The sequence below is a fragment of the Rhinichthys klamathensis genome, unplaced genomic scaffold (genome assembly GCF_029890125.1).
Source record: "Rhinichthys klamathensis goyatoka isolate OS25496 unplaced genomic scaffold, OSU_Roscu_1.1 h1tg000907l_1, whole genome shotgun sequence".
Classification (NCBI taxonomy): Eukaryota; Metazoa; Chordata; class Actinopteri; order Cypriniformes; family Leuciscidae; genus Rhinichthys; species Rhinichthys klamathensis.
Genome location: NW_026607253.1, coordinates 329,099 through 401,187, shown reverse-complemented (window position 1 = coordinate 401,187; position 72,089 = coordinate 329,099). Strand labels below are relative to the sequence as shown.

Sequence of the window (72,089 nt, the reverse complement as noted above, 5' to 3'; positions counted from 1 at the left end):
AATTACAAACGCAACTTTAGCAAGGTCATTAGGATACAAGTGTGGTTGCATCTCCAAGACCAGTGAGCATTGTAGGATGAACCCACTGCAATCCTCCGCCGATCCTGAGAAGGGCGCTGGTCGGGCCATGGGACTGACTAGCACAGGTGGAGAAGTAGTGATGACAGCGTTGGCGGAAGTGGACGCTGTGGGCGGCGCTAGTGGAACGGACGGTAGAGACTGTCGGACATCGTCAACAAGGTTCTGGAAGGGATCCGTGGTGCTCATGCTGAGTTTCTTCTTTGAGGTCCGGTATTCTGTTACAAGACAGAAGGGACTGAAACAAGGATGCAAGTGAAAGTATGTTTATTGAACAATCAGGTGAAAGTTCGGCAGTGCTGGTGATGGGTAGATGATGAGAAGAGATCCAGATGATCTACTTTGGATAATCACAGTTCGAATACTTGCAGTTGATGAATAGTTGAAGACAAACTGGGATTCAAGGAGACTCAGGAGTTTAGGATCAATGAAGACTCGGAGAAACCCCAACGGAGACTGGATTGCAGATATTGGAGTCCAAGAGGTAAGCACAGAGTTAGCGTCTTGATGCAAACGATACCGGACAAAGAATGAGAGCGAGAGTGAGGTTTAAATGCAGGAGGTGATTGCAGTACTGATGATGTGCAGGTGTGTGATGAGCAGGTGTGTAATCAGTACTCAGGAGAGGGAGTGCGCTGTGATTGTGTGAGGGTGGAGCCTGGCGTGATTGTGACACTATGTGACTCCGAGAATTTTTTCTCACCGGTTATTTGACGTGTAACACCGGGGGCTTTTATATCGCTAAGTTAAAAGTGAAAGTAAAGTAAGGACATTTATAGTGGTGGCGCTCACAGTGCGCTCGAATGAATTTCTATGGAAGTAGAAATGAAAAAACGTTCGCTCTGTTTTGCTCGCTCGTCGCCATGGACGCGCACCGTAATGAATGCCACTGCAGCCGCATACTTTTTAGTGTCACTTTAAAATTAGTGCAATATCGGGGGCCAATTGCTTGAATTGTGAGTTCAATAGTCTATTATTTTTCACGGAAAACACAACAACAAAAGAGTACAATGATAGATTCGCTTAAATAGGCGCTTTTACATAAAATAGCCTATTCCGTCATCATCTTTTCAGTCAGCTCTTCACTCTCGTGATTAATGAAATTTGACTCCTGTTGCTGATATTTGCTGCAACTTTCGTTCTGCTCACAATTTAGTAAGCAAACACGCTTCAAATGTGTTTTTATTTTATTTTTGTGTGTATATATGTGTGTATATATATATATATAGCTTATGTTTCAAATATGAGTTAATTAACAATCGTTTGAAAGAATGATACTTTTAAACATATCACTAAGCCGTCATTAGGTGTCGCCAGGCGACCGTCTTAATGAGCGAGTCATTGATTCATTTGTTCGAACGATTCGTTCGAACGGCTGAGTCATTCATGAATGAGACAGATTATGGATTGGTCATTGAATCTTTGAGTCAACCGATTCGTTCAAAATGCTGAATCATTCAGTAATGAGAAAACACGTTGCTGTGAGATGCTCGATGGTTCTGCTGTGATCTTTGTTTAACTAGTTTCACTGCTGAAACAGAAAAAAGTCAATATTGCATATAAAATGTAAGTGATTTGACTTGTGTGTGTGTCTGTGTGTGTGTGTGTGTGTGTGTGTGTATGATTGTGTCTGTTACTTTTTGGATATATATCTTTTTATATAAAAAAAAATAGGCATACAACCCATATATTTTAAATGTATTTTTTGCTTTAAATTACATTAAGATTTGTATGTTTGGTAATTGAACCTGAATGAATTTTAAATGAATGTGCTATATTTCAGAGTTTTCCTTAAAATTTGACCTAACACTAACTTTATTCTCATCTGAATGATAGATTATTTATTTCTGTATAAAATAAAAAAGAGATTTTGGTTGGGTGACAGTTGTAGTTTACAGTTTGACAAAAGCACAATGTTGTGTTTTATTGCGATTGTTCACAAATATAAGTAAACACTTATGAGATAGATGTTTATGGATTGATTGGTCATTGAATCTTTGAGTCAACCGATTCGTTCAAAATGCTGAATCATTCAGTAATGAGAACGCGTTGCTGTGAGATGCGCGATGGTTCTGCTGTGATCTTTGTTTAACTATTTTCGCTGCTGAAACAGAAAAAAAGTCAATATTGCATCTAAAATGTAAGTGATTTGACTTGTGTGTGTGTGTGTGATTGTGTGTGTGATTGTGTTTGTTACAGTGATAAGAGTTTAACCCTTGTTAAACTTTAGACCTTGTCTTTTTGGATATATATCTTTTTATATTAAAAAATAGTCATACAACCCATATATTTTAAATGTATTGTTTGCTTTAAATTACATTAAGATTGTATGTTTGGTAATCGAACCTAAATGAATTTTACATGAATGTGCTATATTTCAGATCATATATTTGTTTTCCTTAAAATTTGAACTAACACTAACTTTATTCTCATCTGAATGATAGATTATTTATTTCTGTATAAAATAAAAACACCTTTGATTTTTCTTTTTTAATCAATGTAGAATGTGTAACTGAAAAAATAAACAGATTAGGGCTCTGTTTGATGACAAGAAATGAAAACCAATGCGATATGATGAATGTCCAAAAGATGGCTCCCACAGACTGTTTTTAAATAGGATTGTTTGATATTTTTTGCTTTTAAACTGTGTGTGTGTGTGTGTGTGTGTGTGTGTGTGTGTGTGTGTGTGTGTGTGTGTGTGTGTGTGTGTAAGAGATTTTGGTTGGGTGACAGTTGTAGTTTACAGTTTGACAAGAGTTTATAGTTTGACAAAAGCACAATGTTGTGTTTTATTGCGAGTGTACACAAATATAAGTAAACACTTTGCAGTTTGAATAATGTCCTGTATGAACAAAAGGACGGAGTATGTCTTTATGTCTACATTGTTCAATTACGCCACACACACACACACACACACACAAACACTATTTTTCTAATCAGATCAGGCAAGTAATATTCTGTCTTGTCTCTAAAAAAACAATATATATATATTTATGTATATATATATATATATATATATATATATATATATGTGTGTGTGTGTGTGTGTGTATATATATATATAAATATAGCTGCGAGCAGCGTGAAAGGGCCAAAGCCGGCGGCACCGCCACCCCGGTTATAGCGCCACCAACTGGCAGCAGGAAGTCTGTCACTTTCAAAAAGCTTTGAAATCACCTGATTGCTTCAAACTTCACTACTATGATGTAAACACACGGCAGATGTAGACCTGGATGTAGACCTGACCTTTCAGAAGGTTGCTCTCGCATACTTTGTGGTTGACATGTGCCCTCAATGCACACTTTTGCAGAGCCCACACTGATACAAGCTCTACAGCACACTTCTTTTCGACAGTCAAAGCAGGGTTACGTTTTTGCACGTCGTGCACAATAACCCTAAAGGCACCAGGGTGGCGGTGCCACCGGCTTTATATATATATATATATATATATATATATATATATATATATATATATATATATATAAATAAATATAGCTGCGAGCAGCGATGAAGGGCCAAAGCCGGTGGTACCGCCACCCCGGTGCCTTTAGGTAACTAAAGGCACCGGGGTTGCGGTGCCACCGGCTTGGGCCCGTAATCGCTGCTCGCAGCTATATTTATTATTATTTTACTACCTTTTGGGCACTTTTGGGGGCCTTAACGTGCTCGAAAACTCTTGAAACTTTGCACACATCTCAGAACCCGCGGCCATCAGGGCCGGGCTGAAGCTGGTACCCGGGCGTGGCAGGGGGGCTCGACAGCGCCCCCTGGAACGTGGTTTGAACACTTGGTCCATAAATCAAACACGCTTGCATGTAATAATATGAAACTCAGTACACATATAGATCTCATCGGTTCATATATACTTCATGCTCTTACTTTTTACCCCAGCCCAACAGGAAGTCGGCTATTAAGGGTTGTTTGGAAAACACATGCAATGGAATGTGAAATACTCCTCCTAGAGAATTCAAACACACGGCACGAAACTCGGTCAGCATGAAGTCAAGACACTGAGGATGAAAAATTGCCAGGGGATTTTTGATATCTCGAACGGTTTGGCCGTGGCGAGTAAACGAAATTATGGCGAGAAACGTGAAACAGGAAGTGTGTTATAACTACTGCATACATTAACTAATCTTGATGAAACTTCAGCAGTGTGTTCGTTGTAAGAGCCCGATCACATGGATGTGACTATTGTGAGTCAAAGTTATAGCGCCACCAACTGGCAGCAGGAAGTGTGTCACTTTCAAAATGCTTTTAAATCACCCTCTTATTTTTACCCGATTTGCTTCAAACTTCATGTGCATAATGTAGACACACGCCAGATGTAGACCTGTGAAAGGATTATTGATATCTTAGATACTGTTGCCATGGCAATGCATCAAACATTAATATTCCTTTTTTTAAGCTTTTTCATGCTTTTTTATGCTTTCGGGCACTTTTGGGGTTCTTAACGTGCTCGAAAACTCTTGAAACTTTGCACACGGGACAAAACCCGCGGCCATCAGGGCCAGGCTGAAGCTGGTACCCGGGCGTGGCAGGGGGGCTCGACAGCGCCCCCTTGAACGGGTCAGACAATTTGGTCCATATATCCAACACGCTTTACCCTATTTGCTTCAAACTTGATGTGTATAATGTAGACACAAGCCAGATGTAGACCTGTGAAAGGATTGTTGATATCTTAGATGCTGTTGCCGTGACAACGCATCAAACTTTAATATTCTTTTTGGATACTTTTGAGATTCTTAGCGCACTTTTGGGGCCCTTAACATGCTCAAAAACTCTTGAAACTTTGCACACGGGTCAGAAACCGCGGCCATCAGGGCCGGGCTGAAGCTGGTACCCGGACGTGGCAGGGGGGCTCGACAGCGCCCCCTGGAACGGGGTCCGAAAACTTGGTCCATAAATCAAACAGGCTTTACCCGATTTGCTTCAAACTTGATGTGTATAATGTAGACACACGCCAGATGTAGACCTGTGAAAGGATTGTTGATATCTTAGATGCTGTTGCCGTGACAACGCATCAAACTTTAATATTCTTTTTGGATACTTTTGAGACTCTCAGCGCACTTTTGGGGCCCTTAACATGCTCAAAAACTCTTGAAACTTTGCACACGGGTCAGAACCCGCGGCCATCAGGGCCGGGATGAAGCTGGTACCCGGGCGTGGCAGGGGGGCTCGACAGCGCCCCCTGGAACAGGGTCCGAAAACTTGGTCCATAAATCAAACACGCTTGAATGTAATAATATGAAACTCGGTACACATATAGATCTCATCGATTCATATATCCTTTGTACTTTTACTTTTTACCCCAGCCCAACAGGAAGTCGGCTATTATGGTTTGTTTGGAAGCGTATGCCCCTGGAATTCGATATACTCCTCCTAGAGAATTCAACCAATCGCCACGAAACTCGGTCAGCATGAAGTCAAGACATTGAGGATGAAAAGTTGCCAGGGGATTTTTGATATCTCGAACGGTTTGGCCGTGGCGAGGAAACGAATTTATGGCGAATAAAGGAAACAGGAAGTGTGTTATAACTTCTGCATACATTAACTGATCTTGATGAAACTTCAGCAGTGTGTTCGCTGTAAGAGTCCGATCACATGGATGTGACTATTGTGAGTCAAAGTTATAGCGCCACCAACTGGCAGCAGGAAGTGTGTCACTTCCTAAAGGCTTTGAAATCACCCTCTTATTTTTACCCAATTTGCTTCAAACTTTATGTGTATAATGTAGACACACGGCAGATGTAGACCTGAGAAAGGATTATTGATATCTTAGATACTGTTGCCGTGGCAACGCATCAAACTTTATTATTCTTTGTTGATGCTTTTGAGACTCTTAACATACTTGAAATTGCATGAAACCCGACAGACACATCACATTTATTAGACAGTAGACATGTGCAGAGTTTCAGAAACGGGCATGGTGAGAGCAATTAGAGAATAATATTTAAGTTTAAAAACAGCCAGAATGGTTGTTTAGTCAAAAACAATTTTTTTTCCAAATCATACATAGTGTTATACTGCCCTCTTGTGTTCAAAATCAGGTAAAAAGCGAAAGTAAAATAAGGACGTCTGCACAATTCATTAATAATGGTGCAGAGTAGAGTGAGCTTTTTCAATTAATTCCTATGGAAGTAGGAATGAACTAAACAACGTTCGCTCTGTTCTGCTCGTCCCTCACCGTGGGCGCGCAGAGTTATGAATGCCCGTGCAGCCGTGAGAATTTTAGTTTCATTTTAAAATTAGCGCCATTTCGGGGGACGTATTACTTTAATTTATGTAACAAAAACACAATGTTGTGTTTTATTGCGAGTGTACACAAATATAAGTAAACACTTTGACGTTTGAATGATGTCCTGTATGAAGAAAATGACGGAGTATGTTTCACTGTTCAATCGCGCTGAGCCACCCAGACCCCCACACACACACTGACACACACACACACACACACACACACAAACACACACACACACACACACACACACAATAATAAAACATTCAACCTAACATATACAAATTACACTGCTATGTTGAAATAGTCAGTAGTACAATTTGTATCATTCACAGTAAGCACCGCTCCACTGTGATTTTTCCAAGCACATTTTTGCACAAGTGAAGAGGATGATTTTTTCCGTCGATATTGGAACGTGAGTGAAGTACAAAGCCTGTAATAAAGAATAGTTTAGCATCCAAATACATCGCAAATGTTGCAACATTTAGATTCTAAAGAGAGATTTACGTGAGCCTAACACCACTTACTTTTACTTTTGTTTTAAATTATTTCGTTTTGGCTTTATTATAGTTATTTTTTTATTCGTGTTCTGTTCTGAATATCATTAAATTTAAAGGATTTGTTGTGGAATATTTTGAGTGTATAATCAAATAACACTAAACCGTCACTAGGTGTCGCCAGGCGACCGTCTTAATGAGCGGGTCATTGATTCATTCGTTCAAACGATTCGTTTGAACGACTGAGTCATTCATGAATGAGACAGATGTTTATGGATTGGTCATTGAATCTTTGAGTCAACCAATTTGTTCAAAATGCTGAATCATTCAGTAATGAGAAAACACGTTGCTGTGAGATGCAATGGTTCTGCTGTGATCTTTGTTTAACTATTTTCGCTGCTGAAACAGAAGAACAGTCAATATTGCATCTAAAATGTAAGTGACTTGACACGTGTGTGTGTGTGTGTGTGTGTGTGTGTGTGTGTGTGTGTGCGTGTGAGTGCGTGCGTGCGTGCGTGCGTGTGTGTGTGTGTGTGTGTGTGTGTGTGCAATCAATCCCAGGTAAGAGGCATGAATAATGAGAATTGGACTTCTAGGAGTGAGGTTAATATTCCGGAGACGGTTCCCTCGGATTGTGAAAAGGAGGCGGCGCGGGAGTGGCCAGGCATTGCGCTACTTCTATTTCAAAGTTTAAAACAATGCTAATATCATTTTTTTGAACGATTTCATTACAAATGTTTATTTTATATATTTATAAAATATTATAAAATATAATAACTATGTTTTGTCCTATTAACAAAAGACAGGCAATGTACTATTAACAAATGTTAATAGTTTTTTAAAAGTTAAAATGATACTTTATGCATTTGTTTTGTGTCAGATGATTAACAATATAAATTAAACAAAGCTTAAAACAAACAAAATAATAAAACGAAAACAAAGCTTGAACATTTTATTTAATTGAAAAGCCTTTTTGAAATAAAATGTGTTTTTTTCCCTCTGAAATAGCAAAAGCATCGCACACTTAGCTGTACCTGCTCTAAATAAATAATAGTATTTAAATAAAAATACAAAATCGAAATAAATAAATTATATAAAACAAAATCAAATCAAAGAAAATAAATCTTATTAAAGTTATGCAGGCACACATTTAACAATAATTTTCAAGTGACAAATAAAATCAATCAAAATTCCTTACACATGGAGTTAATCCTGACGATTCCTGAGGCGCCTTTCCTCATGACACTCGCTTTTTTTTTCGAAGATATATTTTCTTTGGTTTGATTTTGTTTTTGTAATAATTTATTTTATTTAGTTCGATTTTGTATTTTTATTGAATTACTATTTTTTATTTAGAGCAGGTACAGCTAGTGTGTGATGCTTTTGCTATTTCAGAGGAAAACAATAATTTTATTTAATTAATAATTTTTGTTTCAGTCCACCATATAATTATGTTGTGTTTGATCTATGGAAAAAAGTTAGTTGTGAAATGGTTGAATATTAACAAAAGTTAATAGTTTTTTACAAGTTAGAATAATACGATATATATATATAAACAAGCCGGTGGCACCGCCACCCCGGTGCCTTTAGGGTTACTGTGCATGACGGGCAATATCGTAACTCCGCTTTGACCTTTGAGAAGATGTGTGCTATAGAGCTTGCATTGGTGTGGGCTCTGCAAAAGTGTGTGTGTGTGTGTGAGGCGTGATTGAACAATGTAGACATATATATATATATATATAAAGGCACCGGGGTGGCGGTGCCACCGGCTTGTTTATATATATATATATATATATGAATATAGCTGCGAGCAGCGATGAAGGGCCAAAGCCGGCGGCACCGCCACTCCGGTGCCTTTAGGTAACTAAAGGCACCGGGGTTGCGGTGCCACCGGCTTGGGCCCGTAATCGCTGCTCGCAGCTATATTTATTCTTCTTCTTCTTCTTCTCTTAAAAGAATCGCTTTTTAGAGGGCCTAAACATGCTCAAAAACTCATGAAACTTTGCACACGCTTCAGAAGTGGTGAAAATTTACGTGTGATATGGTTTTCAAAATTGGGTGGGGCAAATTCGGTAAATTATTGCCCCCAGATTTTGCCCCGGCTCTACGTTTCACGTACAGGTATGAAATTTGGTACATACATGTAATGACCCAATACCTACAAAAAAGTCTCTTGGAGCATAGCCCTAAACACAACAGGAAGTGAGCTATTTTGAACTTCCTCCTAGATTTTGTGCATTTTTCGTAATTTCCTGATGTTGTACTTTAACGAACTCCTCCTAGAGATTAAATCAGATCCACATAATATTTTGTCAGTCTAATCTTAAGGCCTTTGCGACGTTAAATTGCGAAGATCTAGAGTTTTCGTCGAAGGATGTGACCTCGGCGGCCTGACAAAAATGTAGATGTGCAAATCCAATTTCAGCCTCTGGGTGAAATATGCATCATCAGATAACTTCTGTGTAAATGATGCAGTTCCGATGTTGCTAGGCAACCACAGACAGCCTGCAGTAACTCAGGCATACAATGTCCGATCTGCCCCAAACTTCACATGTGTGATAAGAGTCCTGTCCTGAACACATGACCATCCTCATATTAGATTATTGTAATAGCGCCACCTGCTGGTAGCAGGAAGTGTGATAAAAATAAATGACTTTGACATAGTCCTCCGGCTTAAACATGCTCGAAAACTAATGAAACTTTGCACACACTTCAGAAGTGGTGAAAATGTACATGTGATGTGGGTTTCAGAATTGGGTGGGGCAAATTACTTTAACATATTCCCCCTATATTTACATACTGCCCACCGTGCTCTGTCTTCCTAAAGCCACCGGGTGGCGGTGGCACGGGTGCGAGGGCCCTTTCATCGCTGCTTGCAGCTTTAATTATTATTATTATTCTTTTTCTATCAACCTTTCGGGCACTTTTGGGGCCCTTAACGTGCTCGAAAACTCTTGAAACTTTGCACACGGGTCAGAACCCGCGGCCATCAGGGCCGGGCTGAAGATGGTACCCGGGCGTGGCAGGGGGGCTCGACAGCGCCCCCTGGAACGCGGTCCGAAAACTGGGTCTATAAATCAAACACGCTTTCATGTAATAATTTGAAACTTGGTACACATATAGATCTCATCGGTTCATATATCCTTCATGCTCTTACTTTTTACGCCAGCCCAACAGGAAGTCGGCTATTTAGGGTTGTTTGGAAACGCATGCTCAGGAATTTGAAACACTTCTCCTAGGGAATTCCGCCGTTCGTCTCCAAACTCGGTGTGCATGAAGTCAAGACATTGAGGATCCCAAATTGCGAACGGATTTTTGATATCTCGAACGGTGTGGCCGTGGCGAGGAAACAAATTTATGGCGAATAATGGAAACAGGAAGTGTGTTATAACTTCTTTATACATTAACTGATCTTGGTGAAACTTCAGCAGTGTGTTCGCTGTAAGAGGCCGATCACATGGATGTGACTAATGTGAGTCAAAGTTATAGCGCCACCAACTGGCAGCAGGAAGTGTGTCACTTTCAAAATGCTTTGAAATCACCCTCTTATTTTTACCCGATTTGCTTCAAACTTCACTACTATAATGTAAACACACGCCAGATGTAGACCTGTGAATGGATTCTTGATATCTTAGATAATGTTGCCATGGCAACGCATCAAATTTTAATATTCTTTTTTTATGCTTTTGAGACTTAGCATGCCTGAAATTGCTTGAAATTGCATGAAACTCGACAGACCTTTAGGTAAACTCGACCTTTAGGTAACTAAAGGCACCGGGGTTGCGGTGCCACCGGCTTGGGCCCGTAATCGCTGCTCAATTTTAATTTGAATTAAAATTGAATTTGAAACACTTCTCCTAGGGAATTCATTCAATCATCGCCAAACTCGGTGTGCATGAAGTCAAGACATTGAGGATCCCAAATCTCGAACGGTGTGGCCGTGGCGAGGAAACAAATTTATGGCGAATAATGGAAACAGGAAGTGTGTTATAACTTCTGCATACATTGACTGATTTTGATGAAACTTCAGCAGTGTGTTCGTTGTAAGAGTCCGATCACATGGATGTGTCTATTGTGAGTCAAAGTTATAGCGCCACCAACTGGCAGCAGGAAGTGTGTCACTTTCAAAATGCTTTGAAAGCACCCTCTTATTTTTACCCTATTTGCTTCAAACTTCACTACTATAATGTAAACACACGCCAGATGTAGACCTGTGAATGGATTCTTGATATCTTAGATACTGTTGCCATGGCAACGCATCAAATTTTAATATTCTTTTTTTATGCTTTTGAGACTCTTAGCATGCCTGAAATTGCTTTAAATTGCATGAAACTCGACAGACAGATCACATTTATTAGCCAGTAGACATGTGCAAAGTTTCAGAAACGGCCGTGCTGCAGGGACTCAGTAGCGCCACCTTTTGACAAAAGTGGGGGGGGTTAGTTTTATAGTTTTACCTACAATTATAAAAATCGGTACGTATATTGTTCGGATCAAGCCGAACAACTTTCTAATTTACAGTCATTAGCTTGGACCAACACGAAGTCAGATATTTTAGTTTGAATGTGGTTGTTTTCGAGCATTTTCTCTCCCTCTGTCTCTCTCTGACAGAGAGAATGCACCCACAAAATTATACCTAGGGCCATACTGCCCTCTGGTGTCCAAAATTATATTTATATATATATATTTGGTGTGTGACTGAGGACCTACAGCTTTTAAATACGGACGTCCACATTGATAATGGTGGCGCTTGCAGAGCGCTCGAATGAATTCCTATGGAAGTAGAAATGAACTAAACGATCGCTCAGCTCTGCTCGCTCGTCGCCATGGACGCGCACCGTTATGAATGCCAGTGCAGCCGCATATCACTAAACCGTCATTAGGTGTCGCCAGGCGACCGTCTTAATGAGCGAGTCATTGATTCATTCGTTCAAACGATTCGTTCGAACGGCTGAGTCATTCATGAATGAGACAGATTATGGATTGGTCGTTGAATCTTTGAGTCAACCGATTCGTTAAAAATGCTGAATCATTCAGTAATGAGAACGCGTTGCTGTGAGATGCTCGATGGTTCTACTGTGATCTTTGTTTAACTATTTTCGCTGCTGAAACAGAAAAAAGTCAATATTGCATCTAAAATGTAAGTGATTTGACGTGTGTGTGTGTGTGTGATTGTGTCTGTTACAGTGATTGTTTAACCCTTGTTAAAGTTTAGGCCTTGTCTTTTTGGATATATATCTTTTTATATAAAAAAAATAGCATACAACCCATATATTTTAAATGTATTGTTTGCTTTAAATTACATTGAGATTTGTATGTTTGGTAATTAAACCTGAATGAATTTTAAATGAATATGCTATATTTCAGATCATATATTTGTTTTCCTTAAAATTTGAACTAACACTAACTTTATTCTCATCTGAATGATAGATTATTTATTTATGTATTAAATAAAAACACGTTTGATTTTTCTTTTTTAATCAATGTAGAATGTGTAACTGAAAAAATAAACAGATTAGGGCTCTGTTCAAGGACAAGAAATGAAAACCAATGCAATATGATGAATGTCCAAAAGATTTTTTTGCTTTTAAACTGTGTGTGTGTGTGTGTGTGTGTGTGTGTGTGTGTGTGTAAGAGATTTTGGTTGGGTGACAGTTGTAGTTTACAGTTTGACAAAAGCACAATGTTGTGTTTTATTGCGATTGTACACAAATATAAGTAAACACTTTGCAGTTTGAATAATGTCCTGTATGAACAAAAGGACGGAGTATGTTTTTATGTCTACATTGTTCAATCACGCCTCACACACACACACACACACACACACACACACACACACACACACACACACACACACACACACACACACACACACACACACACACACAAACTATTTTTCTAATCAGATAAGGCAAATATTCTGTCTTGGCACACTTCATATAACTTTCAAACTTGTGTACTTATTTCATGTGTCCATTAAGTCCATGAGACCGTAGGGTGTCTCATTTTTCATTTTAGGTTTCAGAAGGTTGGTCACGCATACTTTGTGGTTGATATGTGCCCTCAATGCACACTTTTGCAGAGCCCACACCAATGCAAGCTCTACAGCACGCATCTTCTCAAAGCTCAAAGCGGGGTTACGTTATTGCCCGTCATGCACAGTAACCCTAAAGGCACCGGGGTGGCGGTGCCACCGGCTTGTTTATATATATATATATATATATATATATATATATATATATATATATATATATATATATATATATATATATATAGCTGCGAGCAGCGATGAAGGGCCAAAGCTGGTGGCACCGCCACTCCGGTGCCTTTAGATAACTAAAGGCACCGGGGTTGCGGTGCCACCGGCTTGGGCCCATAATCGCTGCTCGCAGCTATATTTATTTTTACTTCTTTTAATATCCTGATATGAAATTAGAAATGGACTTTCTGTTTCTATTTTCTAACACTGGTTCTTGAAACGAACTCAGGCTTGGTGTCTGTTTAGAATCTTTTTGCAGAAGTTTATTGAATCAGTGAATCCAAATTGACAGGCAAAGAGATGATAAAAGATACAGGCTGGGTTCAATGAACAGTAAAGACAGTCCAAATGGGCAAGGCAAAAACAGTAATCCAAAAACGTGATATCCAAAAGACAGGCAAATGGTCATAAGCAGAAATGGCAATGGAAAGAATGCTCAGTAAGGCAAATACATCGCAAAGTGTTAGTGGAAAGCATGGCTTTTTATATAACAAAAAGGAAGTAACTGTAGAAGAGATGTAGTGTGGTCAGTGTTCAGGCTCCCTCCGCTGGTTGGAGGAAACATGTTACAGTTCCATTATTTTAGAGAATGCTGTAAAAATCCTGTGCTTGCTTGGAAAAAATCATATCCACAAGTTACAGGGTTTCTTATTTATTTGTAAATTTTATGTCATTGTTCTATGTCCCTCACACGAAATCTGTTCTTACTTAATGTTAATTGCCAATTGTTAAAATAGGTTGTTAAAATGGGTTTAATTTCAATTGCTTTCAAGTTACTTGCATAATAATAATAATAATAATAATAATGTAAAAGTCTCATTTAAAAAAGGAGGGAGGGAGGGAGGGAGGGAGGGAGGGAGGGGGGGGGGGGACAAGCTACTTTATTTGAGAAAATACCTTTTAAGCAGTTCAGTCTTGATGGTTTAGAGCAGGGGTTCCAAAACTATTTACTAAAATATTTACTTGAAGTACTCCCTGAGATTTTAAGTTAATATTTAAATTGTACGGGCCATTCACATTTTCATGGTTCTCTGAATGACAATTAATGGTCACATGACATGCAATTAAACAGATAAAATATTTCTATTTATACTGTCTTTTTACTATAGTGTTTTTAAAAAAAAAAAAAATTTAATAATAATAGTTTTAACTCCAATGATAAAAAATGAGGACAGAAATATATTACTGTTGTAAATTAAAATTGTACAAGTAAAAAATTTATATTTGATAATAATTATAACAACAATGTTATTTTACACTACAAGTTACAATACTAATGTTTATGTTGTATAACTACATTACAAATATATAGAAATACACAGTTTATCCTCCAGCTCATTTTTCTGGTATTTTGTGTTAGAAACTTGAACTGGATTGAACAGTTGATCAATTTTACAATAATAGCAAGAATATATCCAGTAAAAATATGTGCTGGAGTGATAAACTAAATGTTGATGACTCTTGCGACTTCTGTAAAGGTGACAAGGAAGTCATTTCTCTGATGTGGAACATTTAATTAAGATTAAATTGATCCATGATATTTGACAATGATACACTTCAATGACTATGGAATTATATATCTTATACAATAGCTAATTTTAATGAGAAAGTTTCATATTCCTAAAATGAAATGGTCTGACTCCAAACCAAATTTCTCTCACTTTAAAAATCATTTCAAACTTTATTTTAATGTACAAAAGGGAATTAGAGCCTATACCACATTGTGAGCAAATATGATATTGTTGCATAAAGTGGCACCCTTTACCTTTTCTATAAACCTATTATATATTAGATTGTTGATATTATTGTATTGTACTTTGCAGTTATTTATTTTGTCTCACTTTTCTTACCTTTGAATGAATAATAATATATTTGTTGTAAACTCCAAATACAGCTCACTCCAAAATAAATATTTAGTGTGGAAAACATGTTAAAGATGATCAGACAGGCTGTCAATTCATTAATCTGTTTTCTCACAAAAGCAGTTTATTCAGCATACAGAAGCCTCTCCTTCCAATGGCGCCACCAGGGGGTGGCCACCCCTGGCCGACTCCTGGCCACCCCATGGCCACCCCAACGGCCAGAATAAATTTTAGTAGCATCAGTTATGCATTTCATAAATAAGTCAAAAATATTCTTTAGTAAAAGAAGACGGGGCATTATGTGTCGTGACGTGCTTTTTAAGTGCCAAATGGTTACAGTATACTGTTACAGCAGCTTTTTGATGTGTCTTTGCCACGTTTTGACAGGATGCAAACAGCGCGCTTTTCGGCGCCACCCGCATTTTTTACGTCAGTTTGGGTGACAAAGTCATCTGAAGTCATTCCATAGCTTAATGTGAGGGACAGAAGTCTATTTACATCATTAAAGTATACGGAAACTCGTTTTCCCTCCTCTGCGGCTGTCAATCATTCTCCATTCATATTCAAACAGCGCGCGCGCCTCTTGGATGCACGGTAAAACTCTCTCCAATATGATATATTCACATTATAATGCATGATCTGTAGATAAAAGGCTGTAGATTTGCATAAATTACTTTATTTTGTTGGAGTTTGTTGTTGTTTTTAAACGACTCACTACCGTGTGCTTGCTAGATCATCACACACACATCACAAGGACTATGAATCGGCATCAAACGCACAATAACTGGAATATAAAACTGAAACAAAGGAACAAATCGCACTAGGATTTGTGCGCTCGACATTTCTTCGCTTTGTGACGTGAACTTTTAAATGCGCACTTATGCAGCGCAGCGCTGCACACATAGAGTCACCATGTTGCTTTGAGCACATCATTCTGCACCCGCGATGCGCATACACGCTGTGTGTGTGCGCTCTGTTTTTCATGTTATCATGGGTTTGCGTACTGAAATATTATTAAAAGCCAATATATTTTGTTATACCTAGCCTGCTCAATACATTTAAAATGAGCATGATTTAATTGTATATTATTTCTTTGTAGTGTAGGCTATGCACTTCTGAATTCTTGACATTAATATATAAATATAAAATTGTGAAATGTATGATTGCCTGATTGAATTTTATAAGAGAACTAATAGTAATTTGTTTTTATTAACATATTTAGATTTTATAAAATTACTGTGCAGATTTTTTCAAGAATTACTTTTTGCTGCTGATTTATACACTCATTAAGTTTATTAAAAATTCATAGTACATTTATGTAATATTTAAAGGTGTTAACTGTAATCTTACACTGCAAAATAATAACTTAAAAGGATTAAATTCATCACAATTATGTAAGTATCTGGAAATTTGCCGCGGGGCGAGGGCCCTTATATATATACACTCACCGGCCACTTTATTAGGTACACCTGTCCAACTGCTCGTTAACACTTAATTTCTAAGCAGCCAATCACATGGTGGCAACTCAGTGCATTTAGGCATGTAGACATGGTCAAGACAATCTCCTGCAGTTCAAACCAAGCATCAGTATGGGGAAGAAAGTTGATTTGAGTGACTTTGAACGTGGCATGATTGTTGGTGCCAGAAGGGCTGGTCTGAGTATTTCAGAAACTGCTAATCTACTGGGATTTTCACGCACAACCATCTCTAGGGTTTACAGAGAATGGTCCGAAAAAGAAAAAACATCCAGTGAGCGGCAGTTCTGTGGGCGGAAATGCCTTGTTGATGCCAGAGGTCAGAGGAGAATGGCCAGACTGGTTCGAGCTGATAGAAGGGCAACAGTGACTGAAATAACCACTCGTTACAACCGAGGTATGCAGCAAAGCATTTGTGAAGCCACAACACGCACAACCTTGAGGCGGATGGGCTACAACAGCAGAAGACTCCACCGGGTACCACTCATCTCCACTACAAATAGGAAAAAGAGGCTACAATTTGCAAGAGCTCACCAAAATTGAACAGTTGAAGACTGGAAAAATGTTGCCTGGTCTGATGAGTCTCGATTTCTGTTGAGACATTCAGATGTTAGAGTCAGAATTTGGCGTAAACAGAATGAGAACATGGAACCATCATGCCTTGTTACCACTGTGCAGGCTGGTGGTGGTGGTGTAATGGTGTGGGGGATGTTTTCCTGGCACACTTTAGGCCCCTTAGTGCCAATTGGGCATCGTTTAAATGCCACGGCCTACCTGAGCATTGTTTCTGACCATGTCCATCCCTTTATGGCCACCATGTACCCATCCTCTGATGGCTACTTCCACCATGTCACAAAGCTCTAATCATTTCAAATTGGTTTCTTGAACATGACAATGAGTTCACTGTACTAAAATGGCCTCCACAGTCACCAGATCTCAACCCAATAGAGCATCTTTGGGATGTGGTGGAACGGGAGATTCGCATCATGGATGTGCAGCCGACAAATCTGCGGCAACTGTGTGATGCCATCATGTCAATATGGACCAAACTCCCTGAGGAATGCTTCCAGCACCTTGTTGAATCTATGCCACGAAGAATTGAGGCAGTTCTGAAGGCAAAAGGGGGTCCAACCCGTTACTAGCATGGGGTACCTAATAAAGTGGCCGGTGAGTGTATATCATATATATATAATATATATCATTATATATAATATAATATATATTAGTAGGGCCCTACTAATATCATTATTAAGCTAACATTGAATATAACACAATAAACCAAAGTATATCAGTAGGAGTTTCCTTAAGTCTTTCTGATAGTTTTCTACAGGCCGGTTTACTACAACAGTAGAATAAAATTCTGAAATTATGGTTTATAGTTTTTGTGTGCCACCCCAAGATTTTAAGTGGCCCCATCTGGCCACCCCTATGAAAAATTTCTGGAGGCGCCACTGTCTCCTTCATTGACATCCGTTCATCCTGTTTTACATTGGACAATACCATTTTTAAATGTCTCCCAGTACAGCCTTGAGCTGGACGCTGATTTCTTCTTCTTTTTCTGGTTGTATAATTCCTATATTATAAAACCAGAGTCAAAACTGAGAATGTGGCATGAGAAATCAGAGTTCATTCAGAGTTTGCTCTTTTGGAAGAGGAGAACAGAGAAAGAGCCTTAAAAACGTAGGTTGCCCGAGGCACAGCTGCACCATATTGCAAAGCTCTTTCTAAGCACAGGATATTAAGTGTTGAATCTCTTATATGTTACCGTTAATTTTATATAGCTGCCTTAAGACTTCATAAAACACAGGCAAAATATAACGTTTTAAAGACTGTTTGACAAGTATCTCATAGGCACTGTGCCTGTTCCCTGAATTACTTTTGAGAAATAGAAAAAAATATATTACACTAGAAAAATGGGGAAACAATTGGGTGTTTGAACTTTAGATCTCTTTCATACCTAGCAATAATTGTGCACATTGCGTCTAGATCTTTGACAGACGCCTGGACAGACACTAAAGACACTGTTGGTTTTAATTATGAATTATTTCTGCTGGAACCTAAACAAATTATTACAGGTTAACTCTTTTTAACTCTTCAGAAACTATATCAGCTCCAGCAAGAGAAATCTTTTTTATGAAACTGTTCTAGCATCACAGGATGATGAGACCCAACTTACCAAAGATATTAAAAAGAAAATGATTACCGGACAGCCACAAAAGACCTTTCTTACATGACATTCACATGGGAAAGTGGAAATTACAATAAAAAAGAAAGAAAAGAAAATTACAATGATAATGACAAATGCAGCTGCAGAGATGGAACCACTGAAGAAAATTTAGTATAGCCTACATTTAAAAATTCAGAATTTGTATCTGTTCTTTACAAAAATCTTCAGTATAATCTACAGAAAACACTTCAAATTGTAGTGGACTATTCCTTAAGCATATAACGCATATCATTGTTGCACATGCGTATGTTCCATAGCATACATTGTAAAAATAAAAAAGAGCATGCATTAGAGAGAGAGAGAGAGAGAGAGAGAGAGAGAGAGAGAGAGAGAGAGAGAGAGAGAGAGAGAGAGAGAGAGAGGAGACAAGACAAGGGGGAGGGGGGCAGAGGGAGGTGAAGTGATTCCTAACTGCTCTTTTTAAACTCTCTTTCTCACCTGATAAAATAAGCTGAGAATGAAACCAAACCCTGAGTGAGAATAACCAACATTTCAACTCTGTCACATTCATTAAAGACCTTCAAGGAGCACATCACGACCATGCAAGGTAAATTATTTTAAAAAATTCTCCTTCTGTTGAAAGGCTATTCAACAGAAGCCTTTCAACAGAATATTAAGTTTTATATCCTGTAATTAAGAATTATTTTAAGAATTTTGAAAGTAAAAATAACAGTACTTGCATGGTTGTTTGCAGCATAGATACAGCATCAAGAACCTTTTTTGGCTCCATGGGAAACTTTTAGTTTCTTGATGTCAGATTACAGGTTTTCAAGGTCTATCTGTTCATCAGTTTTTTGAGTTCTTTAGGTTTTATTTCTCTAAATATGAGGCAGTAAAACACGTTTTGGTTATACATAAATAAGGATGTTTTAATAATAACAATACAATTAATTTACAAAAAAAAAAAAACTATTGATAATTAACAAAATAATTAATAATTTTAATGTAACAAAACAGAGTAACATAGGAAATCAATTGCAGAGTCCAATGCAGTAAAATAAAAATGTATTAATGAAATGTATTTTAGTGAATATGAATCGTAATGTGAACTGTGTTTCTAGTGAGAATGATGCAGAAAACTGCTCTGCTAGCACTCTGCTGCCTGTTACTGTCAGCTACATCTTCCCCAGTCTATCCAGCACTGAGGTGAGATACACACCAACTGTTCCACCATGCGTGTATTTCATTCAAAAACATTTAGTGTCTTAATTGGTGTAATTAACTGTTTGTTACATATTCTTACTCTTACACTATAGCTCTGTTCAATAGTGTGGATTCATATTTCATTCATTCATTCATTCATTCATTCATTCATTCATTCATTCATTCATTCATTCATTCATTCATTCATTCATTCGGTAATGTGCAAGTTGGTTTAGAATGCATTGCTATGGATTACATGGGTCAAATAGCTGAACTATTTGTAAATAAATACATAAATTAATATTATACAAGTGTTAGTTGCAATTTATAAAACATTAGTTTAAAAAAATATATATTTGTAAATGTTTTTTGTAAAAGTAAATGTTTTAACATAAGTGAACATGATAAAAATATAGAACTGCTACACATTTAACAAATCTTTTACCTTTTATAACGTTTTAGAAAGAAAAAAAATGCATGTTTGACATGGTTTTAATGACACTGTAGAGGCGAGACTTTACGATTACAATTACAGTGTCATTTTATATCTAAAGCATGAGATTTTTTTTCCAGCAAACATATAACAAACAACAGTTACATAATTTATAATTACAAATCCTTTTAAATGTAAGGCTACTTAAATTGTCAACAATATTATATAATAGCCAACCATTCTCATAGCGTTCAGATTTTCTCAGAACATGGCATTTGCAGCCCTTGTTGGGATACAACTAATTAACAGTGTGTGACTCATTTTTACACAAATGTAGACACACACCTCTATGCAAACCCATGGACAGGGAGTAGGGTGTGAATAATACTAACAAAGAATGAGAACAGTGAGTGAACTGGAAAGCCTGTGCGCTACTTTTGAGCGTATGTTTAGAAGCTGTCACAGGTCACATGAATTGACAAAGCCTGAACTCTGCTTTTGTTGTGTTAAGGGTCAGGGCTTCATCTTATTTAATTATGTCCCTTGCTACATAAGGGGGGTTGCATAAGAAACTAGATAAAAAAAGTTTTTCAAAACAAACTTTGAAGTTGGCTTTAGAAAGCCAGACCAGAACGTTTGAAAAAGTTTGAACAACTTTGACAGACAGATAAACTAAGGTGTTGCTATACGGTTGCTAATGTATTCTGTGTGGTTGCTAGGTGTTGCTGTGCGGTTGTTAAGGTACTTGGGTGGTTGCTAGGGTGTTGCTATGCGGTTGCTAAGGTACTCAGGGTGGTTGATATGTGGTTGCTAGGGTATTTTGGGTGGTTACTAGGGTGTTGCTATGCAGTTGCTAAGGTACTCAGGGTGGTTGCTATGATAGATAGATAGATAGATAGATAGATAGATAGATAGATAGATAGATAGATAGATAGATAGATAGATAGATAGATAGATAGATAGATAGATAGATAGATATAGGAAAACTGCAAGTCGGATCAGTTAGAAAAGGTATAGCAACTCGAGACACAACACTCTGAAGGTCTAGTCTGAGTTTGGTGGTTCTAGCTTTAAAGCTCTTGGAGGAGTTAGAGTCAGAATTTTTTGTATCAGAATAATAATAATATTAAGTTTAAATAGCATTTCAGTAAGTTACTTAAATATTGTAAGTAAGTAAGTAAGGTTTATTTCTATAGCACATTTAAAACACCTCGCACTGACCAAAGTGCTGTACATAGCGCAGTAGCAACAGGGTAATAAAATTAAGTAAAATACACTTACAAATCAGTGATTTAGGCTAAATCCACATCAAGAGACAAACACTTAATTACAAACATAGCAGAATAAGACAATTAAGATGCCGGGAAGGCCAAGGTAAAAAGGTGAGTTTTGAGCCTGGCTTTGAAAATCACAATTGAAGGGGCACTTCTGATGTCAGATGGCAGTCGGTTCCACAGCTGAGGGACAGCAAAAGAAAAGGCTCTGTCACCTTTTTGCTTAAGCCGGGACCGTGGGACCTGGAGGAGGCCTTCACTGGAGGATCTGATTGCTGTGTCAAGAATTGTTATTGAATCTCATCATGAGTTTTGTGATTTGTCAACTTAAATACATGTGGTGGATTATTTCTCTCCACTTTAAAGGGTTAGTTCACCCAAAAATGAAAATTATGTCATTAATGACTCACCCTCATGTCGTCCCAAGCCTGTAAGACCTCCGTTCATCTTCGGAACACAGTTTAAGATATTTTAGATTTAGTCCGAAAGCTTTCTGTCCCTCCATTGAAAATGTATGTACGGTATACTGTCCTTGTCCAGAAAGGAAATAAAGACATCATCAAAGTAGTCCATGTGACATCAGTGGGTTAGTTAGAATGTTTTGAAGCATCGAAAATACATTTTGGTCCAAAAATAACAAAAACTACGACTTTATTCAGCATTGTATTGTCTTCCGGTTCTGTTGTCAAGCCGCGGTCAGTGACGCTGCTGACGTAAGACGCTGCTGACGTGTAATCTGAGGCGCCCGAGCTTCGTTTACAGGCTGAGGGAGACGCACGCTGTAAACAAAACAAACTTTGCAAACATGTCTAAGGATTTCGACACAGAGGAAGACTTGCATTTTTTTGCCCAGCCATATTTATTTGAACCCGAATACACGGACGCACCAGATAACACGTCAGCAGCGTCACTACGGACTCGTGAATGCGGATTGACAACAGAACCGGAAGAGAATACAATGCTGAATAAAGTCGTAGTTTTTGTTCTTTTTGGACCAAAATGTATTTTCGATGCTTCAAAACATTCTAACTAACCCACTGATGTCACATGGACTACTTTGATGATGTCTTTATTTCCTTTCTGGACAAGGACAGTATACCGTGTATACATTTTCAATGGAGGGACAGAAAGCTCTCTGACTAAATCTAAAATATCTTTAACTGTGTTCCGAAGATGAACGGAGGTCTTACGAGCTTGGAACGACATGAGGGTGAGTCATTAATGACACAATTTTCATTTTTGGGTGAACTAACCCTTTAAATAGTATGCTGCCTATTTCATAAAAAAAAAAAAAGTTATTCTTCTTGTGTCTTTGTCAATAAACCGCAGATTCCCATGGTGACGGTTTAACCCATTTAGTGTAATATGCCTCATCATGCCATAGCGTGTATTAAATGCTCTGTCTTTTAGTCCTGGGAAATAACAGTGAGCAAATGTTCAATAGTTTTTTTGTAGCCAAGACTTTACAGAAATTGACTGCCAAAAATAACCTTAAAAAATAACCAAAATTATTCTATTACTGAAAATCTGACTAAAACAGCTCCTGTCTGAAAAAGTCTCCAAAGCATCCTGCATTTTGATTGTATGTAGAAGAGCACCTGTTCTACCTAATAGAGTATTTTCACGTCTTATGAATGTAACAGTGATAAAGAACACTTTATGTGTTTGTTAGGTTTGGTCAGCGAGCGGCTGCGATCTTGATGACCTCCTCTATTGAGGATCCAATGCAGCTGACAGCAGACACTTCACTGCTGCACACACCAGATGCTGAGCTTAGGTCGCTCATTCATTCATTCATTCATTCATTCATTCATTCATTCACTCATTCATTCATACACCCATGGCTCAACAATAAAAAAGTTTTTATTTTCTAATAGTTCGAATTTTTGCTTGCCATTGGTTTAACACTTTCACTAGCCATACTAAAAAATTAATTAATAAATTAATAAAAAATAAAAAAACAATCATGTATCTTTTTAGAAGCAGCATTGGCCCAACAGTAAGTACAATTTTTGTTAACCTGAAACTCTCTCACACTGCTCTGGGCTATTGGGCAATCCCAATTGCTGAACCATAACGCCATCCAGAAATTGTTCAATCTGACTTGAAATATAGTCATCTTACTGTCATAACTGTATGATGTTTAAACACTATTTTTAGGTTTGGAAGACATGCTGACGCCATCTTTACCAACAGCTACCGAAAAGTTCTGGGTCAAATATCTGCCAGAAAATTCCTTCAAACTGTTATGGGCAAAAGACTTGGGTATGTTTCTTTTTTAGACATTTATTTGAACAAATACTTTTAAAATAGGGTAATTCATTTTTTTTATTATTTAAATAATTTAGTTTTAGGTACCATTTTCCTCTCTGACACACATGCCTTTAATATTTTGCCTCTGTGCTTTTAAGATTTGTGAACACCCAATATATTGGCATCATTGATGTTTAAATATGACCGATCATGTATTCAAATCTCGGGTTCCTGGATTTAAGAATGCATCATTATAATTAATTAAATTCATTATTTTATTTTCAAAGATTAAAGAAAAATGTATTTGTACTGATGTGATTTAACCCATGACGTACCAAATTAATAATGCTGTGTCCCATGAGATTTCAATCAATTTTTACCTTTGTCAACAGACCAGAAACTCAAAACTATCTAAAGCGCCAATCCGGCATATATGGAGACACCTACAAGCAAGATGTGGATATGGATGTCATTGAGAGGGAACAAAGTTACAGAGAACCACAAAGACTTAAGTTCTCAGTATAGCTACACACTGATGGAAACATTAAAAACCACAACAACAACTGTGAACTGTCTTTAATACTTGCATTTGCCACATTTCACAATGGATTATTAAAACTCAGTTCACCCCATGGAAATAAGGAGTCCCTAACTAAAATACACAAATGTTTAAATCACTGTATTTTACATCCACACAGTAAAAGTACATATGTTGTATAGTGGTATAATTGAACGTTCCCTAAGCCTCTCCTAACACTGATGAAAAATCCTACATTAGGATCTCTTGCCAAATAAACAGTATGGTGAGATTCTAAAGTGAGCATACGATGGACACTTTGCCATCCCATGAGGATGAGAGGATTTGTGAATGGCAGTGAAGTGATGCAACTGACTCTGGTAGGTCACATGAGCGGTCATGAATTTACTTACTCAAAATAAGTACCTCCTCAGAGAGTATGCAATTTCGGACGCAGCCTATATTGAAAATACAAGTAAAAACTCAATGCAACAAAAGTGAATACAGCTGTGATCATTGACGCAAGTTGGAAAACCTGTAATCATTGAAACGGAATTGTGTACTGTGATTTCCAATGCATGAGCACGTTTCTAAAAAATGTCCTGTTTGAACACCAGGGGCCTCATTTATAAAACATGCATACATAGATTTGATCTAGACTCTGAGCTATAATCCACACCAACATTCATATTTATAAAAAACGGTCTTTGACATGGAAAAGTGCTTAGTGCCACGTCAGGGTCTAAGCAGACGTATGCACTCTTTCTTGTGGCAGAGTAGGCCTACAGGTATTTGGAAGTCTAAGCAAATCTCAAGTAAAGCATTTGGACATTGATTGGTGATCTTTAGGCTATATGTTCATGACATTAATACGAGGGCGTTTACAAGGCGGAGATCTGAAACCATTCAGCTGTGCACAATTTCAAGATCATTTGCGATTTATAAATGTCACTTCTGGAAGAGAGACTACGCACGTTTGTAAACTTTCATTCTCTGAATCACACGTAGGCTACGCACATATGAGAAATGATCTAAGCAACATTTTATATATGAGGCCCCAGAACTTTCTAAATTTGGACTATGCATGTCTGCATCATGGTTTTAAATGGGAAATAACTGCCAGATGAATTAAAAAATGAGAACAGATTGTCCAGTTTACTCAATATTATTTATCTACACAACAAAATTGTGTTTCTCTCCCAACTTGATTTCTTTACTTTCGATCAATGTGGTCCTTAATGTGCAAGCTACTACTAGATTAAATTATGTTGGGTGAAAACCACATCATTTAATTTAATAAACCATTCAAGTTCTCTTTTTGCTGATATTACTGTAGTTCCCACTTCCCAGGATGCTTTGTATGAGACTTAATGAGGAGAGAATGTTGAAATGAAATATTATTTTATGTGATTTTGAGCAAGATGAGAAAAGAGGAAGACTTTACGGAGAAATATTGTTACGTTTAATTATGTTGTGGTTTAAAACTATTTCAAATACGTTTTACTTAACATTTTAGTGAAGAGTGGAGCTTTTGTTTAGACTGTACTCAGTATTAAGCATGAAGGAGACAAGTTCTGTTGTTTGCTAACAATTTGTTTGCTAGCTAGTACGGTGATGTGACATTTCATGAATTAACGCTGTCAGGGAACTATCTAAATTAATTTTGAGACTACATAATTGGTTCACTTAAAAATAATTTAATTCCAAACCACACTCTTATTAAGGGTTCTGTCAGTTTCATATATAGAACCTTTTAGGGGTTCCCATTTTATGGGCTTTGTGGACATGTTTTAATTAATTTTTAATTGAAATTAATTTTATAAATTAACCAGCTCGTAATGGTTTGAAATAATTGAACATTTCTCTCCAATTTGGCATAAAATGTTATTTAAAATTGAGCCAAGAACACTAACGTTATATATTGAACCCCACTGAACATTTTTTTCTAAGAGAGCATGATGTTGAAGTTACATACATTTTTTTTTTGTATAACTTGATTAATAAATCAAATTTAACACACTTTTTTTCCATCGAAACGTACTGTTGCAGCAGTAATCAGAAGATAGAGAATGAGACGTGTGCCCAAAAAAATACAATTATTTTGTTTTGTTTAGGCTTTTTCCATGTTATGTTTTTGACTTGACACGTGCGTGACATGTCGTAACATCGAACGTCTTAGAGATGCACCGATATATACATGTTGGCCGATACGATAATTCTTTACATCTGAAAGCCGATAACTGATATATTGGTCAATAAATCTAAATTTTTATATAATTTTTTTGAGAGCCAGATTACAAAAACAAAAGTCTCACCATTAAAAGCCATGTCCCAAGCATTTCAACAAACATATACAGTACAGTAGTTTGAACCAGTGTAAGTTTTAAAATAAATTTTAGACTCCTATGGTCAACTTTATCAAATAAAATCTATAGCCTTACAAATGAATAAAAGAATGCCTAAACAATGCAAATAAGTCACTGGACAACATTACTTGCATATAAAGAATCACAATGCATGTGCTATGGATAAATTAATTGGAATAGCCTCCGTCCGGATAATAATGAAAAGATTTTAATTATATCATATTGTTAATGAAAATAAATGAGAAATATAAAAGTGCTAGTTATTATTAATAATGCATCAATGTTTTTGAAAAAGAAACATCTAAAATTAAGCCTATTTGACAGACTTTTGCTGCACATGTTGCATTTAACTGTATTTTCCTTGTGTGATTTTAATCATATTTCAAGCAATTTAAAACCATCATGGAGAACAGTGTGTATCTGAAGTGTCTCAGCTGAAGGAAATAATCCATTATTTATCAGCTTTAATATATCGGCCATATTTCTTATCAGGCCGATAACGATAACTTTAAAAATGACTAAACATTGGCCGATACCGATACGGAGGCAGATATATCGTGCATCCCAAGTTAATATTCAATAATATTATAGATTTGAGTGCACTGACAATATAGGGTGAGATCTAAACTGAGCTGGATGATAACATCACGGTTTTCTCCAGAACTGCCTTGTAGATGAAATGAACTAGTTTAATAATTGATGATCTTTACAACGGAACTGAATCAACACTGAACTGACTTCAGCTGAACAATGACACTTTTATTTTTAGAGCTGCTTTGCAGTCGAATTGAACTCTGTTTGCATCATTGAATCATTTTCCTGTCATCATTGTAAAGCTGCTTTGAAACAATCTGTATTGTATAAAGCACTATATAAATAAAGGTGACTTGAAAAAATGTGTTTCCCAGGTGCAATTGAACGCAACAATAGTACCACCAATTAGAGCAACAGGGGCCATCCTCCTAAAGTGATGCCATGGAGAGAGCACCATATAGGGCTGTGGTCCGAAATCGCCCCCTATACCCCCCTATATTATGTGCTATTTGAAGGGACAGTCATTTGTAGCGGTGTTTGAAATCATAGTGCACATTTCAGCACTCATTCAATCCCATAATGCACCTCAATGTACACTCAACAGCTAGCCGCTAAAAACACCCATGTACTGTGAGAGTTGCACCGAACGAATTCCCATATCTCACCAGCAGTTGCCATCCACAGCAATTCCAGCACACTCAAGAGTCTGAATACACACTTCTTTTGATTCACCAAATAATCCCTTCCCCAAACTTCCATTTCATACTTTTGATTGCCTAAATTAGTATGTTCTACATTTAGAATAGTAAAGAATGACTTTTGTGGTAGCAGATATCAGCATTATATCCGTCACATTGCTCTCTAAAAATTGACTCCAGAAAAAAAAACCCCCACTAAATAAGCACATGTGTTTTAATGGTTTTATTTATTTTAAAAAACACTTAACTAACACACGTTAGCCTTCTGTGTGGTGATTACTGGGAGAATGATTCGACAATTCAGTTCGCTTGATGACAAAGAAAACCTCTTGCTCCCAACAGGAACATGCTTCACTATTCATTACAAAAATCTGAGGACAGGAATTTGTATTCAAAAACAAACAAAATGAACCCAAAATAAAAAGAGAAAACAACAGAACATCACAAGTTTTCATTTGTATTAACACCAAACAAGACTCAATGTACAAGCAACAATCATCATATATCCTCAAAGTATCATTCATCTTACAGTGCTTTGTTTTCAGGATAAAACAAAAACAAACATGTTTCTCATTTTTGTCAATTTCAGAACATTTCGGCCTACACCTTCGTTTCTCTTTTAAACCACCACCAATAATTCTGTTCCCAAATTTCTTAAAGTAAAAGAAAAATGAATATGAAGCATCCACGGTCGTCTTCTCTTGATTTTGCCAGCATCATTTTCTTTCGAGTCTGAAAGAGAGAATATTAAGTTCTGATTAAAACTAGATTTGTACTTCTTGAAGGAATAGTAGTGCTTGCAAGGCAACAAAACATTGAAGTTTAAGGTGAGCTTAGGTTTTAAACTTTGGTTCTTCATATTCTGCAATGCCATTAAATCTTCCTGCTGTCAATCACACTGCCTTGAATAAAGTTAAACAGATGCAGGAAAAGACCACTACGCTGTATGCAAATATCAAGATGACACCATCTGTTGGTTTGTATTTCAAATGCTAAATTCAAATGTTCAAACTCTAAACAAAGTTTGGAAAATGTCAATATAGTGCTGCATTGCAAGCACTGTAAAAGAAAATTATTTTAAATGGAGCAATATTGCACAACTTTTATCATGGCCATGAAATCATGACCAATCTACTCAGTATTCAAAACAACTTTAGGAGGGGGAGAATAAATTTCATGCATTGAGAATTATTTATTAGCTTGCATCTCGTCTATAATGCAGAACCTGATTCAAAAACCTTCAAATTATAATTTTTGCAATGCAATTCCTCATTTTACAGACCAGTTCCGTGTAAGGTTGAGAATGATGCAGCAGGCTACTCCGATCTAGCATACTTTACTGAAAGTGTACAGCATCACATGCTAAATGCTAATAATGAATCCAAGCATATAATTGTGCTAAATAAATAGACTTATGAACTTTTAAAAAGATGGAGAAAACACTCCATATATATTTTTGTTGTTGATGTTAAAGGCTGATACGTAGTACTGGTTGAGTTTTACAGTGTATGGAAATAAGGGGCATCATAGAATATTCTGGATTCACAAATGGCAGCAACATTAGTGCGAGGGTTCTCAACTGTTGTTACTTCTGTACGATAAAGAAATGTTTGTGCTGTCATGTTCAAAGTAACAACAGTTGAGAACCCTCGCACTAATGTTGCTGCCATTTGTGAATCCAGAATATTCTATGATGCCCCTTATTTCCATACACTGTAAAACTCAACCAGTAGGAACACAAACCATTTGAGGAAAACAATTGCCTTCAACCATTTAAATTTAAAAACTAATGTTTACAAATACTGTAAACTTGTTCCATTTGAGTCCACATAAAATTAAATTAAACTATAATTCCTGTATAAAACTTAATTAAATTGCATTAAACCATTCAAATCTGGATATTTAAATTAAATTGTTTACGGTTAAATGTTAGTTAGCAATAGCACAAGCACACTTGAATGTACTACAGTAATTAGCAAAGAGACTGTCACTGTGCTAAAGTGTGCACAGCCATTGCTTTGTAATAGAATTTGGCCAATCATTGATCTAATTTCCATGAAATCTTTACTCTTCAGGGGAATGGTAACCCCTAAAACAGAAACCCTTTAAAATTTCAACATTACAGAACATTAAATACTAACAGATCACCCAAAAACCCCCCACATAAAATAACAATTAATTTGAACATTTACTCTCCTTTACAATGAACTTTAAGTAATATTTTAAGCAAATCAACCCATTTCATTTGGTATTTTTGACTGTTAGGTTTTACAGTGTAGAACGATTCATGTTTGCACTGAAAACAATAGTTTAGTGAATTCGCTCCTTGGAGTTCACAGAGTAGTTGCTCAAGCAGAACTTTAATCAGGCAATTCCGCAACCGAGTAACTTTCACAGTGACAAAAAGACTTTGGAACTAAATACATATCAAATCTCAGATCAAGCAATTTATCATACAGGGCCTGAACCGTAGTTTAGTAGTCCGTCACTGCAGACGCTAATGGAGTGAAACAAGCGTATACACAAAAACAAGTGATCACAACAATCTGATCAATAAATAGCATGACATGAAAAATATGGCTTGACAGTCACAAATGGCGATTATGTTTCAGAGGAGGTTGTGAGCTTCACTTCACAAACACACTGACATAGCCATGCAGTAGGTGTTGGCATGGAAATTAGGTTGATGCAATATTATGGGATGCACAGGTGGCAACAGCAAGCCTTACTTCAGCCTGAAGACTGGCATTTCGTTTTGCATAACATACAGGCATTTACCGCAGACTCCTATACTTTGCCAACCTACTACTTTGTTCTGCAGCGATCCTAAAGGAAGGGTAAAGAAAGAGAAGGAATGGAAAAACGCAGAAGGGTTAAAGAAACAAACACAGAGACTTAAGGTCTGTTCACACCAAGAATGATAACTATATTAGAATCCATACCAACAGATGATAACGTTATCATAAATGTACGCTGCCGTTATGTCACCTGCTGCTTTAAATGTTCGAGCTATTTAAAGCCGGGTGGATTCTGATTAACTGTCAAAGTTTTTATGGTTCAACAGCTGAAAAGAAGAAGTACTCTGAAAGTGATTCCAACGACATTGTTCCTTTGTTTCTTTATCATTTTAGCTGTGGTGTGGATTTCCCTATTCTCAAAGAATTGGAACGATTATTACAACTTTATGGTTATTGTGCTTGGTGTGAAAGGCTCTTAATGCCCCATCACACATACAATGCCTTTAACGCTGAATTACCAGGTCACTGTACTGCTAGTTGCTCTTAGGCGTTTCTAATGCTAATCTACATGCCTCAATATTATTGGGGGGCTGTGTGACTGGCCATAACTTTTGAAAACCTACCAACGAATGACATTATTGCCAATAAACATAAGACACCTAAACTTGACTACAGATGGATGAGCTTCCCTGACATCAGTAGAACTTTTCTCAACTCTGTTGCATCAACTGTCTCCTAATGCCAGCAGAAATCACAGACTCTCATTGATAGTTAATGACTTTAGGACGCTTTGGTCTTAATTGCTGATTGTATGAATGTCCCTTTGGGAAAGAGATGAAACTCTAGACAAGCAGAAGTCAAACCCTTCTTAAAAGGCATTCCTGCTGTACAGAATTGTGCCTAGAAAAAAATAAAACACTAAACGCTTAAAACTAATCACTGAATGGGCACTTACGTTCTCCCTATGGTCTCTCTGAAGGCACTACAGATTAATTGAAAGTGAACGACTGTTAATTAGCAGGTCATACTCATGGAGGTAGATTCTAAATTTGTGAAATTAATCTAGTCCCAAAAGACAGAAAATGAGGAGAGGAAACTTCTGAGTGAACCAAGCACACACTACAGAGACAGCGACACATCCACAGGTTCAGCAAAATGTTCAGAGTGAAGACACGCAGGGGCAGTCTCTCTGCACTTGGGTGTCTTCACTCTGAACATTTTGCTGAACTGAATCAAAGCCTCTCAATTGTCAAGTAGTACAATTAGAAGCTGCCTTTTACTGCGTCAGAAAGAAGGCTGGGCCCTATATCAAATATTTTTGATATATTCATAATGATATTGTTCGCGAATCGCAATATATAATTAATGAACACTGTTAATATCACAATGACTTTAAATCTAAATTCAATTTGGCCTTTAAGGTTCCTAAAGACTAGCTTCAAGTTCCTAACCGGTTCATTTGTTCACAGACGTCTCTAACATTTTACAATAAGGTGTTAATTAGTTAATGTAACTAACATGAGCTAACAATGAGCAATACTTTTGTTGCAGTTTTTATAAACTTTGTTAATGTTAGTTAATATCAAGTTGTTCATTGTTTGTTCATGTTAGTTCACAGTGCATGAACTAATGTTAAAAAACACAACTTTTGGTTTTAATAATGTATTAGTAGATGTTGAAATGAACAAAGATTAATAAATGCTATAGAAATATTGTTCATTCTTAGTTCATGTAAACTAAAGTAATTAATTAATGTTAACAAACGAAACCTTATTGCAAAGTGTTACCAAAGTCACTTTTGGTATTTTTGATGCAATTAAATATTTTTTGTGAAAAAATGCACGTAGGTAAATATTTCTTCATTTTATGCTGCATTTACATACACTTGTCACCATGCAAGTGTAAATGCAATATTGAGAGAAAGCAGTTTCTGTTCGGTTTTCTTTTAATATATTTAAATAAAGGGGGATAAGCTACTCAATTTGTCCCACCCTGACTTCTTGTTTGAGAGCGCAAAAAATGTCTACACATTGAATAACGCTGTGCATTTCAAGGCAGTGGTACTTTAAGAATCCGCAAAACTTTACTCTAATGGTGCTGATAAAAGGACAGTAGAGACAACATCAGTTTGAAAGATAATGGACAAATGTGTTTTTGAAAAGGTTTAAAATATGGATGGATACTGTACCTTTTCACAGCTTTCTGTGCCAGCATGCGGTTCCCAGCCAGGAATGTGAGGCTGCCTATAATAGCCAGATACTTCAGAGTCTGGAACATGTCCAAATGGGTCCAGTACACATACATCAGACCCAACATAGCTGCAAGTGAAGAGAAGAAGAAATTACCAGAATATTAAATTTTCTCTCAGAAGCATGTCACATTACATGCGTTATAAATTCACTTAGAGATTAATGTGTAAATATGGTTATAAGTTTCAACATGATTAATCACTGAAACCTGTTGATTTCCATTACACGAGAGTAGATGTTAAAACTTCATGCTGACTTGTACTCGGCTTTCGCCAAGATAAGCAAAACTAAGACGTAGCTTTACAGTAAACTATGCTTCTCCATCCATTTACGCTTCTTTTCATATGGTGGTGTGACTCCCCTTCTGTCCGTCGTTAACGACTGCAGTGTACTTGGCGCGTCAGCACACGCGACGGCTGCAACTACAGGACCAGCACGACAACCGTCTGGATTGAGCCGAGTAGGGGACATCTCTAGGGTCTTCAAGTGGGCACCTTCCGTCCTCAGTGTTTCGTCGACTAGCCCACGACACCTCAAGAGGGCTCGACAGTGACTCTGGCGTCCCAGTCACCCCCCTCCGTCCCCCACTCAACTCAGCCCAGCTTACTGACCTCTACATCCCTCCTGCTGCTGAGACCTAACCACAATCTCTCCGCAACCCAACCATACGCGCCAACCCGTTTGACTAAGGCTGTCGAGCCCCACTGGTGCGTTAATATGCAGTTTCAGTGGCAATGGTTCCGTATGGCATACCACCTACCGCAAAACACAATATCTGCCCAACTACCCGTCATTCACGCAATATCCACAGGAACGTAAACCAACAGACTCTTCAAGTTTTCAAGAATTCTACGAAACCGTAGCGTGGCGGCCTGTACACAGCCAGCTAGAATCTTTCCGTCTCAACCACAGCCAGTTGCTGCTCCTTTCTGCTGCTTCAGATAAGTTCTTTACTGTGCGACGCAACACTTGGCCGCTGAATCCGACGTCTCTGAGGAACCGGGTTGTAGAGTGTGCCACAAAACCTCGACAACCCACTTCCACTGGGTAAACCTGGACTCTCCATCCTCGCTGTTCTGCTTCAGTGGCCAGATGAGCATACCGCAGTTTCTTCCTCTCATATGCCTCATCTACCGCATCCTCCCATGGCACTGTTAACTCTATCAGTTGAACAATGCGTGCTGATCCAGACCACAAAACAATATCTGGTCGTAGGTTAGTGGTGGCAATCTCAGGTGGAAAAATAAGCCGTTGATCAAGATCAGCCAGCATCTTCCAGTCCCTAGCAGCTTCCAGTTGTCCTGGGCGAGAATTGGTGTTAACACCTTTTCTTGGTGGTTGCTCGCCTGGGCGGAGGAATATTGTCTTCTGCGTGTAATGTTTTGCTAGAACAGGCGGCAACTTATTGGTCATACTACGCTTGCCTTCCAATGCTAAAGCCAAACATCGCAGTACTTGGTCCTGGCGCCAAGTAAACCGACCTTGGCTAAGAGCGACCTTACATCCTGTCAAAATGTGCCTTAATGTGGCAGGTGATAAACACAAAGGACAAGAGGGATCCTCTCCTACCCGTACAGGAGGTTTAGGTTCTGCGGTGATGGGAGAACATCATATGTTGACCTAATAAGGAAACTGATCCTACTCTCTTCCATTGACCAAAGGTCTTGCCAGCCCATCTTGCGTTGTTCCACACTCTCCCATCTCATCCACTCTCCCTGCTTGGCCTGGGAAATGGCCTTTATACACCTCATCCTCTCCTCCTGCTTTCACACCTCGTTGACTACCAGCTTTCTCCTTTGAGCTGGGCCTACCTTGTGCCATTTAGGAGGAGCTAAACTGAGCCCAAAACCCCCTCTTCCATGCTGTACCTGTCCCTCGATATCCCCAATTTGAAGGGCAGCCTTTGCCTCTACTACAGATTTCTTTGCTGACCACTTTCTACCAGTTTTTAACACAGGGGCTGCTCCCTTACACATTTGTCGCGTGACTCTACTAAGGTCATTTCCCGTCTGACCTTGGCACACTTAAACTCCTCGGTTAAAGCAGAGACTGGCAGCTGCAATATTCCTTTACTATAAAGTCCTACTCTGCTCAGGCAGCGTGGAACTCCCAACCATTTCCTGATGTATGAACTTATCAACGCTTCCCGCTTATCCACTGTTGTCAAAGAAACGTCGTACACGGTCAGTGGCCACAGCAACCTCGGCAGTAGACCAAACTGAAAGCACCAGAGTTTTAGTTTGCCAGGTAGAGCACAGCTGTTTATGCTCTTCAACCCTTCCACTGCTTGTCGTCTAACTTCTCCCACCCGAACTGTGTCCTTTAGATCCCCATCGTACCATCTCCCAAGACTCTTCACTGGCTTCTCAGAAACTGTTGGTATTGCCTCACCATTAATGAAGAATGTTTTATCTACTACCTTTCCTTTAACTATCGAGATGCTCCTTGATTTAGAGGGCTTAAATTGCATTCGTGCCCATTCAATATTATCTGTTAACTTCCCCAATAACCGATTAGTGCAGGCTACTGTTGTAGTCATGGTTGTCATGTCATCCATGTATGCTCTGATTGGTGGTAGTCGCATCCCAGAAGCCAAGCGCTCTCCTCCTACTACCCATCTTGATGCCCTAATGATTACTTCCATTGCCATGGTAAAAGCCAGTGGAGAAATGGTGCATCCTGCGATTATTCCAAACTCTAGGCATTGCCATGCAGTGCTGAATTTTGGAGTTGAGAAACTGAATTGCAAATCTCCAAAATAGGCTTTCACTAAATTTGTTATTGACATTGGTACTCTGAAAAAATCAAATGCTGCCCAAAGAAGCTCATGTGGCACTGAACCATATGCATTAGCCAAATCCAGGAATGTCACATGGAGCTCCTTCCTCTCCTTTTTAGCTGACTGAATTCGTTGCCAGATAACATTGATGTGTTCTAAGCATCCTGAGAACCCTGGAATGCCCGCTTTTTGAACTGAGGTGTCAATGAAGCCATTCTTTAACAGGTAGGTGGACAATCTCTGGGCAATAATGCTGAAGAAAATCTTACCCTCAACGTTTAATAGTGAAATAGGACGAAACTGACTGATGCTTGTAGCATCTTTTTCTTTAGGTATAAAGACTCCACCTGCTCTGCACCATGCTCTAGGTACAACCTGTTTTTCCCATGCCACTTTTATCAATTTCCACAGAATTCGCAGAACTCCTGAAGCACTCTTGTACACTCTGTACGGAACTCCATTAGGCCCTGGAGATGATGAAGCCCTTGCCTTTCTCACAGCCTGCTCTACCTCTTTCCACTTAGGTGCACAGACCTCCATTTGGTATTCTGGTGGGTTGATAGGTGGTATGTCTGATGGAATTGACATAGGCTCATGCCTTTTTGCATCTGTATGCATGTCCTCCAAATATCTCTCTAGCTCAATCCTAGATGTTTTTAAAGTGCCATTCTTCTCACTGGTGAATAACTTCTTTACGAATTTGAATGGGTCTTTATAGAAATTAGCCCTCGCACGTTCCTTCTTTTTGTAGCGTTTCCGTAGGCGCTCAGCTCTGCGTAATGTTGCCAGCTTATCTTTTATGGCCCTTTGTAAGAGATTGAGTCCCTCCTCCTGACTTTGTTCTGCTCTTTTCCATTGCTTCCTCAGCTGTCTCCTTTCTCTAACTAACCCTTCAATTTTCTGCTGCCGTCTAGACATTCCAGGAGTAGTTTGTACTTTTTCCTTCCTTTTTTCCACACCAAACCTCTCACTTCCATGCGTAAATGTCCCCAAATTTATCCAGCTTTTCAACTGTACCAGTTAATCTTTCCAATGCAAAGCATAGATCTGTGTTTACCGTGTCCCATGCAGTTTTCTCACAAGCTCTTGGCCATCTAACTCCAGGCCTATGCCCGTTGAGGGTCTTTTCTCTCTTATACTGGTTAGCCTGACCGGGTTCACAAGTATGAATATGTTCATCACTAACTGTGCAAGCCCTCCTTTCGTCAATGACAGGGGTGCTGATATCCTGCGAGCTGTGGTTTGCTTCCTGACGCTGGATTTCATTCGACTGACTTGACTGACTCCGTAAGAAGTACTGATCAATGCGAGGCCCTTGTCCCTTCTCCCTCAAGCATTTCATTTTCCCTTGATGAACCTTCAAACCCCTGACCGTTGTCGCCTTGCTCCAGCCACAGACACAAACTTGGAGTTCAATGACTTTACTAACTGCAGATCTTGAACTAGTCTTACTCTCCATACTCATATCTGTTTCCATTCCTAAGTCGTTAACCATGTTGTCCAACATTGAGTCATCTTCCGCCCCCGCTCTCGCAGACTCTAGGGGTATTTTTCTCTTTAATTTCTCAGAAGCCTTGGGCGGGTGTCTCCAGCATCCAGTAAACACGGAGCTGGATACTGCCGACAAGGGTAGCTAACCCTTACCAGCCCCATTGGGGTCTCTTTCCTCCTGTCAGCTGTCTCTCCAGGCTGTCACAAGGTCTTTCCCTTGTTGCCAGCAGCACTATTCACCGCAGTCACTGGAATTAGTTATGTTTAAAATCAATTAATTGCCCCAATTACAATATTTGACTGAGGAAATTTTCGTTTATATTTGTACGCTAAACTGCTTTTGCACGGTGCTAGATCTTGACCTCATGTCCAATTTAAAATTTGGGTCCTGAAGGAAAAAACAAACATTGACCTATGTCAATGTAAAAAGAAAATGATATTTCTCTATGAAGAAAATGAGATTTGTACTTTCTGAACCCTACTGCTGCACTCTGTTGACTCTATTGATCACACATAAGTACTGCCGAGTGCTATATAGTAAAAGTCAGCCAACTTACCTGCATGGCCTATGTGGAAGAGAATAGTGCTGGGTGACAGAGTGAAGTTTGAGATATTGGCTCCAAGTTTAAACCACTGAATAGGAGATAGAGAAAAAAAAATGAACATGACAGACAGAGTAGCAGAATGATATACTGAATACATGGAAATGTGACATATCACAACATTAATTTACATTTATTTTAATGGCAAGTCCATTTTAGATGTACTCATAATAATGGGTCAGAAGGTCCTTACCAGTATGAGCAGGAGCAGAAATGGAGAGAGGACCAAGGCAGTAAATGCATTGGATACAAATGTGGGTGGCTTCTTCTCTGGCTCTCTGAACAGATGCTGTAGAAACAATAAAATTAATGAAAAAAAAAAAAACAAGAGTGAGGTGACAGACAGGACTCAGTGATAGTTTAAAAAATACACAGTGAATTTGTTTAGCCTTTCGATATACATCTCAATATTTATGTATATGTGCTCTGATATTCTTTGAGGAACCATCATTTCAACCAAACATTATGATCAATTAAATTCAAAATATTTAATCTAAGGACAAAGTGTAATGCAAAAAAAAAAAAAAAAAAACAGCAATAAAAAAAAAAAAAAACAGCAATATTTTCTTACGAATGAGAATGCTTCTATTTTGCATTGCACACAAAATGTATCCATGCTTAATTACTCAATTAAATTACTAATAAAAATGTACATGGATAACAGATTTTTTTTATTATTTGGTATGTTCCTCTTTTCTTTAATGACAGCAGCATTTAAGGTGACTTAAGCAAAACCGTTATCCACCATAACTTGAATATGTTCCTAATAGCATCTTGTGCCTTTTGTTCAAATGAGTTCACATGTTCAATGTCCACGAAGATGGCAATGTAGAGTGTATTGAGAGGAAACCTCTATGAACTGCAACTGCATACCCTTCTTACTAATGGGTAAAACTGTATAAACACACCAATAAATAATAGGGATGCATCGATGTATCAGCCGATGGTCAGGGCCGATTATATCCTGTCAAATCAAAAGGTTGCGGAAAAACACGTCAGACTGCAACTTTTTGTGTGTGTGAAAAAAAAGGTCTTCTGTTAAATTTAGGGATATCTATGTAACAATAACGCATTAAGCATTAAAACGCATTAAAAATAGCGACGATAAAGCAGGCTCGTTAACCCTATGATTAATGTTTTTACACATATTACAGACACTGTCTTTTCAACAAAGAGGGTTGAAAACTGCATAGTTACAGTGAGTAAACATTGCTTTAAAAAAGGGCAAGTAATCATTAATAAAATTAATAACAAAGAAACGTTACACAACAGAACAAGTGGCAGATTTGCATTTACACTCCAAGACTTAATGCACAGACCTATTTTGACATAATACATTTTTGTCCTTTTGTCCGTATGGTCATCGCAATTTCGGATTTAATCCCACATCTTTACAGTGTGTACTTAGCAGCATGAAGAAAAATGTTCAACTCAAAATGTGAATGTGTTATATATACAGAAGGTGATTGCTCAGTTTATAAATCACTGAAGCTGTCAATCATTTCAGTTCAGAGTGAACTGAGCCCTCTTGTGAGTCCTGTTATAATAAAAACAAAAGCTGTCTATGCTGCATAATAAATCTCTTGTTAATACGTGTTAGTTATAATGAGAGTTTGCAAGCGTGTAGAACAGTGAGCTTGCGCTGACACGTCTGACTGGCCATTGCACTCATCCACTCAACAGACATGTCTGTGATTGGCTACAAATCTCAAAGATTCAAAAATGCATTGTGAAGAGCATCAAAGGATTCTATTTACAAAGCGCGCACAGGTGAGTTTGAAACAGCCACCTATCAAGCAGGTACCAAAATGAATTGGTACAGAAGAAAGGCTGGTATCTTGGCATTTTTTTTCAGTACCGAAGCACTTTTTACAACTTTAATATTAACACTAGACAAACCATTAGACAAACATTGCAAAACTCATGACACGCAGAAATATACAGTGCATTGCAATCATTATAAAAACCAAGCTACATCATGGATATATTACATAATCAAAAAAACGATTCTAAATCATAGACATCCAATATATCGCCAAGCCCTAGAGGCACAACATTTATTGTGATGCTGTGCCGGTCACTGGAGTGCTTACCTGGATTTCCGGTTTGGGTGTGTACAAAGTTTTAGCCTGAATTGCTGAAGGTGCCTCTTCATCCAAAAACTTCAGCACGACATCACCCTTTGAAAAGAATTTAAAGTCATTTCAAAGACTGAATTCATGTCTTTTGTAACAGTTCAACAGCTTAATTTCCAAACATGTCAGAAAAAAAGACATACATAAGAAACCTACAAAAGTTTACTTCAAGATCCCAGCATTCTCCAGTAAAAAGAACTGCCTTACCACATTCCACAAAATGGGGTTGTCCAGCGTAGCATCTCCCACCATCAGGTAAAGAGCGTAGGTGCCAGAGATGGAGTCAAACTCTGTCTTTCTCTCAGCTGTGTCCAGCTCAAACTTATACAAGTTCTTACTGTCAGGTTCAGCCACAAACACAACCTCCTGACCTGTCTTCTGGTTGTGTAACCTCACAAAGGTCTGAGAACAATGACTTGAATCAGTTTAATCAAATATTTTTGAATAGTGAATTTAACCAGGGTTGCCAAATTTGCTTGCCTGGCTGAGTGAGATTTTGATAACACGGACTGAATCAATGACTCCTATTTTGAGGTTACAGATCCAACAATTCATTTTACAAAATACTTCAGCCTAATGTTGTACTAGATGCACTTTTTAAGAAACTGACCTTATTAACTGCCATATACGCCCATTAACTAGCTTGTTAATATTACCAGCCAGTTAGAACTCTTACTGATCATTTTATTAAATATATATATATATTATATATATTTTTGTATGGAGAGACAGAATGTTCTTTAAGAACACATTTAGTCCTCTGAAGAAAGTAACATGTCACTTATTGTTTTTATAGGGACTAAATGTAAAGGACTCTCATTACAGTTACTGTTATAAAATATAATTTCTTGCATACATTTTATGGTGCATGAAAATACTGTACATATTTTAATAAAAATGATTGCGGTCATTTCTCTGTCGAGCTCCATCTGTTTTACACGCATACTAGGGGTGGGAATCACAGGGTACCTCACGATACAATTTTAACATTAAGTAAACTAAACATTTTATACTTTTTAAACTTTTCTTTGTGTGTAAACTGACACATGTAACTGCTTATCGACTTGTTTTATATAAACCTGGTACATTTCTAAATTTACCAAACTCTTATAAACCTGGGAAGATCTCAGTGTTTATCAGCTTCCTTAAAATAAACCTGGGTATAGTGTTGTGTCAAAGGTACCGACTTGGGTATTTTAAAATTTAAAAAATGTGACGATACCAGCATTTCCCCCAAGCATTTTGAGTGCTATTGAGCGGTTTCTTAAACACCTCTGATTGGCCATTATGTTCACGCGCTATTGGCTACAATGATCAACGCTTCCAAAACATGTTGTAAATGGACATCTTTGACGCTCTTCATCAAAGTTTGTCCAGTTATTGAACTTAAACTTGGCTGGGGCAACAAATTATTTTACTCGCACTGCTGGCCGACATCCGATTTAAATCCTATTTTTCTTAGGCTTCTTATGTTCACGTTTCCCTCATTCATGCGTAGAGCGCCACCTCGAGGAGTCATGAAGTAGCGACGCTGGGAGCAGAGAAATCTATTTAGAGCGCCTTATTTTATTCATTAAAATATCGATATTTGGCGCCAGCGTATCGATTATCGTATCACAAAGAACAACAGTATATCGCCCTATCGATATTTTGTCCCAGCCCTAACGCTTACATGCACATTTTGAAAGTTATGCTTATACTTTGTTCAGTTACAGGGTTATGGCAAACTTTCAAAATGGAAATATGCACATAATCAGGGGTGCACATAACTTTTTTGGTCTGGTTCTCAAGGGAACACTTTACACAGCACACTTATCCTCTCTCTCTGCGTGCTTCGGGTGTGTGAGGCTGTGCACCGATAACAGAGCGCGAGTCACGATTTTGTCCTCTACTTTCGAGTTTAAAAAATCGTTTGAAAGTGTAAATTGGCAAGACAAAACACGTCCAAATGATAAAATTTCACTCTATGATGGTTCATTTTAGCAGTTAATCCGCTAATCACATGCGTGCCGAACCATGGGGCTGGTCCATACGGATCCACACTTGCACCCCTAATAATTAACGAACACACTTATCATCATGATTGGTATCTTACCAGAGATGTAGAAAAATCCTAGCCTGGCTCCGCCCTCCTACGCACTTCCGCTCAATTTCATTTTCCTTCAGTACTACGTCTGGGACTGCTGTGTATTCTTAGGTTTCCAGAAATCAATTTTTTGTAGGACCAATCAGCGAACAGAGGGAGTGGCTGAGAACGATGACGTTGATGTAGCGCGTCAGTTTAAGTTGGAGTTCAGTAACGGCAGCGGAGAAAGACGTGAGAAAAGCTATTCGGTCCGTTGTTGCAAAACTGCCGAATATACAGAAGTTAAAGCCGGAGCAAGATCAATGTTTGCTAAGTGTTGTTGGTGGCCATGATGTTGTGGCCCTCCTCCCCACGGGGTTCGGGAAAAGTTTAATTTTCCAGCTCACTCCGCTAGTGGTGAATGAGTTAGCTAAGGCGAACGATAGGGATGCAAAGCCGATAGTTGTTGTCGTCTCCTCTTGTTGCACTAATGGAGGACCAAGTGAGGGAGGCAGAAAGGTTAGGAGTTCGTGCTGGGCAGCTCGGCGTGCACGATGATCACTGTACAGCATTTGCGGCAGATCCGAAACGACCGCAGCGGCGTATTGTTAATGATTACACCCAGCTTCGACAGTTGACTGAATACATCACTGTCCTTAGTGTCAAATATACATTTAGAATTTAGAATTGTTCCTTGAACTCTTAAATTCGATGAACAAAACATGCAGCTCTCGTTGACAGACATCTTATTCTAAACATAATCCTCTGATCATTCGGACCTGTTTTTTTATTGCTTAAAACAATACACAAGTAATAACAGAAAACATAATAAAAAAAAAAAATTAAAAAAAATTAAAAAAAAAATAAAACAGTAGGGGGATAATATAAAATAAACATTAACAAGTTAAGAGAATTACACGACACTGAAAAAAGGAAAATAATTACAAACAGATCATGTTTTTAAGGCTTTTTTTGTTCTCAGACAACTTAACTGAAAAGAGGTATTTTTAAAATTCTTTCACAAATATAAGAAAGAGAGGTTTAGCATTTAGATATTTAGATTTATGAATATGGAATTCGGACTTGTTTCCAGCCGGTTTCGGCGCATGACATACGTCACGACCACACGTTAGCGATTGGCTATGGCAGATCCTGAGTGACTCTGGGCAGATCCAATAGTTTTGAACTTTAACAGAGAACCCGCCTACAAGGAAGTAAACGTTTCTCAATGGAGCGAGGCCAGACTCTCTGTACAAATGAAATGTACGTACGAGAGTCTGGTAGAACCAGGCTAGAAAAATCCTACTCCAGTAAATAAACGTGTCCCCAAAAATGTTGGTACTCAAAAGAGCTTCCCTCCACGTTATCGGCTGCGCACAGTTTATTTTTACCACGCATGGGAAGCAGGTATGTACACACCTGCACAGAATTGTAATATGTTATATACGCTGGGGCAAGCGATTTCCATTAAACGGTAAAGCACTCTGTCAGCATCTGATGCGATAAACAGCTCAAATTCAGTTCTATGAATACAAGTTCCTTTGAGGTTCAAGAGAAATTGGGCTGTGCCCTTTTATTTTGTGTTGTCTTGAGACAGAGCTTGAAAAGCTGGCAACCCTGATTTAACATTACTGGTTTTCTCTGAAAACTTTAACATATTTATGTCATTTCTTACATTTCAAGAAATTATACTTTGCATTTAAAAAAGTGTTTTTAAAGCTGCAGTCCGCAGTTTTTCCTCTTTGTCGGCATCTCTGCTCGAAATCTGCAATTGCAGTTATTCGCGGAATTATCAACTTCGACAATTATGTACTTCGACATGGCACAGCGCGGATGAACACAATGTTTGAGGAGAGTGTGCAGCTGCCAGTCACCGCGCGGTGTGGATACTGTCATTCAGAATCACAGATTATTCTTTTTGGAAATATGACCAACATAATAATTTTTACCGGAAAATGTAATCTGAACAAGTAAGTAACATCCACTTTTGTTCTGGTTCTGACATTGCAGTAAATCGCGCTAATTAAATCTAACAATCGCTTATATCACGTAAAACCGTGAAAATTATACTTTGTTCTCAAATTGTTAATGTTAACAACGTCAGCATTGCGTGACTACATGTAATGTCCTTCCGATATGTATCCTTGTTTTCGCGTGGGCCGGTTGCAGTCTCTTTTTTTCACTCCGAACGAAGTCTTTTGCATTTTACAGCGGGTGAATCTGCAGTTGTCACTGGTGATTGTCGTTTGAACCTTTCTGGATCCGCCATCAAATTGATAAGTTTAATTTAGGGCTGTCAAAATAACGCGTTCATTTCGATTAATTAATCTGAGAAGAAATAACGCGTTAAAAAAAATAACGCAGATTAATCCATTCCGTTTTGACCTTTGCGGAGCCGTTCTAGCCGTAGCCACCATTCGTGTAAAAAGGAGGGAGACAAGAACGCGCTGCTTGGATCATTGTTTGGAACATTTACTTATAACAAACGGAGTTCGTCAACTCTAAAGTACCACATCAATGCAAAGCATCCAGGAGTGTGTGTCTGAGAGAAAGCGCGCTTGTGTGTGTGTGTGTTGTAACTTTTCACGCGCTCTCACGTCACACAAACATTTTCTCACGCACAGAAAAATCGCGCACCAAAGAGAGGACACGGAAACAGACAAGACAGAGCACGTTACTTATGATATTAAAAAAATCTCAGCTCTCAGATTCTGTCAATTTTATTACGAAAATCAAACAATAAATACCGTTTTGGCGCTTGTAAATGTGACATGACAGATCCCGATAGCGGCACGTGAACCGATCATCTCTAGCTAATAGTAAATAAACACGAATGACCAATGTTGAAAGATACAGTAGGGCAGCCTAAAACTTACCGAAATGTATATTCCTCGATCAATCAGTGTTTTTCAACCGCGAAAAGAGGTCAATAAAACAGCTGGAGAACAATTATGTCACATAACATTTAGCCTAAGTTACCTCAGGAAAGCCATTTCATGACCATATAGCACGTTATAGTTGGCTATAAAAAAGAGCTATAGAGAGTAGTTTTCTAAATTTATGTAGCCTACTACTATATTACATATGTATTATATTTTTACTTATATCAAAGTTATCTGTAATAAACACGCATTATATTTAATTTGAGCTATTTTTAACCTTAAATACTACCAGCTGATATGGCTCTCTGTATTTTTACAGCATTGGGTGAGATTTTTTTTTTCTTGAGAAAAATGAATGCCTATCTTGTGTACCTAATATTTATCCAAATGAGTCAATATTGCATCAAATCACAAGAATTAAATTAAATTGAAATCGTGAAATTTGTGTCAAGCAATAATAATAAAAACGTAGCTTACCAGAAATTGTACCATGTAAACATTGTAAGATTGTGTATGCGATTAATTTAGATTAATTAATTACAGAGTATGTAATTAATTAGATTAAAAATTTTAATCGATTGACAGCCCTAGTTTAATTATATCAAGTGCTGTGAGAAAAGGCTATACATCTCCACCTCCAACATCCTCACACGCAATATAGCCTACTAGCCGAGACTCCTTTATGTGTACAGATGTGACGTAATGACGCAAAGACATGCTCGAATCTCCCGCGGAAATCCACCAGTACTACTGGAATTAAAAACATTATTACAAGCTTACCGTTTTGAATCGAGCTAAGGCAAGCAGATAGTTTTGAACACTGGCTGGTTATGTATTTTTTCAAAAATGTATTTTGGATCATTTTTAACCCAAAAAAAGCTACGGACTGCAGCTTTAAAGCTGCAGTAGGGAGTTGAGAAAACGTTGACTTAGCCTGAAAATTTGAACAAGCACAACTTACAGGTCTCACCCCCTTGCTCTCTGCTGCGCTACAGCCCTCCCTCTACAGCTCGTCCTCCACAGCGGAGCCTGTCGTGAACGCGCAGGCTAGTAAACAGGGCCACTGATAACAGCGGATAAAAAGTTATATGGCACATTTACTAATAGGGACTAAACGTCAATAATATGCTTTACATTGACTATGGCCTGCCCATACTTTGACTACAAACTTGGTCCTCAAATCATTATGTATTTTGCAATAGCCTACATGTAACTTTATCGTTGCACTCTTTCTATAAGTTATAAATAGCTAGTAAGATAACGGTAACTAACGTTAGAGTATGTAAGTAATTATTCTAGCGATATATAATGCTAGATAAGGTGTGCTAGTACATTATTTCAGCAACATGACAAGCCAGTGAATTAGCAGGTTTCAATTGTTGCTTAGCAGAGTGCGTGACATTTTATCTACGTTATGCGGCTAGAGTTTTGACACCGAGTCAATGGGCTCTGTGTAATTCTTTCTTTTTCGCTTGTTTATCGTCATCAGTCTTTTTCCTTTTACCTCTTTGTTTTATGAGCAGGTGTCACTCGAGAATTGGCAGTTTAGGTTGTTTCTCCGTCATAAGCACAGCTGCAGGACGCCGGCAATCTTGAGTTTGAACGACGGTACGCGCTCGCGCTGTGCAAGAGAGGGGTGTGATCAGCGCGTACACGGGCGTGATTGACACTTCTAAGACATTCCTCCTGGCTCTGATTGGTTGTTTCTGACCGGGAGCGTGTATTTCTTGCAAATGGCAATAGGACCACTAGGAGGAGCCAGAGGAGCTTGATTTTTACACAGATTATCTGTCTCATATTCTACTGTCAGGACATAATGACAGTTTTAGCAAATACATTTTTTCAAAAGTTACCTACAGCAGCTTTAAGGAATGTTAAGATATTTTGCACTGTGACTATTTTCATGACAAATAAGCATATTTTCCTCCAAATTACTGTAACACATCAGGAGGACATTTTACTTTAAAGTAATTCTAAATAGATTCTAAGTTAAAACAAATACCTTGATACATATTATACAATTTAAACCGTTAATTTCTCAGAATTAGTTGGGAGAATGTGCCTAATTAATCAGAAAAATATTCAAATAGGAATTCAAATAAAACAAATTGGCATAAAATTCTTTGAAATATGAACCATACATATTCTTTTTAAGACTGACCTTGGTATTTATTTGTGCACTCTAAAATTGACATGCAATGGACGAAAATGCTTGTGCCGCAATTATCATAATAATGAAGGCAAAAAAATAGAAAGACTACACAATAGGGCACAATTTATGCTTTATGATGTAAATACAAGCTCAAAAAATAATAATAATTTTGGTTGTAATAATCACCTGGTGAGGGGTGAGTTCCACTCCTGTGGTCTCATCAACCAACTGGAACATCATGACAAAGTTTTGATGGCTGTCCGCCATAAAAGATGCTTTGGCTTTAGTTGAATATTCCACTCTGAAGCACAGAATTTGGCATATATGTTGGCACAGTTTTACAATAAAATTAAAATAAAAGAAATGGAGCTTGATAAATGCTAATCTTGCCTTGTGGTTTTGGGGCCAATGCTCTGGTCCTTGTCCACCACAGACAAATCCATGTTGTTGATTGCAACCCGGGTAGAGACCTTTACTTTGAGCTGAGAAAGTAAATCAAACAAGTTTCAATCTTAGGCTTTAAAATGACTAAGAAATTATAGTAATACATTAAAATCGACATTCGTAAATGCGAATGTGCTGGGAGAAAGGAAAAATACAGCAATTACAGTAATTGTGTCTTTTTTTTTTTTACTTTGTTCAGTAAAAGAGGCCTATGAATTCTGAAAATCTCCACAGCAAATGTGACATGCTCTTGACCTTATAATTGTACACTGAACAGTCAGAGCAATTATTCTTTGCATAGCTACAACGTGAATGAATGCTCGCTTGACCAATTAAACGTGAATGTTGAGTGAATAAGGAAATGAATCACAGTTCATTGCAACAATTAAGTCTTAAACGCTGAGGTCAACTCTTTGACCGAATGTGTTAATTATGAGTACTCATGACAAGACACATAAGCTAAACAGATACAAACAACTCAACTTTGTCCCCGCTAGTACGTGTCAAAGATTCAGTTAAGTACCTCAACATGGTTGGCAACAAATCGGCTGTCACCATCAATGACAACAGAGAACTGATAGTAGCCACTCGCTGGTTGGCTGGCCATGAAATTCAGCTCAAAAACCCCACTGTGAAACAGAGAAAAGACTTTTAAAACATTCAAAATTAAAAAAAAAATAGGCGTCAGGCTAATTATTGCATTACTTATCCACAATTGTGAAATATTTTACAAAAAATTATACTGGTATTTTGTAACCATACTAATACTAAAATATAAAACGAAATATAAGAATAGCAGTCCTTCAACAGTTGTACCAAATCAATGTATTGTTTACTTTTTACCCCCATTGCAAATGTTCTTGTTTTTCAGGTAACTTACTCAGCAAATCTAAAATATGCAAGCACTGTGCACACTATATATTTAAATAGATAGTTTAAAATATAGTATAAACACAAAGACCAACCGTGCTTTCTTGACGCACAAGAACAAACCTCATTGGTTCTTGTAGGTCAAGCACGCACGTCTGAGCTGTCATTGACAATGTTTTATGAGCTCTATGTATGTGCGTTGATCACTGTTTATATGGGAATAAAATCCAAAATTACTTCTGTTCATCATATAAAGGATTGTGTCTCTTCAGAAGAATTTGATTAAACCTCTTGATTCATATCGATTACTTTACAATGCATTGATGTACTTTTCAAAGCTTACCTGCACAGACTTTCAATAAATTGGCAAAAATGATGAGAGAATATTAAAAGTATCTTGATTAAGTTCTGAAGATGAACGAAAGTCTTATTGATTTGGAACGGCATGATGGTGAGTAAATTATGGCAATTTAAGTACACCAATTCTTTAACTTAAGTACGTTCAATGCATATTAGTTTTTGCTGTGGTTTCAAAATTGTATGGCCAATCACTGGTATAGGTATCAATACCAGAAATTTCACTGGTATCAACTACTAACATTTTGGTATTTTGTAACTCTAGAACAAGCAATATCCATGATCTACAATGCACATACTCTCTGAGGGTGAATTGTGCCTGACTCAGGATGGCAGATTTTGAGGACACAGCACTGGCGGACTCCACTAGCACCCTGGCTGAACTGAGCGGCTGGCACAAGACATCCGTCACCTGAAGCTGCATTGACAAACACAGACAGTACAGATTATCTCAGGGCAAAAAAAAAAAGTTACCTGGGAATTGGGAAAAACAAACCTCAGTCTTATCAAGACTTATCACAAGACCAGACAACTGAAAGATGTCCGAGTTTGGTAAATACCCTTTAAAGAGTAAGAGTGTGATGATCACACTTGTAGTTCGATTCTTTTGGCCCAGACCAAAAAAGAAAACTATACATTTACGGCCCTGATATACTGATGTGACGTCATTTCGACCAAAACGACCTTTGTTTAATGTTTGTTTTGGGAGTTCAAAACAGCTTGCCAAAGCGAACTTTCCAGAAAAGTTCTCTACGGCTGGTAAACACCTTTGTACTACCATTGGTCCTCAGAGATACATAATGGGTAGGTGTGTGCTGAGGCTCTACCTTCTTTCATCCCGAAATCTTTTCCAGTTAATTTCTCCACATGAGTCCGTTGAGGTCAGACGGCCGCAAGTAAAAACATGGAGAGCCACTTTATAGTAGAAAATTAAGTTTGACTTCTGATGAAACGAGACACTGACACTGTTTTTCATGTTTAATATAGTAAAGCTGCTTAATTAAGCAATCTATTGTATTAAGTACTATATAAATAAACATGATGTGACTGAGTGCCGAATTGCAGAGCTTGCGCAAACATATCCACGTTGCTATGATCAGATGCTTTTCTTATGCTTTATAAAAAGAATGCTTGCCGTTTTCACAATTTAGTTGTTGATTTTGTTATTGAGAGGAAAGCACAGCACATATTTACCTAAAAGCCACTCTCAGCAATGTGGGTGGCGTCAGATGTTCGCTAACAGTAGTCATCTTCATTTATATAGCGCTTTATTTACAGTATACCGCTGGTCACGTATTTCAAACTTCATTTTAACAGTAAGCGAAAAACTTCACAGAGAGTATATCGGGGCTTTTAATCCTGGTTCGCTTAGCGTTAACAGTGAACCTAAAAAAAAAAAAAAAAAAATGAACAAACTTTTTACTATTACAGCTAACGAGATTAACGAATCGTGAGAAGTTTTTAAAGTATTTAGATCTATTCCCATCACATAAAATGTTGCCGTGAGGAGCATTGAGCAAGCAGATGACAGTCTGTTGATCGCGAGAATGAAGATCTTATCATTGCAACGCAGTTTCTGCACTCTCTCTAATGCTTTCACCAATGCAAACACGATGATGTACATACAGTAAGAGCTTTGTTGTGCAGTGTAACGTGCATCATTGATTTCATAACGAGTTGTCCTGATAAACTCGCGCTGTGTGGAAAGATTGTTCTTTGATCGCATTCTGTATATAATTTGTTCACAATTTAAATAAGATTTTCATCCTACTAAAAGAAACGATGTAAAGTTGATATTTTAGTCACTGGCTTAACTTGATGCATAAACAGTATTGAACGATTTTGAGAGAAAGATTACCTGTCTGAACTTGAACAATTAGGCTAACGCTACACATCGGAAATTGTTGCTTGGTAGCTCGATCGATTTATTTTCAGACGTTCATCGAGGCCAGCTCTGTATTGGCCCAAGTTGAGGAAACAGTCGTCGGTGAAATGTTTGGACCATACACAACTTTGGGAAGTTGTGTCGGCGCATTTCCAGAGAAAATAAAATTAACCCATTGTTTCTTCAGAGGCTTGGATGAAGGAACTAAAAAATACTTTTGTGTTCATTTGTACATCCGAACACTGATCAACTGCCATGCTTCACTCGTTTGCTAGCCATGATATCTCTCGAGGAAAAACTCAAATCACGCTGGTGCGTTCGTACTTCCTAGCTCATTTCATGGGCGAGCCAAATTCCCTGGGCGGGCAAAGCAGAGAAAAGGGAGGTTACCTGTCCTCCGTATGACGTCATACAGAGGAGATTCAAGATCAGCTCGTCTGAGCTTTCATTTTCTCAAAGGCAGAGAAAGCTCAGTTTACACACAGATTTAAATTTCTAGCCACTGGGGGACCATATACAGGCTAGGGGAACTCATATTAATGTTAAAAAACCTCAAAAAATGAAAATTTCATGTCAGGGGACCTTTGATGCCTCATTCTATTTCTGATGTACTCCAAGTGTTCACATGGCTTCTGACACAAAGGACAAATGGATTTGGAACGTCTTTCTGTGAGATTAAAAAATTGTTTTACTTACCAACCGAGGTTGGCAATGCCATCTTTAAATAAAATATATATTTTTTTAAAAGCAGATAATTCACAAAACAATCCGTTGTAAAATGTGCAGAACAAATGAAAACTATCTTTCAGTCGCTGAGGCACGTCATTAATTTCAACTTCAGCCTGGCATTTGTAATGCTTGGATCTTTAGAAAGGCTATTTGACGATCTTATCCAACAACAGTATCACTCTTGTGATTGATGGAGAGACATGAGCTGTTCAAAACACACCTTCTTGATATATTTATGGCAATGACACTGTGACGGTGTAATCATGAAATGAATATATCACTCGTTACAGAACTACATATTACACCATATTAACATAAAGTAAATTCTTTATTTGAGCCTTGTTGTATAGCTCTTTTGGGGGGTTTTTCTCCTTCAAAAGCCCCTTTCTAAAGCACAGACAAAACAAAACTATTCTCATAGGCTCATAATTCCCAAAGCTTAGAGCAGGGTGTTCACAAAATTATAGTGAATACATAATCATCTTGAGCGATCAACAAAGCATTTCATCAACCACTGCGGTAAATGCATTTAACAAAATTTCACCCGTAAAGGTCCACAAAAATAAAAATAATAAAGTGGTTAGTTCAACTCACATCACAAAATAAATAGTTCAATTCGTTAACCATAGTTCATGAATGACCGCGGGAAGTTAACGTTAGCAGTCATTAGTTGAGGAAAGTGCGTGTATGTGTGTGTGTTCTCCATTTGTAGCGTCTTTTTTGTTGAGGGCGGGTTGAGGGCGAGTGAATAGTTTACTGTTCCAGCAGTCTTACCTGGAGTCAGATGCTCAATATCTTGGATGTGTGTCTCAGTCTACGACGAAAAGTAGCAAGTTAACTCACAGGCGCTGCCACGATCAGCTCTCGCTCAGCCAAGGCAATTCTGAAAACGAGCATCTTCCAGGAATAGCAACAATGACAATCCAGATCCTCTTTCACAGTGCAGCCAGCGAAATACTTAAACACAGCAATCTTCAATCGAGTCTGTCCTTTTCGGCGGCATTAAAATGGAAACTCATAACAAATGCTTTACTCAGCTTACGCACAGCCAAAACACAGCTGATGGAGTGTCCTTCAGGAATCGCGACAACGGTAATCCCAACACTCTTCCACAGTGCAGCCAGCGAAATACTTAGAGACACGAGATTAACTCAGGCTTTTTAAAACTCCAGGCAGCTCGAATACGTCCAGTTCACAGTCACTCTGTGTTTTTTTAAACTTCCCCGCTTTAACCCTGCACACCTGTTGCTTAATTAAGCTACGTCCTTCCGCAGTAACCTCTTGATAACCACATTGCATTCTGGGCAGTGTAGTTCGTTCCTTATTTTCGTCATGCATGTTAAAGTGCATGTGGTGGAAAATTGTAACATCACAATTGTCACAATTTCAAATCCAGACATTTGAGAAAGGTAGAAAAGAACAATTCATATTTTAAACTGGGAAGTTAGTTTTGAGCTCTGAAACTTGCAGTATGTTTTTATTGCTGAGTAACATCTTATGTGTAAATATCAAGTACATTTTGATTCTTCATTTCATGACTCCTTTCATAGATATTTACAGAGTACACACTTAAAATTGAGGCCTACCTGGAGGAAGGGCTGGCTGTGGGATACGGCAGCAGGGCCCTGGGCACTGACAATAACAGGCACATGGAAGTGATTGTTGGAAAGAGCTGCAGCCGCACTGGCCACACTGAATGCCTCTGAGAGAGAGTCCCAAGACTTCTTACTGAAGATGGAATTCACCAGCTGGATTACCTGATCCTGTGATGGACAAGTGTGTTTTTACTCCAATTTGTTGTTAAAATATAAACATTTAAACAATAGTAAACTGTAATAACTTGTTCAAAAAATTAAGACATCACTAAAAGGGTAAGTAAAAATATAATGAATATGTAATATAGTGCATATTTATCAAAATGCTCCTCTCTAGAGTTATTTTTTTCTAGCTTACTAATGGTTTTATGGGTAATTGACTAGCTTTCAATATACAAGTATACAAGCTGTTAAAATTGTTGATGTTTTTCCCATGATTCATTTCAGTACAAGTAGTACTGTTTATTTTAACATACCTTCTGATGTTAATTAATGTTTATTACATGCTGTAACTAGTAGTAAGGAGGAAGTGATGATCAGTTCATGTGTGCTTGATTCGTGTTGCCACTTGAACTGAGGGGCTACAGCGATCTGTCATGCCATATTAAAGAGCGCCAAAACAACATTTATTGTTTGAATTTCATAACAAAACTGACAGGATTTGAAAGTTGAGACTTTGTTTCATATTAAAAGTAACAAAGCTTATTGCAATTATTGGATGCCAGGAGCACTACAAATGTTTTGTAAACAAATTAACTGAAAACAACTAAAAGATTGATCTTGAGATTTTAGAATGCAATTAATAGTTAATCCAGCACTAGTGTCACACTGGCATGTTTACCTGTTGTAGTTTATATTCGTTGTGTGCATGAAATAGACGCAGACACAGTCAACACACACCATTAGAATAGCACTAATTAAACGTCAGTGTTTCAGTCAATGATTTCGGCCCACTAAAACAATTCCGGCTGTCCAAAATTGCTGTTTTGGACAAAATTTTGGTGCATCACTGATATCGAGCTCACTCCATCTCTACTAGGAAAATGTTCTACATACACTACCAGTCAAAAGTTTTGGATCAGTAGCTTTTATGTTTTCAAAAAGAAGTCTCTTCTGCTCACCAAGGCTGCATTTAAAACAAAACAAAAAACTAATATTGTTAAATATTGACTATTTAAAATAACTGTTCTCTTACGAGAGTATCTCTCGTACTGCGTAATAGCTTACGCTAGGGGAAAAACTCGAAACAGCTCGCGCGCCTATTGGTTGCTCTGCAGCAAATGCAGCAGCCTATCGAGAGAGACTCTGCGTGACGTAATGACCAATGGGGGCAATTCGCGCCCATATCGTCACGTCCTGCCAGAAGGGGCGTGGTCTCACCCTATAAATATGCTCGTTAGGCTGATACAAGCTGATTTTTACCTCTTCAGCGAAGCACACGCATCGCTGGATCCGGAGTGAGAAGCCGCGCCGTCGAAGCAAGCCTTTCAGCGGGACGAGCTCTGGAGTCGCTGGCCTCGCCGCCTTCAACTGCCGTACCTGCTGCGCTTTCCGGCGTTCTATATCCTTTTCATACTCTGTGTGTATTTACTCTGTTGAGAGTGTTTGCTCGCTTACTTGACGCGACTCACACTTCTCTCACAAAAAGAGCTGCGTCTTTTTAAAGATGCCTTCCTGTGGCTCGTGCCGCGCCCCGCTCAGCGATGGAGACCGGCACGTCATCTGTGTTTCCTGCCTGGGTGAGGATCACGCGGCTCTCGCGCTCGCTGACGGCGGATGCCCTCATTGCGAGCTTTTGCCCATGGTGACTCTGAGGACTCGCCTGGCATCATTCTCCGAGCCTTCACCGCAGCCCGCCGTGGTGCCGCGCCGCAAGAAGCGCCGCGCCCAGCGCGCTCCCGAGCTTTCTCCAGCCCGCCAAAGCTCGCCGGTTCGCCCGCCAGCTTCGCCGGTTTCGCTCGAGTCGCTCACTGACGGACAACGGCCGCCGCCTGCCGCCGCGTCCATCCACGAGTTTGACGAACCCACCGAGGCGTGTTCTCTTCTGGCATCCGATAGTGAGGATTGGGCGAGCTCCGTGGATCTCCCCTCCGCTAGCGTTTCCCGCCAGCCCACTGGTAAGAGAGCCGGCATTGAGACTGAGCTGATGCGTCTGCTCTCTCAGGCCGTGGAAAGCATCGGCCTCGATTGGGAGGCGCCCGTGCAGCCGCCGCGCAACAGAATGGACGGACGCTTTCTCGGAAATGACGAGGCTCCGACAAAATCGCGGCCCGCGCCCTTCCTCCCGGAACTTCACGAGGAAGTGACTAAATCGTGGAACGCCCCCTTCTCCGCCAGGCTGCGTACCTCTGCCTCTGCTGCTTTCTCCTCGGTGGATGGCGCGAAGGACAGAGGATACCTTTCTGTTCCTCCTGTGAAACCAGCTGTAGCGTCTCATCTCTGCCCGCCCTCCGCTGGACGGCGCGCTCACACGACGCTACCCTCTAAAGCCTGCCGAGTGACGTCAACCATGCACGGTCGCGCTTACACCGCCGCCGGGCAAGCAGTTTCAGCGCTGCACACTATGGCTATCCTGCAGATCTACCAAGCCGACCTTCTCCTTAAATTGGACGAGGAAGGACCCGGAGCGATCCCTGTGGCGGACCTGAGAAGCGCTACAGACCTCGCTCTTCGCGCTACTAAAGCCGCTGCACAGGCCATAGGACGGAACATGGCCTCTCTCACCGTGGCCGAGAGACATTTATGGCTGACGCTGTCCGAGATGACGGAAGCCGAGCGCTCTGTGTTCCTCGACGCGCCCATTTCACAAGCGGGCCTTTTCGGATCTGCCGTCAAAGATTTCGCGGACAGATTCATGGAGGTGCAAAAGACTTCACAGGCTATGAAGCACTTCCTTCCGAAGCGCTCGAGCTCCGCTGCAGGCCGCTCAAAACAGCCGTCTGCTCGCAGTTCTCAGCCGCAGCCTGCACCGCCCGCCGCCGCCGCTTCACAGCGCCGCCACGCCCGAGACCAAAGACCGCGCTCTCGCTCTGCTGGACGCCGCCCCCCTCAGCGCGGGCCCCGGCCGAGGATTGAGATCAAGCCCGAGGCCTCAAAATCTTCCTAGCCATTCTAGGAAAGCGACGGTGTTCAGATCCCGCTGCGGCCGGATTTCCACCAAAACTTCTCGCTCGGTCAGTTCCAAACATCGCGACTGTCCCAGTGTATTTCGCAGTGAGCCAGCCGGTGTCTCAGCCCGTTTGCCTGCGCACAAAAGCCGTTTTTACGGCTACCCAGATAAATCCACGGCCGATGGTGTTATAAGTGTTGTAAGAATGCCCACCCAGTGCCCATTCACACACACAGACACAGCCCGCCACGGTGCAGGGCTAGCACAAATAAAATCGACTCCGGTCGATTGTGCAAACAATGTAGTAAACGCGCCCATGTCACCATGCCCGCTCACACTACATGCTGCGTGTCCCTTGGTTTCTGTAAAAACGAAACCAACACACATTCAGTCGGCCATGAACGACAGTGTTTTCAGTGTAATAAATGTGCCCGCAGCCCCGCGCCCACATTTTGTCACAGACACGCCGATTCCTACGGGATCTCCCCCGCTCGCTTTTTCTGCACAATCTGCCATAAAAAAGCTGAGCGCGGTCAGGCCGCCCGCTGTGATCAGCGCGCCCCCCGCCTCGAACGCTGTAAACACGGTGTTGTGTTCCCAGTATGCCCGGGCTCTCGAGCTGCCGTTTTGCCGCGACCAGAGCCCGGATTTCATTCTGCCCCTAGCTATTCATGCAGATGCGTGGTCAAAGCTTCCCGGGGTATCAGAATGGGTGCTGAACACTATAAAGAGAGGCTATTCGCTACAATTCGCTCGACGCCCGCGCCGTTATACGGCGCGCGTTGAAACTACGGTGAAAAACGAAGTGTCTCATCTACTTCGTGCCGAGATAGCGAAACTACTGAGCAAAGGGGCTATAGAACCTTTATCTCAGGCTCAGAGCGAAGGGGGCCTATACAGCAGATATTTTCTGGTTCCGAAAAAGGATGGGGGTCTCAGACCATTTTAGATCTACAACAGCTGAACAGAGTGCTTGTCAAACGCCAGTTCAGAATGCTTACGACCAGGAAAATCCTCGCGCAAGTGCGCCACGGGGACTGGTTTATGTCGATAGATCTGAAAGACGCCTATTTCCAAATACAAATAGCGTCCCATCACAGGCGATTTTTGAGATTCGCCTTCGAGGGCCAGGCATATCAATACACAGTCCTGCCGTTCGGCCTGTCCCTAGCACCTCGTACATTTACGAAGTGCATGGACGAGGCGCTCGCACCCCTGAGACTTCAGGGCATGCGAGTCCTGAACTACTTGGACGATTGGCTGATTCTAGCTCGATCACGATCGGAGCTCATAGAACACAGGGCCGCATTACTCGAGCACCTCGAGGAGCTGGGCCTCACAGTCAATTGGACGAAGAGCTCACTGTCTCCCAGTCAGAAAATTTCCTTTCTGGGAACCGTGTTGGACTCGCTGTCCATGACAGCACGCCTGTCACCAGAGCGCGTGCTAAATATTCAGCGCGGCGTGAAATCCTTCCGCCACGGCGCGATAGTTCCGCTCAAAAGGTTTCAGAAAATGCTGGGGCTGATGGCCTCAGCAGCCTCTGTACTCCAGTTGGGCTTGCTCCGCATGCGCCCACTGCAGATGTGGCTGAAAGCGCGGGTTCCACCCAGGGCATGGACAGCGGGTCTGTTTCGCCTCAGGGTCGACCTTCAGTGTGTTTCAGCTCTGGAACCTTGGAAAATAACCGACTGGTATCAGTCAGGTGTGAGTCTGGGGACCGCTTCGAGTGTGAAGGTGGTGTCTACGGACGCCTCCACCTCGGGGTGGGGAGCGCTGCTCGAGGGCAGACCGCTAGCTGGCCTGTGGTCAGAACGGGAAAAGCTCCTTCACATAAACTGCTTGGAGATGATAGCAGTCGACAAAGCGCTACGGCGTTTTTGTCCCCAGGTAACAGGCCACCAGGTCGGACAACATGTCAGTGGTGGCATACATAAATCGCCAGGGCGGCGTCAGGTCACGAAACCTTCACAGGCTGACGGAACGCCTTCTGGTCTGGGCTCAGCACAACCTGCTCTCACTGAGAGCGGCGCACGTGCCTGGTCACCTGAATGTGGGACCAGACAGACTGTCCAGAAACAATGTTCCAGCAGGGGAATGGTCGCTGCACCCGCAGACGGTCCAGCTGCTGTGGAAAACGTTCGGCAGAGCACAGGTGGACCTATTCGCGTCCCACGAAAACGCTCATTGCCCGGAGTTTTTCTCGAAAAGCAAGGACGCGCTGGCTCATGTTTGGCCCCGCTGCCCCCTATATGCTTTTCCTCCTGTCTCGCTCCTGCCTCAGGTGTTGGAACGAATCAGGGAGAACGGATGCCCAGTGCTGCTCGTAGCTCCGCTCTGGACAAACCAGACGTGGTTCCCTGCCCTGATGCAGCTGACCAGCACTGCCCCATGGCCTGTACCATTGAGGAGAGACCTCCTCTCTCAGGCGGAGGGCTCGATTTGGCACCCTTGCCCGGGGTTGTGGTCCCTGCACGCATGGGCCATCAACGGGTACCCGCTAGCCTCCCAGAAGGAGTGTTAAACACGGGTTAGGGTTAGTCGCTGGGGAAAAACGACTTAGTCGTGCGTTTCCTTAGGGGAGCTCGGAGGCTGAACCCTCCCAGGCCCCCTTCAGTCCCGACGTGGGACCTTTCCACGGTCCTGGAGGCCATGAAAGGCGCCCCGTTCGAGCCAATCCAGCTGGTGGACATGAAACACCTGTCGTTCAAAACAGTGTTTCTCATGGCTCTCGCTTCAGTGAAGCGCATAGGGGACTTACAGGCGCTTTCAGTAAGCGCGTCGTGTATGGAGTTTGGGCCTAATGACTCGAAGGTCATTCTCAAACCAAAGCACGGGCATGTCTCGAAATCCCTCAATACACCGTTCAGGGCCCAGGTAATTTCCCTGTCCGCCCTTCCGGTTCTCAGTGAGGAGGAGGATGCGAGTCTCCTTTGCCCCGTCAGGGCATTGAGAGCTTATGTGTCACGCTCGTCTGTTTTCAGACAGACGGAGCAGCTTTTTGTTTTGTTTGGCAGGCGTTCCAAGGGACTCGCCGCCTCAAAACAGAGCCTATCCAGATGGATAGTGGATGCCATTGCGCTCGCTTACTCTGCGAAGGGCCTACAGTGCCCCTTGGGTGTCAGGGCGCACTCCACGAGAGGCGTGGCCTCTTCGTGGGCGTGGTCGAGCGGGGTTTCCCTGCAAGATATCTGTACGGCCGCGGGCTGGGCCTCGCCGTCTACATTTTTAAAATACTATAACCTGGAGGTACCCGCCTTACAAGCTAAGCTTTTGGCGGTCTAAAATTCAGTGCTATCTGCCCCGCTATGCGGCCCAGATGCTGAGTTTACTGCAGCCCCATGAGTGTTGACACACGTATGGCCACCCAGATCAGGCTGAAAGCTTTCACCCTGGCTGCGCGTTTTATTGTCATATAATAGCCCCGCTGGGTGCTTTTTTATAGGGAATGACGCTTCCAGCCTCTCTTCCTCCACTCTATGTGAGTTTATGGTGATTATGCATTACATGAGCCCTGGGCTTCGGCCCCCGGGACTTTGGTGTTGGATCCCTGTACGCACGGCGTGTTGCATTGTGTTCCCCTAGCGCAAGCTATTACGCAGTACGAGAGATACTCTCGTAAGAGAACGTACTCGGTTACTAACGTAACCTCGGTTCTCTCTAGAGAGGGAACGAGTACTGCGTATCTTGCCGTGCTTGGAATACGCTCTGGTTCGCTTCAGTGATAAAAACCAGCTTGTATCAGCCTAACGAGCATATTTATAGGGTGAGACCACGCCCCTTCTGGCGGGACGTGACGATATGGGCGCGAATTGCCCCCATTGGTCATTACGTCACGCAGAGTCTCTCTCGATAGGCTGCTGCATTTGCTGCAGAACAACCAATAGGCGCGCGAGCTGTTTCGAGTTTTTCCCCTAGCGTAAGCTATTACGCAGTACTCGTTCCCTCTCTAGAGAGAACCGAGGTTACGTCAGTAACCGAGTACGTTTTCTAATTTTCAGCACTCCAGTCTTCAGTGTCACATGATCCTTCAGAAATCATTCTAATATGCGGATTTGATGCTAAAAAGAAAAATTATTATTATTATTATCAATGTTGAAAACAGTTGTGTACAATTTTTTTCAGGATTCTTTGATGAATAGAAAGTTAAAAAGAATAGCATTTATTTGAAATAGAATCTTTTGTAACATTATTACGGTAATATCTTTAAAGTACTTTTCATCAATTTAATTCATCCTTGATGAATAAAAGTTTTTTTTTTTTTTTTTTTTTTTTTTAAATAAAATAAAGATTCTTATTGACCCCAAGCTTTTGAACGGTAGTGTTTAATGTTACAAAAGCTTTCGATTTCAGATAAATGCTGTTCTTTTGAACTTTCTATTCATCAAAGAATCCTGAAATAAAAATGTAAATAACTGTTTTCAACATTGATAATAATGAGAAATGTTTCTTGAGCATCAAATCATCATATTAGAATGATTTCTGAAGAATCATGTGACACTGAAGACTGGAGTTATGATGCTGAAAATTCAGCTTTGATCACAGGAATAAATTACACTTTACTATACATTCACATAGTAAACAGCTGTTTTAAATTGTAATAATATTTCACAATATTACGGGGTTTTTTTATCAAATAAATGCAGCCTTGGTGAGTAGAAGAGACTTCTTTTAAAAACATTAAAAATTACCGATCCAAACCTTTTGACTGGTAGTGTAGTTCTATATTTATTTTGAACTCCAAACCTCTTTCAGGGGGGGCTCCATGTCCACATGATCAGACAGGGCGTACGCAGCAGAAACAAACAGTGCTGTGGCCTCCAACCCCTCCTCAAACTGAAGATACTCTCCTCCTAGATCATCTAAACGGGCAGCCAGATCCTACAATAAAGAAAGGAGTTTGTGGAACAAAGCATGTGACAAAAATAAAAGTTTGAAAAACAGCGCAACAAATTAGATTGGTGTTTGGTTGGCTGTTAAAAACATTGCTGGGTCATATTTAATCCCAAAATGTACAAATTCTAAAAAAAAAAAATTAAGCCTAGTATTCAAGGACCACTAAGATTTATTATATTTTGCACTTGTTGTTGCAATTGTAATAATGAAGCATATTTAATCTCTAATTTATTTATTTTTTGTACGAGTATGAAATGTGACATGTTTTGTCAGATTCACCCATAGTAACAATCATAACATTAATTGTTATTAATGTAATTACTTAATTTCTCTAAATTAACTTACGCAAAGTCCCCTTTTTATACTAACTGAATTACAATATAAATAAAGGCAGTTACTCGTGTTATTTTAGTATTTCTATTGTTTATTCTCCAGCTTACAGCTAATTGTTCCATAGTTAATAAATCAGAAAAGATGTGCTAAACTCTCACACCTCAATCTCCTCGAGGATATCTCCAAGTTCAGCTTGCTGAGAGAGACGAGACGCAGTCTGCAGTGCCAGAACGATTCTGTCAGGAAAAGAGAAAATCAGAGATATGTCTCAAAAGTTAACGAATAAAGATTCCACAAAGAAAGACTTAAGAAAAAAAAAATGGTAACACTTTACAATAAGGTTCATTTATTAAACATTAGTTAATTTATTAACTAACATGAACTAACCATGAGCAATAAATTTGTTACTGTTTTTGTTAATCTTTGTTAGCGTTAGTTAATACAAATCCAGCTGTTCATTGTTTGTTCATGTTAGTTCACAGTGCCTTAACTAATGTTAACAAGATTTTAATAAAGTATTAGTAAATGTTGAAATTAACATTAACAAAGATTAACAAATGCTGAAGAAGTATTGTTCATTCTTAGTTAATGTTAACTAATGTAGTTAACTAATGAACCTTATTGTAAAGTGTTACCAAAATATGTTAAGAAATGTACTTACGCTAAGACATTATCCTCTTTGGAGATGCGAGCTTTCAGGGCACTGACCACTTCCTGTGAGGCCAGAGGTAACCCAAGGGAGCTGAGAGCACTCACAGACTGATGGATCTGAGATGCAGTGGAGTCCTCACTAACTGTAGCCAACAGCAAATCACGCGTTTCATTGGACAAAGAAATCTGTCAGGATCAAAATACAGCAATAATTATTACAGGACCGTACAGGAAGAGCATTTCACTTGTATTTACAAACGTGCATGCGTGACACAAAAACAAACCTCATTGATTCTTGTACATTAAGCAAACTAACACGGTTGGGCTTTATGTTTATCATATTTGATGAGCTTTATGTAGACAGCTGTCAGTTACATCTCTGCAGTTGCGTGTTGGGGTGGCAGAAAAACAGTGGTAACAAATGGTGGAACCGGGCGAGATCCACGGAATAAGATTTTTTTTTTTAATTGTGCCTTTGGATGTCAGAATTGAAAAAAAGAAAAAAGAATTCTATGGTTGCAAACCATTAAATGGACAAACTGGATTTCGATTACCCTACTATTAAAGCATGAATTTGATGCAAACAATAGATCTACATAATATTTACATAGGCAGTTCTTAGGGGGCATAATGTGTTAGCCATACATTGTAGCCATACAATCTGACTAATACAATTTTGGTCGACTAAGCCTCTTCTAGTCGACTAACGTTTAGTCGACTATTAGGGAACAGCCCTAAAAATGTCAAATTAATATTTAGTGTTCAATTATTTACTTATGTGGCAAGTAGCTGCATAATAAGCAGAATAATTTCGCAGTGAGGTCTTGTATCACCCTGAAGAGGTTTCTTTTGCAGAACTGCTGACTGTACACTATCCCTTAGCCTTGCCACGAGCCCCCAGTTTGGAAACTACTGTGTTAAGGGAATATAGTGAGCATTGATGCTCCCTGGGTTTTGTGGCGCATTGTTGGATTTTTTAGGGACCAAATGTTCTAGGATTTTACAATTGAGACTGACTCCCTGCACAAACTAATTTAAGTCGTGTTAATTTCGTTAATGAAATCTATGACGAAAAATGTTTGTTGACAAGCTATTTTTACCATGACTAAGACACACTGCGCGGCAGCAGCGGGAAAACGTAGTGGTCGTGGTCAACCTGTCATTTCGATCCAGGGTGACCAATAGAAAAGGGCCTTTCATCCTGGTTGATAGAGACTGCCCACTGAGACACAGCTTCATTCGTCGCAAGCAAAACTTTTCAACTTGCAAGCAAAAGATTTAGACCCGCAAAAAAAGACAGCAAAATTTGTGTTTGTGATGAAAAAGTGTTCGAAATGTACAAAGAAAAATAAAGGTTTTGAAAGATTTACACGCACTGCATATCATTTTGTTATCAACTTCTTTATTTTTGAGCCTTAAAGGTGCATTGCGCAACATTTCATGTTAAAAATACCTGTTTTTCTAACCCATACATGCTTGCTTAATTGCCTGATGGGCTGAATGAGCCCTTCTCTGATCACTGCGATTGCCTCTATAATCCTGTACAGTAAAATAAATAAGAGGGATTCGGGACGGAATTTTAGACTGGGTGTGACGTCATGCGCGTTCACGCTCAACTGGCTATGTCTGGCAGGTTTGTGTATTCGCCGGCGCCGCCATTCTCCGTATCAGCGAAGACACCTCGAGCGACAAAACTTTAGTCAACTTTCGACAAAAGTAGAAGATGGATTCAAAGAGACTGGCTTCATTCCAAACCCCAACGCAAACTCCACGTAAGACAAAGAAAAGAAAACTTTTGTCTAGTGCCACCAAAAGGGCCAAATTGGAGTCAGACAGGCGTCGGAATAAGACGAGAGTCAACATCGGGAAGGCTTTCAACAAATGGAGAAGTTTTCTACTACCCCCGTTTTCCCCTCACACATAAGTGTGTAATTTACTCAAATGCCTTTCCTTTCATATATTTAAAATGACTTGCAGATTTATAACTTTATTACCTCTGAAGACATTATGACTGTAAACAAAAGATTTGTGCGGCTGATGCTCCTTTGGTTATGAATAGGGTTGGGTACCGAAACTCGGTGCCAATAGGGAACCGGTTCCGACGTAAACGGTAGTAACCAGACCGAGTAAGAACGACAATTTCGGTGCCTGATTTCGGTGCCTGACTTAATTAGGCGCACACACACACACGCACAGTCTCTTCTGTCTCGCATGCGTGCTCTTGCTCGCAAGGTTTGGCTGCATTTCACGTGTAAAATTACGCGTCAGAACGCCCTCTGGGTGTGCCGATAGTCTGAATCCATATAGAATCAAGCCAATTAATTGGCTGATGGCGCGGGTGCCGCCTCGACGCACTTACGTCGTCATATTATGTTGGCGCGCCATCTGCTCCTCAGATTTCTTTGCCGAAAAAGGAAGCTGGTCGGCAGCGCAAGGAGCTTGGCAGCGTCTCGTTCTCAATTGAGAGAACATAGGTTACACCAGTAACCAGAGATGTTCTCTTTCATAGGTTCACTCAACGCTGCGTAGCTAAGAAGCAGTGGATTTGTAGGCTGCTGTATCACGTGCCGTTTGAACTGACGCGCTACAGCGATCTGTCACATTTCAAAGAGCCAAAACCTTATTTATTGTGTGAATCTCGTAAAAATATTGACAGACTCTGACAGCTGTGGATTTGTTCCATATCAAAAGTAACCTTGTCTGTCGGTGTCAGTGTCCTCTTTGTCCGCGATTTTTCTCTGCGTGAGAAAATGGATGTGTGGCGTGCGTGAGAGCGTGTGAAAAGGGTCAATTGCGTGAGTCTCACGGTCAATGCGTGAGAGTTGGCAGCTCTGCCTGCTAGTAATCTCTATTAATCTCCAGTATTATTACATTGTTTGATACAATATTGTTTTATTTTATATTATGTAAATGTGAATTTTTATTTTATATTGGTTTTATTGTTATTTGTATTTATATTGTTTAAAGATTTAAGTTAATATTGTGTCCAGTTTGGCCCTGTAAATAAAAGGGTATTATATTTTGATAAAGTGTGTGCGGTTTCGTTTTCTTAAGTACCGTTTCAAGAACCGTTTAAGCACCGGAACCGTTTAAAAAATACCGAGTAGGTACTGGTACCGGATAAAACCCAACCGATACCCAACCCTAGTTATGAACAGCTTGTGCAAGCGTGCGTGTGGTCCATGAGCGTGCACACCTATGGTTGCAGTTTCGCTTGTCGCCAGAGGGGTGCATAGTTCTGCAAAAACTCAGAGACTAGCGCAATGCACCTTTAAGAAGACTTTTTTGCAATCTTTTATTTTTTTTAAATTACAAAATAATTAGCTTTACTCTCAAACAGAGTATGTTTGATTGAATAAAAAAGACACAAAGGAAACTCCATAGAAGAAGCGCAGTGAAAACACAGACAAAGAAGTAAGCTGGAGTTCAGCGATCTTCAAGATATTTTGCTTAACGAAAGTGTTATTCAGTCGATCTGTGTTCTGTCACGAGACGCTTGCGCTGTTAGCTGCAACTAAATCTGCGATCAAAGTGCAGGCTGATATCCAACTTAGGAAAAGGGATATGTAGAATTGCACATGTGCTACTGCTAAGAGTGCAATGTCAATACAGCCTGTTACCTTGATTTAAATTTCTCATAAGCTTAATTGAATTGGTCTAAAGCGAGAAAAATTATAAAGACTATTTTTTGTTTAAAGACTACATAAAAAATAGCTACCAAAATTTATGTTGGTAACAGTAGTTTGACAAAGTAATGACAAAAAAAAAAAAAAAATATGCTATTACTTTTCATCAACTAAAACTAAAGGAGACAAAAATGACTCAAATGTGACTAAGACTAATAAGCAGTTTTGTCTGAAGAGTAAATAAAAAATGGCTGTCAAAATTAACTGGGAGCTGGAGCTTAACTGTGATTAAGACAAAAAGGAGAGACACTATGTATTTTACCTCACATCCAGAGAGAGCTTGGCTGGCTTCTGCCGCATAAAACAGCGACTCGACACTAGAGGGGTCTAAGTTTGACTTGATAAACCGGCATGTCTCCTGAGGTAGAGAGGAAAGACAAAATTAGAGACAGTGATAAACAACTAACATTAACCCCTGGTTTCACAGACAGGGCTTAAGCTAGTCCCGGACTAAAATGCATGTCTGAGCTGTTTTAACTCAAAACAACTTGCACTGAGATATCTTAAAATATGTCAGTGCCATTGTTTTGTCTCAAGATGCACACCAGTAATGTTTTTTTTTCTAAGGCACGTTATAAAAGCTACTAAGATGTTCTAATTGAACTAAGGCCTAGACCTAGCTTAGCCTAAGCCCTGTCTGAGGAACCGGGCATATGTATAAGAAAAATGGACATTTCACCAATATGAAAGATGTTTTTTCTTACATCTGCATCCGCAACAAAGATTCCCAACTTGTGAAGTCCAACAACAGAGTAATAAGCAGACTTGAGGTCAGTGAGGGGTTGGCTCAATACAGCCTGGAGTCTGGCCACATCGGTGGGGGTCAGATGATGGGACGGCGTCAGGGTCCGGGTCTCAAAAACCAGGGACAGGACCAGCAAGCTGAAGAAACCTTCAAATGCGTACAAGTAAAAATGGAATGCAGTTCATTTGATGATGACACATCAGCATTTTAGGGAGACAAGCAAGGAAAGTGTTTGGATGCTAGGAAAGCATAAGGTGCATGCTGTGGGTGTGGAAAGAGCTGGGTTGTTTAAAGTGGAAATTATGTAAATTGGATGTCTGAAAGCACAACTTTTTTTATACTTTTATAGAGATTGCCCTCAAAAAGAGCAATTTCTAACCGATTAAATATTTTACAGCTGAGCCTAACTTGAAAAGTGTATATTCACTAAAGAAAGAAATGTCCATGAATTTTCCAGGCCTAGAAATCACAATATTAAAATCCATCCATCCAGTAACTTGCACTCTGCAAGTGAACGCCGTCTTGTGGTACCATCTCAAAGAGGCACAAAATCTCTTTCTCAGACCTTTTCCTGGTCTGCTGAAGACGCATCTTTTTCGGCAACACCTGATCCATTAATACTAACACTTTATCATCTATTCTATATCTATTATCTTCAAGATCTTCAATCTTTAAACTAGGGATGCACCGATCCACATTTTTTCACTTCCGATCCGATCCCGATACCTGAATTTGGATATCGGCCGATACCGATACTTTTCCGATACCAGAGCTGTGTTTGCTTTAATATTATTATTATCATTATTGTTGATTTTATATGATGCTGAAATAAACTCCTCTCTACAGGCAAGTATGATATGTACGTATGTATGCATGTCAATATATATATATATATATATATATATATATATATATATATATATATATATATATATATATATATATATATTAAACAATAGATAAACAAAAGATAGACAATTAAACAAAGATACACATTATACAGGCCTACACAGTGCTTTAATTTCAGGAAGGTCTACTAACATTATTCAGGTATGGTCTAAAAATAATTATAATAAAGTAATCAAAAGTAAAATAGCACTGCAAAGTTTATCATAGATAGATTTATGCTTATTAAAGCTAAAGTTATTCATTCAAGAGCTGTGAGTGATTTTCTCTTTGCCTTTTGTTGTTTGATTCTCAGTAATGGAGCAATCGTCAGCATGTTTATTAGACTGCTTCCCCTTTAAGAACGAGTGCACCATATTTTCTCCCAACTATTTCCATAACTACGTCCATTTTAGACAAACTGTTTAAGTGAATCTCCAAGCCGGTCATTTTGACATTTTTGTGTAGGCTACATTTGATCGTTTAGACGTGCATATGTAGCCCAAAGTATAATGTGCTTGTCTCGTTGCGGTCTGTTTCGGAGCGCGCGACGCGGGAACAGCTTCTCTTGCGCAGATTTTTGTGCTTTTAATAGCTTTTTTTATTATTAAAAGCGTCCCGCAATTTAGCAACAATAGAGACTGCATTTTACAACAATCACCGATCATGCTGATGGGCTGTCGTGTTGTGCGCGCTGTGGCACCGCGTGAGAGATCTCTCTCTTTCTCTTCTGGACTGCGAATAGCAAACATGCATCACAGACAAATGGTTTAATTAATACGGCTTTGCAAACATTGCATTTTGCTGTCTTGCTCTGCTGTGGTGTTTCCAGTGTGAAGTATTTCCACCATAGGATTTCCACACAACATGTTGGCAGCTCAACGCTATCCTGCTAGCTGGCTGCAAACAGCGGAATGGATTTCCTGAGGGGGGGTCTCTGTGTCTCATTGAGCCGCACCTCCGTTCAGGATATCCATTCCACAGTTTGCAGCCAGCTAGCAGACTAGCCGGCGGGCCACGGGAATCACTTTTGGAGTCGTTTCAGCAGACTACGTTAAAGCGCAGACATGGCTCATGGATATCGGATATATCCGCAGGTTGGATCGGGAAAATCCGATACGTGAATTACGCTGGTATCGGTCCCGATACCGATACTGGATCGGATCGGCCCCATCCCTACTTTAAACTGGGAAGGGTCATAGGCTAGCACTTGCATATTGTTGTCCTATTGTTAGTTTTACTGCTTCTATTCTCATTTGTAAGTCGCTTTGGATAAAATTGTCTGCTAAATGAATACATGTAAATGTAAAATTCCCAGCTAGAACCCAAGAATAAGTGCCCTTATTTAGCTTTTTATTACCCAACAACAAAAGTGAATACTTCAGAACTTTAAGGGGCGTTTTCCCGGACAGGGTTTTAATTAAGACAGGAATAGGCCATAATCTAGAATAGTTAATCGTGGCTTAAAAAATGTCTTTCTGAAACACAGATTAAGTACAGATTACTAACAACACATGGACTATGGAGTCCTGAACTAAAATAAACCAGATTAATTTAAAACCAACTGTGCTAATCTGAATTAACATGATAGAAGTTGCCTATAAAATATGGAATGGACAAAGAAAAGCTTAAAATTGGATGAAACTGAGAAGCCAATCAAAGAAAAAACAAATGACAGCAAAAAAAGACTGCAATCAAAAAAAAAAAACTGTACTGAACATGAGAAAACTCTTTTAAAGCAAATAGCACAGAAAAATTGCACACATCAGCTGTGGAATCTACAAATCCCCTTAATGGACATAGTGAAAGAAAAATAATATAAGTATAAATAAAAAATATATATTTGTCAATGCTTTTGTTCTCTCACAAATGTTTTGCACTCCCCCGAGAAAATTTGCGTTCCCTCAAAAAACGTTTATAAAAATAATTTGAGCAAACAGCTTCCAACTCTACCCACTCCAACCAGGATTCTAACCAGGGTCTCCGACTCTCCAGCATGGAAGGCAGACATGCTAACAAGGACACTACTCTCTAGCATCAGTTGTTATTGAGGCCAAGGATTTGAAGTTTACAGGCACAGCTCTTACTTTCTTGCCTCTGTTACATACACACACACACACACACACACACACACACACACACACACACACACACACACACACACACACACACACACACATATATACATACATACATGTATATATGTGTGTATGCATCTACATACATATTGATTTTCACTGACATAGTACAAGTAATACATGTGTCTTCTTTGAAACACAACATTAATCTAAAGTTAAACTGCCTCCTGGTAGGTTTAATTTAAGCCTCAATTTAGTCCTGGAGTAGCTCTAGTCTTCCTCCAGGAAATTAGCTTATTGAACTCAGGACTAGACCAAGTCTAGGAGAACTATTTAAAACCATGACAGACAAAATATTTCTGTTAATCTGGTTTAAAAAGCCATCTTATTCCAGGACTAGACTTAATCTCTGTCCGGGAAACCGCCCCTAAATATTAAACACCAGAAATGACATGTGTCCACTATAAATGCTACTATATAGTACTAGGTATGTTGTTGCTACTGTTAACGAGACTATACATTTCTAATAAAACGTATACAGACTCTGGATAAATACTACGCACAACCATATTTTAAAAATTATCTAATATCATGTATTATGTATTAATATCAGAATAAATTACAGTGCTGATTGACTGGGTGGCGAAAGCTGCATGCAAGAACAACTATTCGAATAAATTTTGATAAAATGCATTCATAAAACTGCCTACTCATATCAGTAACGTATGACTGTTTACTCATAATTTGTTTTAATAAACATACATATTAGATATAGCATAAAAACGTGCAAAAATGTCACTTACAGAGATGAGCCATGTCGCCTAATGCAGCGTCACCAAAAGCTCAAAGAACTTCCGGGACACGCGGATGAAATCTATTTTACGGGTGTAGGGTGAACTATGCGTTCATGTGATCTAATAAAAATATCAAACATTAAAAAAAATAAACAAGCCAATATTATATGCTATATATATACGATATAAAACATGTATTTTATAAAAAATTATCTTCGCACATATTTAAAATGTATGAAACGGGCATTACAGTGAGGCGTAAACACCCCTACAGACTAGATATGGTGTAAGCCAAGTCATGCCAAAATGAATGAAACGTGAGAGATGTTAATACATGTACTTCTAAAGATCTTTTTATAATAGTGTACGTCAAAATGAACATCTTTTAGAAATGATCACGATGATACAGTTTCTGTGAAAATTAAAAGAGACTCTCGCGCACTGAAGGACCGAAAGTGTGCTGTGCTTTGTGTCTGTTTGTGATTGGCCACTCCAGTACTAGTTCTCATTCCAGCCAACCATTGGCTGGAATGATACATTGTGGCCTTGTGCTTATAGGCTTGTTTGAGATGCGCTTTGCCTTGCCTGAAATGTAGTCGAGAGTAGGCGGCTGCGGTGAGGGGAGGGGTGAAAAAAACGCAGGCAAGATGGACAGTTCTCTCTCTTTTTTATTTCTTTAAACAACAAAACAATACAACATAGGCTTACATTTTAGAGCCAGGAGAGCAAAGGAAACACACACATATATATATATATATATAAAAAAAAAATAATAATAATAATAATAATAATAATAATAAATCACAAAAATAAAAGACCTTTGTATCAATCAACAGTACACAAATGAACAGTCTTAATAGCTTTTCCATTAGCACTAGATTGAATAGTAGAAAAGTAATTTTCGAATTCCTTAAGGAATACTGAGAAAAGGGGCTTTTTGTTAGAAAATGTACACTTATGGATGTGAAATTTGACAAAAAAAAAGAACAGATTAATTACAAAAGCCTCCGTCCTTAATCATACTTATCATACCGTTATCATACTTTGAATATCCAAAAAATACATTTTCAAAATGCAAAACAAAATTAAAGAGTAGGCTACCTTTTCCTTAATAAACATAGACACCTCATACCATAACTTTTTCACATGACTATGGCAGAAAATGTGGGGTACTGTTTCCAAGTGCAAAGAGTAAAAAGAGCAGCTAACATCATGTCTTTCTTAAACTTAGGAAATGTTTATCTTGAAAGAGATTTCTTTGACCTTGTTTGTAACAAAAAACGTACGAGGTAATAACCAAACACTTTCCCAATCAAGGTCATTAACAAATTTAGTCCAATAAGCAATAGAGCAAGATTTGGTGACAACCTCCTTTAAAAATAGAGAACAAATAGATTTGTTATTGTTTTTGGACTGTAAAAAACTAATTTTACCACATACTGTGTCAGTTGGGTTAATTATGGGCATATCAACTGATGACAAAGCATCTCAACATAAGGAAATTATACCAGAGCAAATTCCTTGGGAGTCACATGAAAATTAAAGTGCAAAAGAAACTTTGAATTTTGAAGGTATTATTTAAAGTAGAGAAATCTAGAAAATCAAGGCCACCACTTTTAAGCTAATTTAAAACAACAGATTTACGAATGTAGCACAATTCTTCCATTGAAAATTAAATAAAATCTGATCAATAGTTTTGATAGTTTTATTGTTTAAATGTATAGATGAAGCAACATAGGTTAGTCTAGAAATTACTTCTGCCTTTGACAGAAGGACTCTACCTCTAAGGGACAAGTCCCTTAATAACCAGAGATTACATTTGCTTTTAACTTTAATCTTGCTCACTTTTTGAGACAACAACTCCCAAATAATTAATAGCTTCTTTAACAGGGATACCATGTACAAGGGGGAGCTTTTCAAGGCTAATATTTCACATTTTGTAATTGTAACACAGGTTAAATAAAGGTCATTTAATTTATACACAATTTAGTGATCTGTTCCCTTAATAAAAGTCGATAAGAGATGGAAAAAATGAGTAATATAAAAATAAATAAATGAATAAATATGCAAATTCATTCTAGATAA

The 72,089-nt window shown here is 39.3% G+C and overlaps 2 protein-coding genes across 3 annotated transcripts; one reads left to right on the top strand and one right to left on the bottom strand.

The window, feature by feature from the left end:
* Positions 1-19,702: 19,702 nt before the first annotated feature.
* Positions 19,703-24,445, top strand: ghrh (growth hormone releasing hormone). The gene is made up of 4 exons (XM_056244089.1): positions 19,703-19,782; positions 23,159-23,263; positions 23,647-23,751; positions 24,132-24,445. The coding sequence occupies exons 1-4, from the start codon at positions 19,703-19,705 to the stop codon at positions 24,262-24,264; spliced, it is 423 nt and encodes a 140-aa protein (XP_056100064.1). The 3' UTR covers positions 24,265-24,445.
* A 3,617-nt stretch (positions 24,446-28,062) lies between these two features.
* rpn2 (ribophorin II) lies at positions 28,063-70,121 on the bottom strand. 2 transcript variants are annotated; one of them, XM_056244085.1, is made up of 18 exons: positions 70,014-70,121; positions 66,207-66,394; positions 65,765-65,860; positions 61,827-62,002; positions 61,326-61,401; positions 60,683-60,817; positions 52,819-52,995; positions 48,918-49,036; positions 47,915-48,020; positions 47,338-47,429; positions 47,134-47,248; positions 40,056-40,250; positions 39,807-39,893; positions 37,907-38,002; positions 37,669-37,744; positions 32,781-32,910; positions 30,584-30,680; positions 28,063-28,586 (listed from the first exon to the last, which is right to left on the bottom strand). In XM_056244085.1, the coding sequence occupies exons 1-17, from the start codon at positions 70,024-70,026 to the stop codon at positions 30,629-30,631; spliced, it is 1,929 nt and encodes a 642-aa protein (XP_056100060.1). In that variant the 5' UTR covers positions 70,027-70,121; the 3' UTR covers positions 28,063-28,586; positions 30,584-30,628. The 2 variants fall into 2 exon arrangements, with proteins under 2 accessions (XP_056100060.1, XP_056100061.1); XM_056244086.1 differs by lacking the exon at positions 30,584-30,680.
* Between the last annotated feature and the right edge of the window lie 1,968 nt (positions 70,122-72,089).

Excerpts from the sequence above, each read along its gene's own strand:
- ghrh (XM_056244089.1), top strand. The coding sequence starts at position 19,703 with ATGATGCAGAAAACTGCTCTGCTAGCACTCTGCTGCCTGTTACTGTCA. Across the intron at positions 23,264-23,646 it reads ACACCAGATGCTGAGCTTAG|GTTTGGAAGACATGCTGACG; the intron begins GTCGCTCATTCA and ends CACTATTTTTAG. Across the intron at positions 23,752-24,131 it reads GTTATGGGCAAAAGACTTGG|ACCAGAAACTCAAAACTATC; the intron begins GTATGTTTCTTT and ends CTTTGTCAACAG.
- rpn2 (XM_056244085.1), bottom strand. Across the intron at positions 40,251-47,133 it reads TGGAACTCACCCCTCACCAG|ACCTTTGTGAGGTTACACAA; the intron begins GTGATTATTACA and ends CATTGTTCTCAG. Across the intron at positions 38,003-39,806 it reads CACCCAAACCGGAAATCCAG|CATCTGTTCAGAGAGCCAGA; the intron begins GTAAGCACTCCA and ends TTGTTTCTACAG.